Raw genomic sequence first — 60,948 nt, 5'->3', positions numbered from 1 at the left:
GGGTGCAGTTTGCTGAGCAGCCACCAGATGGAGCTGTGAGACAAGTCAGCTTTGAGGTCCTAACAGCATGTCGGTGACATTTTAAAAGAAAGTCCTCACAAAGACCACGCAAAGGTCATTGTTTCATTTCACATTTTCCAAAGCCAGTGGACTGGATTGGAGTCCTTCCCGGGTCGATTCTGGCCTCAAGGTCTTATGTTTGACAACCCTGAGACCGGTTAGATGGACCGGCCTGCCAAGGAACTTTCTGTCGTGTTGTGCACGGATGGCCCTGAGTGCACCGGAATGGATGAGGAGAGGAAAAAAGAGCTACTACGTCCTTTCAGCATAAATACTAGCACTGACAGAGCAACACTGGTGCTTTTTTAATATACGTATTCACAGCAAGTTGCATTATAAGTCCAGCTCACATTACAGAGTATAACTGCAACATCTGCAAGTGTTAGATAGTTTGACAGAGCATGAACATGTTGAAATATTCACACACGTATTAAACTTAAGAGTTTGGCATCAACCCTTCAACTCACTTGTCTCATTGTTAGGGTTTTCTAATATAACATGGTATTCAGCTTTATAAAAACCCTATTATGACTGTTGTGAAGAAAACTCCTTCAGCTGTTGTCCCTCCATCCTCTGTCTCCCATCAGCCATATGTCCAGTTATTCAGTTAAAGGGTGATCACTGGTCCAGGTATCACTAGAACACCGGCCACCACATGTTGACTAGTATACAGTGTTAAAGAAGGAGTAAGCAACACCGATTTCTTGGATCAAAATGTATTAATGCAAAGGTTAAATAACACTAAGGGAAAGGCTACAATAGAATGAGTTCACAAGGAGCAGATGACCATTTGGTAAGTTGAGAACTTGAAGTGGATGAGGAGGTTGAAGAGGTGACGTAATGGAGAGGGCGAGGATGAGGAGTCAGAAACAGTAGTGAGTACTGTACAGCTCTGCTCTATATCACCTATACTCCGGGTCCCTCCATACTCTCGGTCTTTCCTCTGGATGAAGCTGGAAGCTCTTATACTGGCAGCCCCACTGTTTCACTGATTTTTTTGTGCAACTTTGCATGCTTTTTCTTCTAACCCCTAACCCTAACCCTTTTTCACAGCGCATCGTGTTCTGCATTCTGATTGGCTGTAGACCATTGTCAATCACTCTCCTGCCGTGTCTCCTTACAGTACGGAAGGCATTCATCTTGTCAAATTTACATGACTCTTTCATTGCTAGCAGTGTGACTCTGAAGTGCTGTACTGTATGTTTGTAAGTTGTAAGTCCCCAACAAACACAAAAATGTCGATTAAACATTTGCACCGCCCCATCGCCTGCAGTAACACCCAAAAGGTAGAGGAAGATGCTAACCATCGCACAAAAAGTTGGACTTCTGGACATGGTAAAGGAAGGTAGAAGTTACCGTATGTTTCGGATTATAAGGCACATGAAGCGAAACAAAACAGTCAAATAAGTCAATCTTTACTCAACTCATTCTTCTTGCTTCCTCTACTTCCGTACCATTGACTGATTAATGTTGAATTCTCTCGCAGCTGCTCTATTCCCACGAAGGTTTGAGTGTTTAAACAAGAGAGAAAAGTGTGAAAATGTTCATGGCTGTCTGAGAAAAGTGTATCTACGAGGTGGGAACTCAGACTCTGACCCTGCTGCATATGCATTTCCGTTATATTTAAAGCAAGTCTTATTTTTTGTGCTTGATATTGAAATGAAGTGACAGCACCTGGGTTTAAAAAACAGTGAAACTTCTGTAAGTCACCTGTGAGGTATCATATTTGGGGGTTTCACAAATCTGGCCCTGTGTGACAAAATTTTGGTGAACTTTCTTTGTTAGTCTTTTGTGAATTCAGAAAAAAAAAGTAATATTTGTTTCTAAATCCAAGTTAAAACCTGTAATACTTTGGTTGTTTTTTTGTTTTTTTGTTTTTTTACATTTAGCCTAAAACATTTATGAACTTGTAATTTTTGTGTGTGTGTAAAATACAGCAACAAACCACAGCAGCACTGAGCTCGATGCTGGGCTGTGTTATTAGGAGTACAGCCACTAATGGGCCTGAATTTTACTGAGTGTGCAACCTTGGTTTAAATGAAGGTTACATCCATTATGTGCTACCTTTAGGCTAATCTATCCCCATTCCCTTAACACCCCCTCCCTCACTGCCTCTTATACTCGCTATACCCCAGTAGTTATTGTTTAAAAAGTCGAAATCTATTTACATGTTTCTAAAAACACAGAGTTAGCTGGTGTTATAATATGATAATTCCACTTTTTTCTCTAATGATTTGTCCAGTCTTTCACCTGATTGGCCTTCACCAATCAAGTCACGTGGTTAAAAAAAAAAAAAAAGCAGGCTGGCTCGCCACTGGATAAAATGGCTCATCACTTAGGCTATTTTTTGCTGTGTACTTACCGTGTGCCTGAGCATCCCATGAGCCTCTGGGGCAAACTGCATCGTCAACACACGAGGGACGGTGTTGTTGGCGGGGAGGGGGGTGTAGAGGAGGGGCCGCGCTGAATAAGGAAGTGGGGTTGTGATTGGTCGGCAGGAGGGGAACGAATGACACCAGGGAGCCGAGAGAGTGATTGAATGGGACAGAGAGGAAGGGGAAAGGGAGGGAGAGGGGAGCAAGGGGATAGAGACAGGCAGAGAGGTAGCAGCAGATGGATTGCTGCACAGCCCGCAACATACTTACCGAGGACAGACTGTATGTGTGACAGCGCGTGTGTGCATGTACGCTGTCACAGAGGAGCACGGTTGTGAATGAGTATTTCATGTTGTGTGGAAGTGGATGCAAGGAGCAGTAATTCTCTTGAAGGGGTGGGGGGAACGAGGGATACAGACAAGTGAAGAGTCAACACTTTCGCTCTTCACACTCGGACTACTTTCAGGGCAGGTGCAACACCAACAAACCACTTTAGTAAGCCAATCACCAATGAACGTGACAGAAGAGTCTCCGTAAATGCTACAGACTGAGGCGGGACATATTCTGTGTTTGCTTGTGTTTTTTAAACATTTTTCTTTGTTTTTTTCGCCTGAGCGGAGGACAGTGTCTTTACCAAAGGTAGAGTAGTCTGGATAGCTTTGGGAGTGCAGACAGAGGGATCCTCTATGGTGAAAATGAGTCTGGAGCCTGTGCAGGTGATGAGCGGACAGGTCGCCGAGCTCAAAGTTGCCCCTTCGTCCAACGGCGACAGCGCAGGATCATGGGAGGGGAAAAGAGAGTTTGACAAAGACCACCTGGGCCTCACTGCCAAGCCAAAGCCAGTAAGTCTCACTCTCCACCCAGAACTGCATGTGTCCCACTTTTATTATGTAATCTTTCCAGATCACAAGAGCGCGAAGGCCTTGCCGGTTGAGACAATCACATGGAACCAAACAACCCTCTGTACTCCTCTTCCTTCTCTCCACCCTGTTGCTGCCCCCCCCCACGCCCAGCTTATTCTCTCGAGTCAGCTGTTGACATTGCCCACGTGCGGTTTTAAGCACACCTTATAAAAAGGGGGGGACTGGGAATCAGGAGCGACAGGAAAACTGTGAGTCTGGCTGTGTTTTGGGGTCCACAGACTATGAGTTCAGAGTCTATTTCATCCTTTGCCTTGGTCATGAATGAATTGAAGAAAAAACTAATATCTTGTGTCTGCCAGAGTTTAGCAGCTGGGCAGGCAAGCTGATAATGATGATCACTCACTGGACGTGGGTGCACAGGCTCATTTACACAAGATTTAATGACAGCAATACACACGATGCCTTGTAATGATGTATTTCCAAATAAATCTAAGGTCACAGTCGACCTGTCTAACATTAGGGTTGCAGTTGCCACATGCTACATAGGCACATTTTAAGAAACTAGAAGATACGACCTATCAAAATAAATCTCCTACACATAATTAGAGTTGTTCTGCTCAAAGCGTTTCCATTTGGGAATTCCTAACAGACAAAGATTTTATGAACCGCACCTTTCACCCAAATCATAGATGGGCTGATGATGACCTGGTAGATGTCAAGAGGATGTTTTATATAATAGATTTAAACAAATGTACTGTAGTGAAATCACACAGAAAGCCAGCAGTCACATGCTTTAATCTCTTAATGAACAATTCGAATATATTACAAAGTTTGCTTGACCAGACTGCAGCTATACTTGATCGCTAGGTCCACAGCCTGGACTTATATTAAACTGTCGAGATGAAAACTCCAGTTTGTAAATGTTTAGCTTGGATCTCAGCTTACAATTAAAAGGGATCAGATCACACTCCCTGGCAAAGGTTTTGATTCTGTTTATAGCGTTGCAGGATATTGAACAGAACATACTGTACCATTTCCAGGGAATCACGGACCAGGCTGCTAAACTAATCCGAGTGACTCTGAGAGGGCATAACTGTAATGTAACTAACAAAGCATTTAGTAAGCTCGTACGATTAGAAGAATAAGGGCAAGAAGAAAAACATTAAAGACTGAGTTATGTATTCACAGGAAATGCAAGCTAACGTGAAAGGACTCAGCTAAAAGTGTCTAAAAGCCGAGTAATCTGTGCTGCTCGAAGATTAATGCGGCCACATCGGTGTATTTTCGGACTGTAAACATGCATCCCCATGTGTCCCAATGATAGTGCTTAGCTATCTGTCTAAATATTACCGCATCGTATTACCGTGTAATGCATTCATCTGAAAGAGCACATACCTACATAACAGCATTAGAGAAAACTGTATGTGATTATTTATCATAGGAACTGCACCGAATAGATTACACTGAGTTTATTTCAATGAATGAACTTTCTAATTGAACAAAAGAAATCACCATCTGGTTATGATCTCGTTTTCCATCAGGTGGTGTGATAAGTAATCAAACACAGTGAAATGAACTTTAAGCAGAACATATATAGGAGGACAAATAAAGGGTCATATTTGGAAGGTGTTACTTCTTTTTAGTCGTGCACTTTTAGCCATGTTACCGTGTCATATTAAATAATTCTTTAAATAATTTAAATGGTCTGACAAGTGTAACCAAATAGCACTGATAGACCTTTTCATTATATCTATGCTGAAACAGAACACGTCCAAAGGCAGGTAATGAGGGGTTTTTTTTTTCAACCCTAATCCATTTGAAAACAGTTTAAATGTGGTGAACAGGTTTTATCTTAACTTGTTGTCATTATTTAAAATACAGGAAGGTCTAAAGCAATGCTGCAAACAATTTTTAAATCCTCCAGTATTGTATGAACACAAAGATGTATCACTGTGCAAGTAAATATCACACAGTTTCTACACTTTTTATACCTTTAGTTTTTCTATATTATAGATCATAAAGCAAGGTCAAACTCATTTTAGTTTGTGGGAAACACACAGTCCAATTTTTATCTTACTAGTTACCAGAAAAATACAGCTTAATAAACTTTTTGTTGCTGTTTCCTTTTACTGTAAAGACGTTTAAGCACATTCTGAAAATGCTCACATTAAAAAAAATCAAAATAACAAAAACAATCCAAACTAGCAAACTGACAATGAAATAGTTTTTGGCAATTATGTTCAGGTTCAACCACACATCATAGGTTTTCCACATTCAGTATAAAGAAACGCTACTGCAGTAAATCAGTCCAACTTCTTGGGCTTAACAACCACAGTTTGGTGCCATCTGTCAGCAAGGAGGCTGTAAAACTGAATAAATTAGCAGTTTGGACTTTATGCTAAGGATGTAATCCATTCCTACGGATTTGCAACATGCACAAAATAGTATAAAATTCCCTCCTCTGTAATGTTTGCTCTGTGCAAAGCTATTAATGGAGATAAATTGGACATTTTGGTTGGTCAGATCTTGTCCCAGAGATGTTTGACACCCTGCATCAGCGTAACTTTGTGCTCACATTCATCTCTGTCTAAATAAATAAATAAATACATCTGGGTAAATTCGCAGATGAGTAAACATGCAACTATTTTGCTGGTAATAACTGAAATGAGTAAAGAAAATCAGCAGCCTATTTATGCAAGATAATTCATAATTTTAATGGGGGGGGGGGGGGGGGGGGGTTATGTTGGTTGGGTCTGGAAATTACGCCCCTGCCCCTATGTTAAAAGACTAAAATTAGGCTTGTGGTGAGAGGTTGTGTGAGGTTAATGATGTAAAATGACTCACAACTTACAAAAAATGCAAAGTGACGACACATAAAAGACGTCTGTGTTATTTATACCCTACTCAGTGATGCCAGGCTGGTCTGTGTCACTGTCTCCCGTGACTTCCTGTAAGCCTCTTTTACACGTTTATCTTAGACAAGATCAAAATAAATCATAAATGAGTAATTATACTGTCAAACCTTCAACTATCATACCCAAAGTGTGGCATAAAAAATGCTCAAACACTAACCAAATACCGTGCACGTTATTTCATGATGCATAATTTTCAGTTGGGTGATAATACTGGCCTGATTCTTAGACCAAACCTCATAAACCCTGTGTTAGCATTGCTGTTTCTGGCAGTGTCCGGTCACTCTGCCATGTTACCATATCTGCCGGTGCTGGAACAGACTGCATCATCACTGGCCTTTACCTTATCTATAAATATCTGCACCCCCCCGATCGCCTCACCCTGCCAGTCTCTGCTCACACTCTCACTGCTTTTATTTTCCCACCGCTTCCCCCTCTCACCCTCTTTCACCTTTTTTCTCTCCCCACCCCTGCTCCCCGTGGGTAGAAGGGATGTCTCTCAGGCTGTAATATGTAAATAACACATGACTCATGGATACCAGTCGGGGTATCCATGATCTGGGAAGCTCTAACGGGATTAAAATATAAAGGGGGAAGCTGAGCACCACTTCAGAATCACACTGAGGATTTTCCTTTTTTTCCTTCTTTTTTTTTTTTTTATCACCATCAACTTTATTTATACAGTTGCCTCTGCCATCACAGACATCAGTGGGTTGGAAGTGATTATAGTTACTCTGAGTCCCCAGTGCAGAGGAGCCATATGACTGGGTTTGGAGGCCCGCTCAGAGAGGCCAGGCAGTTAACACTACTGGTATCAAATCACAGCAAAGCACCGGAGTCTTGCTCTGGGATCACTCTCAGACTGTGTGACACGTTATTCATAGAGTAGACTGTGTACCAAAAGTCTGGTACACCTGCAAAACTGTCTGAGATTTTGTGCACGTTGATCACATTTCTCGTTTGTCTCCATAGCTTTTAGAAATATGTAGAATTATGCGTCAGGCATAGCAGGACATTATTTAAAGGAAATATTGTGATGCTGAAAAAAAGCTTTGTGATGAATAAAAACTGTCATTCTGCTAAGGTGACAGGGAGACGAGCCCGGAAGGTGGAGGGAGGCGTGTTCTTCGTAAGTATGTCCCAGTTGAAAGTTGGTGTCCAGTCAGTGCCACACCTTTCACCCTGTTTGAACCTCCTGTGATGGCTGTTGATGTGCTTGCATGATCACGGATACTCCCACTCTACTAACCAACGGGCTGACCTAACGCATCATCACGTGTGCTGTCATGTCGATCCATTCTTCACGTCCGTATTGGCTGCCGAAGGAATATACAGTCTCATACTCACCCTTCACTACACTGAATGTTTTGGTGACTTTGAAAAAATAATAGCAGTTTTTAGATGACATCCTCTCCTGCAGGCTCTGAAGCAACTCTCATGGCGCATATGAAGCTTTTTCTTTGTTTTAGCAAGTCACAAACCTACTGACATTTGTAACTACGCCAGTAACTAAACATCCAGCCTTTTTCAACAGTATCATGTGTGGCTCACTATTAGGAACTGGATTTGTTTGAAAAAAAGAAGTAATGATCTAATATTGTAGTTTGTTAAATATTTATTCTTTGTGGCCTTTAATTAACACCATCTCCCAGTGGGCATTCGTGTTACATCAGAGGTACTGATGGGAAAGATTCTCGTGTTTACAGCTTCTCGAGATGACAACAACTTGAGCTGGCAACTGCTAATCTGATTGTGCTACATCCAACGCTAACCAACAAAACAAAGAGACATGTACATTATAAAAAAAAGATATATTATAGGCAATACTATTTAAGGAGTAAAATTACAGTCTATAATTTGGCCAAAGATATGATTTTCTTTTGCAGCATTACCTCTGCAAACTGCTACCGTAGATTTTTAAATCCAACAATATGCAGTTGATGTGCAGACTTTCAGCTTTGATTCAAGGAGTTTAACAAAATCTATGTAAGAATAGAAAATATTTCTATACATAGTCCCTCACCCTCACTTTCAGAGGCTGAAAACCCCTAGATAATTGACTGACAAGCAGTTTTGTGGCCATCTTTCCCTTGTTTTATACACACACACACACACACACACACACACACACACACACACACACACACACACACACACACACACACACACACACACACACATATGATAAATAAAGAAGTGTTAAATTTGCATTTTATAGCTTTACAATGTAATTTTAAATAAAAGGTCAAAGTGAGGGACCCCATTATTAGGCTGAAAAAACAAAGTTTAGAGTCAAGAAACACTTTCATGAATGGAAATACAAAGGGTTTACACTAAGGTGCAAAACATAGGTTACACATTAAGACGAAGGCCAGGTTAGACTTTGCCAGAGAGATGGAGCTATCGAAGGTGGATTCAGGCCTGGCAGAGCATCTCAGTGGAAGAAACACAGCATTTGGTGATGTCCATGGGTTCCACACTTCAGATAGAGTGCAAAAGATTTTCATTGAAGGATTATTTAATGCAAACCTCTTGTTAAACCCCTTGGATTCAAGCTGAAAGCTGCACTTTTGAAGTGCAGACTACGCAGGATTGATCTATTACACGCAGACAGTTCTGCTTCATTTCCAGCTTCATTTTTATATTCTTGGACTCTACTAGAGTAGTGTTGCATGATTCACAGTTCAAAATAATCTTTATTTAGCCCCTCAGTCTATTTAGTGTGTGTAACATGCCATTTCAGCTCCTCTCCCTCACTGTGAGCCAACTTTCTTCTTAATGACTAGTTTTTTAAGACATTTGCCAAATTGATGCAGACCTTCTGCTTCCTAACGATACATTTCACTCTGACTAAAACATGAAGCAGATTTTTTTTTAAACTTTTCTTCTCTTATTAAGTCAGCAAGAATAACACTCCACATTTTGTCTATTTTTATGCAGTTTTATTTTAACTGTCACTCCACTCTTGCACTCTTGCTCTTCCTTTTTTACTTAGTTTTGCTAAGACAGGCTGTAATTGTCAGAACTCGTGAACTCGTATGCCTGTGTTTGTATACGCTGCCGTAGGTAAATCCTTCAAGATGGCGTCAGGTTTAGAGTTGTGTAATTCATCTGTTATCACATTCATTGTGCTTCGCAGTCAGTGTTGATGTTTCATATAGTGAAACATATGTGGATCAGAAATGCATTACGACTAATAACAAAAAGAAGAAAACAATGATATTTTTCTATGATATGCATGCACGGAAAACATGTTTTTCAGTTCAGTGGACACAGAAATATAGAAACTGTCAAAATTAAATAGTGTTTCATCAAATCTATCCTTTAATCTGACTCCCATGTGGGATTAAGCCTAGCCAGGTGACGTGTGTGTTAACAGGTAAGTAGGCAACAGGTCAGCAAGCAGCAGGGTTGTGATGGAAAAGAGGCTAAATGCAGGAACAATGGCACGGCGCACATGTCGGCTTGTGGCCTATTTACAAGTACACAAGCGTCAAGGCTGAGATGAGAACAGGCAAACATCTCAATACACAGAATCCAACCCCTCACTCATCCATGTGGAAACATACTGACTCACAAGCACAATTTTAGACGCACTGAAAACAGCTGAAGATCACAGCACTGTATAAACAACAGTAAATATACAGTAAAATAATTAGCATCGGATTCAATCAATACTGCATCAGAACAGTAAATTTTTTTAAAAAAACCCATAAGCAACACTCCATTTACCCAGTGTCACATGACACACTTTCACACTTTCACATGCACATTAGTGTTCTCTGCATTGGCTGAAACACTTTGCCCCTTCACCCCACTCTTCCCACTACACAGGCACGAGTTCCTCTGCCCACTGTGGGCAATTATTGCCAGTTAACCCAGGAGGAATGCAGCTCCCCCCCGTCAACCCCTAAACACACAGGCCTGAGTGTAAACACACACATTGGGCAACATGAACACAATATGACACCACTGCGCCATCTAGCAGTTCATCTGAGACCATGGAAACAAAACACACATGTACAGACAAAGCTCCAAAGAGCTCTACATACACTGACTCGTTAAAATGGACCTCTCTGTTATTTAGTGAAATATAAAATTGTTGTTTTTCCTTTTTTAAATGTATAGAATCTGAAAAGCATGAGGAAACAGGACGGGAGTGTTGACATTGTATTCTGAAGGTTTGACATTTTTGCCATTCATATAAAACAGTATGATTCCACACAAATTAAATTCTTATGACCATGTGCAAAGAACTTGGAGTCTTGTTACCTTTGAAGAGGTTTCTTTGAGGACAGGAACTAGGTCTGGGACTTTGGTAAATCAAGGTGCTGATAAAACAACAATAAATGTAATGACTCTGCTCTCAGTTTGCGTTTAAATGGGCTCGAGCTGGCTGTTATGTGCAAACTGTTTGTGATAATATGGTGATTAACTGTGATAAGCTGGCAAAAAATTAGGAATCTATTGCCATCCACATACAAGAAATTCACATTAAACTGAAATTCACACTGACTAGTTAAATTCACAGACCAGCCAGAAGCTCATACAACAGAATTTCAGGAATCTCTCCACAAGTAGTCACACAGTTGCTGCATGATAGAGATACTGATAGGAACTGTTATTAAATAGGACTATGATTGGAATACAACAGCTTGGAAACCAGTTAAGTTGTTGAGTCGAGCTCCCTGTTGCAAGGAGACACATTGCAAATGACTTGTGTTGATCAGTGCAGACTGGCTCAGACTGCTGCCTACGTTTAAAAAGCAGCAATGATCTGCAAGCCTCCAAATTCTGAATGCCATTGGTCTATTTTCTCCTAGTCATATGAAGGTTTTTACTCTACTGCGGCTCAAACATTACCCTCCAGTTGGTGACTTCCAATAAAAATAAAAAGTAAAAGCAGTAATACTTGGCTAGTTGCGAGGGGACTCGTAGTCCCTGTGAAACTGATGACTGAAGCCCCACTCACACAGGCTTAGACACTCGTCAGGGGTCAGGTTACATCCTAGTAACTATAGGTTGCTAGGGAGAAATGTGGTTTCCCTGACCGCTTGCCAAGTGGATTTGTATTTAAGAACAGTACTAGAACGTACTTTTTAGTTCAAAAGCAAATTAAATTGGTGCGTTTGTGCATTTTCCCTCAACTTCTACTAAGACGCTGTTTGACTGGCTTTTTTGCACTGCATGTAAAGCCTGTTTATCCACGGAGCTCATGAGCAGGGAAATTTTCTTGTTAGACTTTTTCACGTGTTTGAGGCTAAAAAACACTTTAGGATTTATGATTTAGACCTTTGTCACCATGGTTACATTAACATATGTCACTCAGAGTCACAGAAATATGGAAAAATAACAAACAACAAACAGTAGAAACAAATATTGGTCTTTGGTTTGGTCATAATTAATGTTGTAAGGGGTTTTTTGGAGCGGGGGGGGGGGGGGGGGGGGGATTTTGAATTTTTTATATATTTACGAAATTAAATGCCTAAAAATCCATCTGGAGCTTGATTATTTGGCCCTACAAAGGTTCTCAAGGACAGGCTTGCGTTGTGTTGACAGTGCAGGGACAAATTGTGTTTCTTTTAATTCTAGAGGGTAAACACAGGATGGAACTTGTAAGATGAAAATTCAGGAGGTCTGTGTTTACCACTTCTCCTTAATATTGTTTTGTGTCCCATGGTAAATATATCTTTTATATTTTTATTATTTTGTGTTTTGTATTTTTCTCTTGCTTCTGCACAATTCTAAATCTGATCTTTGCAATATTTTCATAATTACTACAGCCACATGAGGCTGAGGTGATATTGAAAGCTAACAACAAGCTGTAATCACGGACTGTATATGAGAGATGGACATATTCTCTGTGTATGAAAAGAGAAGGGAATTTCAAACCTACACGCTTTCTAAAGCTCCAGCCACACAGGAAGTAATTCGCTCATCAGGCTTCGCATTAAAGCTGTTTGGTCATTGGTGGACATACCAGGCTCTGGTAGCCTCTAGTTAACCCTAATGCATTAACTGCAATGTCATATGTGAATCACCTGTATCCTGTGTTCTCATTGGTACACATTTCAGTCGCTTGGCTCGAAGCTGAGATTTTCAAAGTTTCACATGTGACCTGCCCACTTATTTAGAAGACAGTCCCTTGAAGTTGTGTAACAGCTACTACAGTAGGTATGCACTCTATTGGATTTCTCAGATTTCCACTTCTTGCTCAAGATGGTGACAGCCAAAGTCTGAGGTTTTAATACGAGAGATTATACACATCCACTTTTATATATACTCAGTGCTCTTAAGCCCAATTTCTTGCTTTTTTATATCTGAATGTTAAACTGTTTTCTATAAATGTTGAAATTATTAGTTTAAATGGTAAATGGTAAATGGCCTGTATTTATATAGCGCTTTACTAGTCCCTAAGGACCCCAAAGCGCTTTACATATCCAGTCATCCACCCATTCACACACACATTCACACACTGGTGATGGCAAGCTACATTGGCAAGTTTAACTTCATATGTGCATATTGTTATTAGTAACTCTTAATTTAGAATTGCTTTTATGAGTGCACCATGTTTAGTTTAACTGCAGTTTGTACTTTTTCTATTATAAAGGGATTTTGCCAACTAGATACTCTATTCTATGAAATTACATTATAATATCAAACAGCTTTAAAATTCACCCAAGATAGCACATTCTTTCATCTATATTCTTAAAAAACATAAAGAGACAGTTCCATAAACTCAAACAGTCACAATGTGATTGAAGTGAAGACTTCCAGCTCTAATTCAATAGTCATGAAATTGTCTGATTACTTTTCAGCCTCTGAAAATGGTTTTAATTCATAAACAGTTAATGCTGTACCTGTAAACAATTTTTGTGAGACTACATAGTTGAGTTTCTGAATATACATAGCCTTCATTCTCTATCACTCGAAATGACTCCTGTAATGTAATGGCATTCAAAGAAGTTAACATCGATAGCATTTAACACACTGATGTGAAGATAACAATAATAGACCAAAACAGCACGCACTCTTTAAATAACGGGCACGCATTCCTCTCTGTGTTTCCCATTAACCTTATCATTACTGTTCAGTGGTGTTCTCTTTTTTTGTTCATCTTTATCTTTCCATTGTCCACCTTGACTTTGGTTTTCTGCAGCCGAAGCCAGAGAACGCAGTGACCGTAGCTGTTTCCTCTCGGGTCCTGTTCCGGACTGAGCGGGAGCAAAAGGTGTTTGAGCAGCAAGGTGTGGAGGAATATCTGAGATACCAAATTGAACATGAGAACGAACCCTTTGCTCCTGGGCCTGCTTTCCCCTTTGTCAAGGTTAAAGTCACACAAGCACACACAGATGTTATTTTTTAATTCTTAAATTCTTTTTTGGTCTTGATTTTTCTCAGCTGACTGTTTCTCTGTCTTGACAGGCTCTGGAGGCGGTTAACGCTCGTCTGCGAGAGCTGTACCCCCAAAGTGAAGAACTGTTCGACATCGTTTTAGTAACATATAACCATGCCCACGTTGGAATCCGGCTCATCAACACCATCAACCACCACAGTAAGCCTAAAAACTGTCAGTGTACGCCACTGAAAATGAATTACTCGCCCTACGTGGCACTATTGAAAGATGCTATGCAGCAGACAGAGTTCTCAGTTTAAATAGCTTCCTGTCATGGGATAACAGTCCATTGATAGGTCAATTATATATCTGAAATTTCAAGCACCCACAGAGACACTATCAGTTTGACAAGCTTATTATCACACTCTCCATGTTGCCAATCTGAACTATGCCCACCGCCCCCCACATCATGTCTTTGAAATCAGAGTCTTTAAAGACCTCATTTGGTTTATAATCAGGAGAAAAAATATAATGTGCTCAGATCTGCTGTATGCAGTAAGTAGCTATCAGCCATTTTTCTTTATGTCCATGACAGTGCTGACACAGGAATTGGAATCACCTCTCTTCATATCATAGGTAATAACTGCAATCCTTGAATTTTGGACCAAAACTGACTTTTGTTTCCGCGCAAACTCCATGTTTGTGTGACTCATTAGCAATAACAGTAACACGTTCCAAAGCAACATGTTACTGTTATCACATAAAATTTTTCAGTAACAGAGTAATATAACACATTACTGCACCAATCAGAATCTGTAATTACAGTCACAGTAATGCCTTGACTTTTTCAGTTATCTGCAGAAAAGAAAAAAAAAGGTCAAACAACAGGCCATTTTTCTTCGTTTTCAGTTTGCATGAGGAAGGAGGAAAATAATGGGAACTGTGTCCACATCAGAAACAAGTACATTATGCTGCTAACACAACTTCGGCTCTTTGCAAACATCTGCACACTAACAATGCTAACGAAAGCTAGCAAATCCCCAGATTGATGCTAAGGCTGAAAGGACACTTTACCATTACTTTGCTTTTAGCATTGCTTTCTGACAAGTAGTTAAAGAACATTTTTCTTAAGAACAGTAACATTTAATGTTCATCTGCTAACCCACCAGCTTGTCCCAGTTGTACAGAGATTGCAACTCTATTTTTACTCTGCTGTTACCGAGGCCTAAGACTGAGTTATAATTAGGAAAGAAGGAGTGAGGATGTTGGAGTATTTTGACATTTACCTTCAAAGCTGCATCGCGTTTTGAAGACCTCAAGTGGGCATGACAGAAAGGTTGTAGGGGATTACATTCTGACATTTGAGGGCCTCGAGGGGATTGTGTGTCAAGGAATCTGGATAATGTACAACCATGTGTCCTTAAAATTTCTTAATCAGTTAGATAAGCAAGGGCATTTATACAGGGTGGCAGTAGCTCAGGAGGTAGAGCATCATCTACTGATCGGAAGGCTGGTGGTTCAATCCCTGGCTCCCCCTAGTCTGCATGCCAGATATCATTGGGCAAGATCATATTCATACTCCATTGCATCGGAGTGTGAATGGTAGTTGCTGTCTCTGTCTTTTCTCAGCAGTGCGCACACATGGAGCAACGTTTACCTAAAAGCACAGAAGACAGTGCATGTGTGTTTTATAGAGTACTTTGAGAAAGTAAAAAGGTGTGGATGTTAGAAGCAAATGTTAGAGCATGATCAGGGTTAACAACATTCCTGGGAGGTGAAGTTATTATCAATGATGAGAGGTACGCTGGAAGATGTTTTTTAGAAAAGAAAAATAATAAATAAATAGCATTTGATGTGTGTCAGTTAGAATCTTTAGTTCAACCAAGGGACAAAAAGAAAAAGAAAAAATACTGACGTGACAAAAAGCTAAATAATTATACTTAGTTTTCCTCCAAAATATAAGTTTAGGGCTGCTGCTGATCAATCACAACTTTACTAAGTGAAGCAGGTAATCCCTGTATAACTTAAAAAAATAGTCTATAAATGCATCTGCTTTTTTCTGGGGTTTTTTCTCAATTTAATGCTTCCAATAAGTGCACGCTTTCCCACTAACGTCCAAACCCAGCACCCAAAAGCATCCATACATCATCCAGAATCTGACGCAGGCTCAGCTGAGAGACAAACAGTGGAGTGTATGAACAGCTGACTGACAGGATCCTTCCCAGGGAAACTCTCAGACCCCGTGATGACATCCCTCTCACAGACCACTTCCTGTTCAGTTGCTCTAATATTTTCAGATCCTCGGGGCTTCATGACGGGAGTGGGTTCAAGCTTATTTCCCTTTGGGATGTAAGAATAATCCAAGAGGCCCGAAACAAAAACAAGTCTGAGCGAAGCCACCAAAGCAACACTCGGCCTTCCAGATGCCGCCATGTTAGATCCTCTCTGGTGGCTCTATGTGAGGCATTCAAACAGTCGCTTGACCTCTGAGCGTTCCTGCACACTTAAAGGAAACATGGCTTCTCTGATAACATTGATAAGTGTTTCATGAGCATCTTTCCTGCAGTGGGTCTCTCTGAGTAGCAAAGCCGTGTTAAAAAGATTGAGGATCATTTATTCTAGCTTGAAACTGGATGTGCGAACTGGACGTGTTTATTTTTGATTATCAGCGCACCCAAACTGTTTTTCGAGGCAGAATCAAGTATTAAATTCCTGCACTATACACCTATGAATAATGGACGTGTGCAGGGGCAGAATTCTACCTTAGCTTGTAGCTTGTTCTGGGTGCTCTGCAGTGTCTTTTCAGTCATGTTGATTTCCTGTTTTATTACCATGTTTCAGATGTTTTGAACAAGCAAATAAATCATGCAAAGAAGCTAGATGAAAACATTTTTCTTAATAGACAGGGGAAAAAGATACAAGAACGTCAATGGCAAGCATATTTTCCCTCGAGTGACTCCCACGCTCCTGCACCAGTCTGAAACACAGGATGAGGTGCGGTACAGCGTAGGGGAAGGGGAGGGGGTCAAACTCACCAGGGTCTGACTACAAAGCTAAATAAACCATTAAGAAAATCTTCAGAGGACAGTTGGTTCTTTGAGTAACTGAGAGGAGATTACTCAGGGGGCTTAAAGCAACACAGTTCCTCTGTTCCTTCTGGAGTCCAGCTCGTTTTGCCTAGAGCCTGATTATGAGTCACACTACATTTATCTGCCTTTGTTTCTTTCATGTGTCTTTAAAAGTGAACTTCACATTTTGAACTGATTACCAGAACAGCAACAGGCAAGGTTTATACATACAAATGTAGCCACCAAACTGCACAAAAATATCGAACTTTGCTTGTTTCAGCCTGAAGAATATTCGCTTTGTCCGCCTGCTTGTCCGTATGTTCTGTATTCAGCACAGAGCTGCACCTGCCTGGTTTGCCTCAGCATTTACTCCTATATTAATATTACATTATTATAGTCGACAGTGGGCTCTGCAAATTATTCGCAGTGGGGTATATATTTTCCCACATATTTTCCCAGTTCTTTGGAATGACGTGGGATAAACTTACTGAGCCTATAATACATTGAGGCAAAACTTGATCAAAGTTTTTTTTATATCCAGCTAAAAAACAAACAAACAAACAGACATTTCTTATCAGCTTGGACTCATGAAAAAATGGAAAACTCAAGAAAGAGCATCTATTTGCTCATGTACATGGACGTCAGTTGTTTTGTGTTTTTGTAAGGTCTCAGTTCCACAGGCCCGGAGATGGATCGGTGATATCCTTTAACCTCAGGTTGGCAGATGGTTGCTGATGGTTGCTGGCAGTCTCCAAGCAAAATTTATTTAAAAAGAAAGGTTTACAAGCAAACCAGAAAGGGAGAATGTTCACCGTTGCTTTGCACTTTTCACAGTTTAACGACTGCTTGGAGAGTAGTTTGAGAGTGTTGCATCAGTCTACTAGCATCTATAACAAATCCAAAAATGTTTTTGATCTGCCACCTGTTTTGTGCCCAATTTTCACCTGAGAGCGAGGAACCTCCAGCAACCACTTGCCAACCTATTGGGGGATACATGTTTTTACCTAGAAAATAGAAGTTGCCCAGGTGTTATCAACTGATCTGTAGGTCTGTGTGACTGAGGCCTTAGACCAGGGATGGCAAACTCATTTAGCATCGTGGGCCATGTAGATAGTCAAAAAACACCAATAGAAATTTTTGTAGAGAAAAAACCCAGAGACTTTTCTGTCATCAAATTGTTTAATTGATACCTAATTACTTTGCTGTATGAATATCCAAGAGGGAGGTCTTTATCAGTAAGAAAAGGTAAAAAACTTGTGAAAATACAATTAAAAGTCCAAGTCTTCATAGGACGTTTCTGGCACCCGGACCTGGTGATGGACACAGCTGCCTTAGACTTAGCACAGCTTTAACCTCCTAGGACCTGGCGTCCATATATGTGGACATCACATTTTGGGTTGTCTAGACCAGATTACTAAATTTTGCTCTACTTGGGCCTGATATGCACTTACGGGGACATTATAATGCCATTGTTCTATCAAAATTTAAAACGAATGTCCTCAAATGTGGATATCAAGCCCTTGTAGAGTAAAATCAGGTAAAAACATCATTCTTTGTTTTTACATTCATGAGGTCCCAATCAGCCCAAACAGCAAAGAGAAATTAAAAATGCTTGCTACGAAAGAGTTCGGGTCTTCCCTGCTGCAGCATGTACCGAGAACATTTTAAGCCATCTTTTGTTATTTTTGGAGCGGTTACAACATATAAGCATTTAGATTATACCCTGCTTGGAAAAAAAAAGTAAGGGAAACTCTCTAATCAGAGTATAACACAAACTCAGTTAATATTCAAGCTGTCCAATTACTGTATCCATATCATCTGCTTTAGAGCAAATCAAATGTGTGTTTTCACTTGCAGCTGACTTTTTACACTAAAGGTCAGTGAGTACAGCGTAGACTGGAATAACAGTTAGCTTTGCAGCGTTACAGTCTCAGAAGGTCATTAGCTGCTGCAGTTTAGGCTCTAAAATGACAATTTTACAACATATAGAAGCAAATTACATGGAGTAGGAGTTTTAATGTACTCTGATATTTTATTTGCCTCTTTTAAGTTCCCAAACGTTGTGGAAGCCCTGTGCTAAAAAAAGGCCAGTGGACCTTTATTGTGGATGAAGATAAATTCATGCCTCGGCGATTGCAGCTTTAAATAATTGGAATAACCTTCACATTTCTCTTTTTATAAATCTCCCGTCCACACTAACCTCCTCCTCTTACTTCATCTCCATATATCTTAGGTGTCGCCTACCTTTTCATTCTATTATGACCTTCAACTCTAATCAAACTCAATCCATCACCAGATATTACTCTATTTTACTCCCGTGCCCTTTCTAATAGCCCCCCATCCTCTTTTCCCTCATAAATACCAGCTCATTTTACCCAAGGACACAGATATAATCCGCAGATCTGTACTCGTGGATCTAATTACCTAATATCAGTCTCTTCTCATTTTCCACATACCGACTGTCCACTGCTCGGTGGATCAGTCCACAGCAGCGAATTAAAAGGCCTCCCAAGCCAAAATGTAAACAGACACTTTCCCACCAAGTCTTTTCGCTTCCTCCTCTCATCTGCACAGCCTCCGTCTTCCCGCCCTTCTATTAACCCCCTCTCTGGACCCTCTCCATGTTTTAAGTACTTGTAAGTTTATCCTCTCACCATGTCTTTAGAACATCTTCGCTCCTTTTTGCCGTCCACGGCCCCCGAAGTGACCCTTTCGTGAACTCCCTGACAGTCAGAGCCCCAGCTTCTAGTGCAAATATAGATTATATAAGCGACTCTTTGAAGTCATGCGGTGTTTGCTGGTATGCTAACATGCAAATAGATGCATTTATCAACACTGTAATGGATCTGTAATGCTGATGATGGACTGAATGCTGACATTTAACACCAGATGATGTACTGAAATTAAAAACCTTGTTGTTATTTGTTCCTCTCATCCACAGACTTGTTCATTGAGAGGTTTTGTATGACGGGGGGGAGCAGTCCTATTGGCTACCTGAAGGCCTGGCAAACCAACCTCTACTTGTCTGCTGATGCCAACAAGGTTAGGGAGGCGCTGACTGAAGGTAAGGCCAGTCCTGCCACAAAGATGAAAAATACTTAGAAGTTACTAAAGTTTACAGCTTTTTCTACGTTTCACACCAGATTTTTTTTTTTGCATTATGTGACTCTTATATAATAATGATTGAAAGCTGTAGCACAGGACTTTTACAAGCTAATAAATATCTGTTTATTAGCATTTTAAAAAAAGAGTTTACACAGTGTTATTGAAGTATATCGTTACCTCGTGACTCTGTATTTTGCACAGTTCTAAACCTGCTGTCTTTCATTGACTGTATATAAAAGATGGCCATTGTGTCGTACTTTATTAGTTTTGGATTGCTCATTTTGAAGCGTTAATGCTAGCTTTTTTTCCCCCGCCATTTTTTTGTGTCTCTGTTTGTGTGTGTGTGTGTGTGTGTGTGTGTGTGTGTGTGTGTGTGTGTGTGTGTGTGTGTGCGTTGGTAAACATGTATTAGCTGGACATTTCGTCTGAATACACACCACACTAGAAGGACATTTTGAATTAACAGGACAGAGGCGGTGTCCTGCTAATTTTGACTGAAATCTAACAACGTAGAGTGGTTTCTATTGGTCCACTAACCCTAAAAAAACAAAAAAATCAAGATGTCGGTTTAATACATATAAACTTGATTTTGTGTTAAATCTGTGTATCACCAAGAGTGTCCCTGGTGGTAGCGTGTGTAATAGCAGGACCTCATGAATATTCACACATGTGTGAATAATAATGAGGCTTGTGTGTAGTTGTCCCGCCAATTCTTACACAGTCCTTCCAATTCACATGTGGGTTAGATAACTGGTAAATGTTCCAAAATGACCACACCAAATGAACCACTGTATGTTGAACTTAATTGTAATAAAAGCCTGCTTTACCTTGTTGGAAAGAAGACATATGAAGCTTTGCTTTTATATGAAACACTAAGGTTTTGTGTAATTATTCACAGTTATACTAAGTAAATACAGTTACGTACTTACAAAGTGGTATGAAAAAGTATTTGACTGATAAGTTATTTATTTTTTGGTTTGTTCTCTCATTTATCTGTTATCAGATTAGATGAAGAGAACCTGAGTGAATACAAATATAGGTTGTTTTCTATTATCTTATTTTTCAAGGGGAAATGCTTTCCTGGCCCTGTGTAAAGAGGATATTGCAATTCTAAAACAAATGTAAAAAAGAGTGACCTTTATTGGGTACACCTCGAACTGCTCGTTAACTACTCACTAATTGGGCAATCACATAGTGGCAACTCAATGCATTTAGGTGTCATGGTCCTGGGTCTCTCGACCCAGCATTTTGAGTTTGTGGTTATTTTTTATTCACTGTTTTAGGTCCTCTTGCCTTCACGTTTATCTGTGTTCCCTGGGTCTTGTGTTCACCCTTTCCCTTCACTGTGTGTTTTGTATTTATTGCTGTCTGTGTTTTGGTTTTTTGCTGCTCCATGCTTTGTTGTTCTGCTTTCTTAGTGTACAGTTTTGATTATTATTTTCCCATGTTTCGGTTATCATGGTTTGGTGTTCTGTCTCTGTGGCTGTATCCCAATTCAGGGTCTGCAGCCTTAAAATACGCAGCCTTAGCAGTCCACAAGGGCCGCGTACTCAAAGACCGCTAAGGTCGGAAGTGAGAGGCTTGTGAAATGGGACGGTCTAGGCTCCGTCGCACTGCTCAGGTTGCCTAGCAACCATGATACTCACCGCTGGTAACGTTTCTGTTGGATTGTGTGTCCACAGGTGTTTGTACGGTAAATGACGGTAAAAGGCTCCGCCCACTTCCTATCCATGTCTCACCATGCAACGACTTTGTGAATGGACTGGAGAAGTGTAGTGGCAGAGTCCTCCATCAGAAATAAGATATGTGTGTTGACTTTTTATTCTCCCTCAAAAATATTATGCCATGACGTGGCCCAGAGCAGCTCTGCTAACAGGTTATGGGCCCAGCACGCTTCCGCTGCACAAGTTACCGGCAGGTGTTAAAAGTTTGGCACGATTGAGTGAGTAAGCGTTTTTGTGCATCATGAGCAGACGCACGGCAGAGTCGGGCAGTCGATATTCCCGTTTGCAATTTGATGGAGATGAAAGGAAATATGAGATATGGGAAACGAAGTTCCTTGGTCATCTCAGACTACAAGGTTTGAAAGATGTCATCTTAAAGGCTGAGGGTGATGAAGAAGCCGATGGTGAAGATGATGACAAAAATGCAGAAGCATATGCAGAGTTGATACAATTTCTGGATGACAAAAGTTTATCGTTAGTTATGAGAGATGCAGTTGATGACGGACGGAAGGCCCTAAAAATTTTGAGAGGTCATTATGCAGGAGTGGGCAAGCCAAGGATCATAAGTCTGTACACCGAACTCACTTCTCTCACAAATGAAAAGAATGAAAGTGTGACGGACTATATTATCCGAGCAGAAGCAATTATCACAGCGTTAAAAAATGCGGGTGAGTCACTAACTGATGGACTTCTGATCGCAATGATAATGAAAGGTCTACCAGAGACGTTTAAACCCCTGATTGTGCACGTTACACAGAGTGAAGCAAAAATCACATTTTCAGATTTTAAAGTAAAACTCAGAAGTTATGAAGAAACCGAGCGAATGCGTGTGGCTATAACTAATGACAACGTAATGAGGACAAAAGTGCAATCAGACCAGGATTCTACTTCATGGCGAGCAGATGACCGAAGATCAAAGAATAATGAGATTGTGTGTTTTAAATTTTCGACTAAAGGGACACACTGCAAGAACGTGCCGATCTAGAGTATGGTGCAGTTTTTGCCGGAGTAGTACACACAAAGATGCGACCTGTAGAAGGAAGCTAAGACGGGATGAAGCGAGAGGGGTCGTGGAGAAGGACTACGCGTTCAAGACGGGCTCCAAACCCCAGAGGGTCCCGGACGGCGGCCAAGAGATGCTGAATAACCAGCTATTGGTGGATACGGGAGCGACGTCACATATCTTCACGAAGATCGAGAGTTTTAAGACTTTTGATGACACATTTCAACCCGAGGCTCATTGTGTAGAGTTGGCTGACGGAAGGCGGAGCAGAGGAGCTGCAAAGCGGCGAGGAGATGCTGAGATAAGTATGATCGACAGTAAAGGACGCAGCCACAAGGTAACATTGAAACAAGCACTCTACATTCCATCGTTCCCACAGGACATTTTGTCAGTAAAAGCAGCTACTAGTAACGGAGCCACTGTGGTTTTCAAACACGGGGACAGTTTTCTTAAACATGTTGATGGAACAAAATTCCCTATATATGAACACGAGAGACTGTTCTTTATAAACACTGTGCAAGAGTTTGAAGATAAATGTAATGGATGTTTTGATATGCAAACGTGGCATGAAATCCTAGGACACTGTAATTATGAGGATGTTCAAAATCTGCAAAATGTCGTTGATGGAATGGAAATTAAGGGTAAAATCAACAAAAATATGCAATGTGAAGCCTGTATACAAGGGAAGTTTATTCAAACTAGGAACCGAGAACCGGATGAAAAGGCCAGGGCAGCATTAGAGTTGGTACATACGGATTTGGCTGGTCCGATTACGCCAAACTCTAAAGAAGGGTTTAAGTTTGTTTTGTCGTTTGTTGATGATTATTCAGGTGCAACATTTGTATATAATCTGAAACACAAAAGTGATACAACTCAAGCAACTGAAAGATTTATTGCAGATGTGGCGTCATATGGGAAAATCAAGTGCATTCGTTCTGATAATGGAACTGAATTTACAAGCAGTCAGTTCAGAGATTTATTAAGTAGACACGGCATTAGGCAGGAAACTTCGGCGCCATATTCGCCTCATCAAAACCGAACAGCAGAGAGGAACTGGCGTACACTTTTTGACATGGCGAGATGCATGTTAGTTGAGAGCGAATTGCCAAAGTCTTTATGGCCATATGCAGTACAAACCGCGGGAGTGATTAGGAACCGATGTTTTAACAAACGCACAGGTCAGACAGCGTATAAGATGTTAACTGGAAAAAGACCTGATCTTTCTAGAATGAAAAAATTCGGATCATTGTGCTATGCTTATAAACAAAATAGGGGAAAGCTGGATCCAAGATGCGACAAAGGTGTTTTCTTGGGATATGACAAAAATAGTCCAGCATATTTGATCTATTTCCCAAAAACCGGGAAGGTTGAAAAGCACAGATTGATAAAAATACTAAATCCCGCGACAATGGATCAACAAACACAGAGTGATCAGATGTATGAAGATGAGGTTTATGAATCCAGAAAAGATGGTGAACCCAAACAGACGAAGGATGAGGACATTCCAGATGGTAGTGAAAGCAGTCAAACTGAGTCCGAGGTTAAAACTGAGGATAAAGTAGATGCTGGAGCTACACGTTATCCATCCAGAATCAGAAAGAGACCTGATTATTTGAGTGATTATATCACGGATGTGAAAGAGTGTGAAAATGAACAGATGCAAACTAGTGTTGATTATTGCTACAGATTGTTGTGTGAAATACCCACATCATTTAGTGAAGCTATTGTGTCAAGTGAGTCAAAAGAATGGGAAAAAGCGATGAATGAAGAAATTCAATCCCTTAAGGAGAATGACACATTTACTTTAACCACTTTACCAGAGGGTAAGAAAGCAGTGGGGGGTAAATGGGTTTATGCTGTTAAAAAGAACTCAGACGGATCAGACAGATATAAAGCTCGATTTGTGGCTAAAGGTTTTAGTCAAACAAAAGGAGTTGATTATGAGGAGACTTTTTCACCGACTGCTAATTTATCGAGTGTGAGAGTTTTGATGCAGAAAGTGGTTCAGGATGATATGTTGGTTCACCAGATGGATGTAAAAACCGCCTATCTACACGCACCAATAAATGAAGAAATATATATACAACAACCAGAAGGTTTTGAGACAGAATCAAGTGAGACTAATAAACTGGTGTATAGACTAAAGAAATCACTTTATGGGCTGAAGCAATCGGGTCGTAACTGGAACCAAACCTTACATGACTATTTAAGCAGTTGTGGATTTAGACAAAATATTGCTGATCATTGTGTGTATTCAAAAGAAACTGAAAGTGAAAAAGTAATCATCATAGTGTGGGTGGATGATTTACTCATTGCAGCTAACAATGAAAATGTGCTTTCAGGCGTGAAAGAAATGCTCTCTTCTAAATTCCAAATGAAAGATCTGGGGAAACTTAACCATTTTCTAGGAATAGATTTTCTTCAAGAAAAAAATGTGTCAAAATGTCATAGAAAATATATATTGAGAACATTTTAAAAAGATTTAACATGCAAAACTGTAAGCCAAGGTTAACACCCTGTGAACAGAAATGGACTCATTCTGATAAATTCGAGACATTACCAGATGTGAGGAGATATCGTGAAGCGGTAGGATGTCTTATTTATCTGAGCTATTGTACGCGACCTGATTTAAGCTATGTTGTCAGCAAACTGTCACAACACTTCAATGCGCCAACTGTTGATGATTGGACAGCAGTGAAACATGTTCTGAGGTATCTAAAAGGTAGTCAAGGAAAAGAACTGTGTTTTAGGAAATGTTCAAGTGGAAAACTAGGTCTACAAGCATACAGTGATGCAGACTGGGCATCCGATGTTTCTGATAGACGCAGTATGACAGGTTATTGTGTAAGCCTAAATGAAAATGGTCCTTTGATATCATGGAAAACCAAAAAGCAGACAACTACAGCACTATCAACTTGTGAAGCCGAATACATGGCATTAGCAGCAACAATTCAGGAGTGTATGTATTTGACTTATTTGATTCAAGATCTTGATGAGTTTGAGTATGAAATACCTATGATATTGGAGGACAATCAGGGAACAATCGCTTTGTCAAAAAATCCAGTGAACAGACAAAGATGTAAACACATTGATGTGAAATATCATTTTATAAGGTCAGCTGTACATGAAAGGAAAGTGCTCATTGATTACTGTCCAACTGAGTCAATGGTAGCAGATATGATGACGAAACCAGTTTCAAAGTCTAAGTTAGACAAATTCTCTGTATTTGTGTTTGGAATGTAAGATGTTTTTTTCGGAGGACTGTTTTTCCCCAACCTGTGTACAAGTGGGGGTGTTGGATTGTGTGTCCACAGGTGTTTGTACTTTGCGTCACAATAAAATGACGGTAAAAGGCTCCGCCCACTTCCTATCCATGTCTCACCATGCAACGACTTTGTGAATGGACTGGAGAAGTGTAGTGGCAGAGTCCTCCGTCAGAAATAAGATATGTGTGTTGACTTTTTATTCTCCCTCAAAAATATTATGCCATGACGTGGCCCAGAGCAGCTCTGCTAACAGTTTCATACAGTATTGTTTGACAGAAATAAAGGAGAAAATTCATTTGTTTTTGTTCATGTGTTTGTTTTTCTATGAGCTTTGATGTGATAAGTATCTGAGGCTGAGACCACGGGACTGTAAAACATGATTGTTGGGCTTCATTTCTGTACTGAACAGTCATTTTAAAATTAGTTAGTAATTAACAATTAACTAATGTTGTTCATGAAACTAAAGTGGCAATGGCAATGAAAATATAATATGGCCAATATTAAAGTTATTATTATATTAATCATTACTTGTTATTACAGCAGTGAACTTGAACTCTGTGTCAAATACTGAGCTTCAGTAAAGATTCAAGTTGCAGTTATTTATATTTCCCATCACCTTAAATCTTCACTCAAAGACAAGTATCTTTGACAGTGTATATATCGATGTATTATATATAAGAGACAAATGTTGTTCTTTTAATATGTTGGTATTACTAAATTTGGCTCAATGCTGACATATATGTGTAAAAATAAAATGTACGAGCTGTGATAACCGTTTGTGATAGAATGAAGAGTAGACTGATATATTAAATATTCCTTTATTGAGTGAGGAAATCAGACCATGTCATGTCATAACTGCTTTAAGTCCTACAGAATAGATATCAGAGCCTTAAACAGGCTGACTTCTGCTAAATGGGTCAAACTGGGCACAAAGTATACAAACACATAACATATTTATAGAATATGATGGAACACTATAGATCAACTTACCTCAGAATATATAAAGCATAGAAATAATTACAGCAATATGATCCAACAAACACAGCAGTACTACTAATGCAAAATTAGCACAAGCCTCTTACTTCCGGCCTTAGCGGTCTTTGAGTACGCAGCCTTTGAGGATCGTTGAGGCTGCGTACTTTAAGGCTGCAGACCCTGAATTGGGATACAGCCTTTGTCTCATGTCAGTGTTTTCAGTTTTGCTTCCTTGGTCTCGTTAGCCCTGATGTCTCCCACCAGTGTTCACCTCCTGCCTCTCATTCCCCTCGTTATGCCCTGTGTATTTTAGCCCTGTATTTTCTGTGCTCCCTGTCGCGTCGTAAACGGCACTAATCCTGTGCTGTGTGTCTCCCCGTGGATTAGTTTTGTATTGTCTCTTATTTTCCAACCAGCAATAAAGCTGCCGTTTTTGAGTTTCACTCCAGTCTTCCGAGAGTCTGCATTTTGGGTCCTTTTCCTCGTTCCTGCCTGCACACAGCTGAACTATGACATTTAGGTATGTAGACATGGTCTACATACATACCTGCATGTTAGACCTAATCCCGAACCAAACTATTTAAAGCGGTATTTCCTTTAATTGTTGCTCCAGTTTTGGATATAATGAATTTATTTTTAGAAAATGGATACGTACCATAGGATTTTAAGGTTGCTGTAATTAAACCTCTATTTAAGAAACCCTCTTTTAATCAAGACAACTTAATGAACTATAGACCTATATCTAATCTTCCCTTCATATCTAAAATTCTTGAGGTAATAGTTGCCAATCAGGTGTGTTAGCACTTAAACAATAACGACCTGTTTGAAGAGTTTCAATCTGGCTTTAGAGCTCATCATAGCACTGAAACAGCTCTGGTGAAAGTTACTAATGATATTCTCATGGCCTCAGATAATGGACTGGTGACCATTCTGGTTCTACTGGACCTCAGTGCTGTTTTTGACACATTCAATCACAATATTCTCATAGAAAGGTTTGAAAATGTTGCAGGGATCAAAGGAACAGCACTAGGCTGGTTTAAATCTTACTTGTCCAACAGACTCAAGGTTTGTTTACGTAAATGATAAATCCTCTTCAACCTCTATGGTTACTTGTGGCGTACACCACAGGGTTCTGTACTTGGACTGATCCTTTTTACTATATATATGTTCCCTATTGGTAAAATCATTAGACAGCATGGGATAAATTTCCATAGCTATGCACGCCTAAATCCTGATGAACCTAATCAGTTATAAAGATTACGGGCATGCTTGGAAGACATAAAAACCTGGATGTCTTCAAACTTCCTCCTTTTGAATTCCGACAAGACAGAAGTTGTCTTTGGACCAGAAGCTCAGAAAAACAAATTACTTGGTCAGTCCCTTCATCTGGATGGCATTAAATTAGCCTCCAGTAATAAAGCAAAGAACCTCTGTGTTATTTTTTGACAAAGACATGTCATTTAGATCTGACATGAAAGAGGTTTCTAGGGTCTTCTCCTTCCACCTCCGTAATATTGCTAAAATTAGAAACATCCCATCCAGGAGTGATGCTGAAAAACTAGTTGATGCCTTTGTTACTTCAAGGCTGCATTACTATAACTCTTAACTATCAGGAAGTCCACATAATGCAACTAAAAGTCTTCAGCTGATCCAAAATGCTGCAGCCAGGGTTCTGATGAATATCAAAAGAACAGATGACATCTCCTCCCGTGTTTTAAATGCACTTTAGAACAGCACGCAGCAACACTACATATGAGCGAGCGGAGGGAGGCATGGGGTCTTCACAGAGCCCCACTCTCTGCCAGCCGTCAGGGCGGGGGGGCCTGAAGGTGGAATTGGCCATCTGATCGAGGCCTGGGTTGCAGCGGCCCCCTGCCACTGCGGAGCCGGGGATGGTCTGCTTGATTTCCACCTCAGGGAGGAGGGCAACATCTGGGTCTGGGTATGAGTTCCCCCTCCGGGGCAAGAATACCTGGACCTGGGATGTAGAGAATGTTTGGGGAGTGTGATTGTGTGTACAGTGTCCATTTATGTCTGTGTCCACGTTGGGTGAGGGCCGAGTGTTTGTGGTTGTGTGTATGAGGGTGGGAAGGTATGTTTGTGTCTGCCGTACACATCACCACAAACAACACCACAAGCAGAGCACAAGTTTTAAGCCAGCGTGGTGTGATTATAGATGCCGTGCAGGTGGGTCCATCTCACATGCAGCGGCATCGCAGAACACGCCCCGCCACATACCCTCTTCCCCCGACTAAGACCGAGGAGCCACCTCCCCCCCCCTCCATGAGCAAGCGAGGGAATAGGCCTGGAGCATCAGCGCCCCAGCCCAGCCACGGGGAAGTGACTACCTGGGCGTTCGCCTGTAGATCTAGCGGCGCTGGTGACGAGGTGGTTCCAGGGACCGCCCACGCTTCCAGCGGCACCCCCATCCCGCTAGCGCACCAGCCTGTGGCTCACCTGAGCCGGTCGTTCCCTCGCGCTGTCCAACAATTACAATAATTATACAGTTGCTGTAACAGATTGTAGATACAATGCAGGTGAGTCCATCTCACCTGCAGCAGCATCCCAGACCAGCCACAATAATAAAGATTTTTCTATTTCATTATAAACTTTGTCCTAATTATGTCATGAGTTTTTACTATTTAAAAAGAAAAAGAAAGCATCACAAAAACACTTAAGGTCATGAAAATTAATTGTATTGCTGCAATACTTAAATATCTGTGGTCTAATCTATTTTTATTCACCAATCTCATTGTAGCAATAATATGCCTTTTTGGTCCAAGTTAATTATTTGAATTTTAAAACTCTTTTAGCCAAATAACTTTGAAGTTGTTACTAAAACTCATCATCCCCATTTACTACTTTTGTTTCATTCTTTAAAAATTTAGAAGCATAAATATCAGTCTTTTGGAAAAATTACATTTTATACAGTATTATTAAGTCTACATATTCCAAGTGAGTTATGTCAGAATGCACTAGAGCAATTTAACTCTATTACATCATAGCATTCTATTTGCAAGAATCCCAGTGTTAATCCACTGTTCTTGGCCAATGATATCCACTCCTCAGCACTATGGGGGCGCTAATGTACATCTACGCTGGTTGCCAACCACCATGAACATTTAAAGAGCAGAAGAAGAAGAAGAGGACACTAAAGAGTTCAGGTGCACGACATGAGGATTTAATGAGACAGCTTTTATCTTACTGCTTTCGTGGAAGATCAGGTGAGAACCATACAAATTCCCTTACACATGATGTTTATATAAATATATTCATCCAATAAAGCAAAGTAATATAGGTTATTATATTACGTTCGGATACACCAAAGCATCTAATTTTTGACAGTTTAGCTAGCCAGCATGCTAGTAGCAAAAGTTTGACATTCTGTTGCTGTTGGTTTGATTAATTTTGGTTTTAGCATCACAAAACTTGTGGTTTTAAAACTAGTGAGATCTGTTTTCAGAAAATATTTTACAAATGAAACAAAAACTGTAGGACAAATATGCTTATTGTTCAACCATACTAAATCATTATTTTAATTTATAACTTTAAGAAATATAAAAGGTTAAGGAAATGTGGATATGAAAATTAACTCATTAAGATTTGCAGTAACTTTAGACCAAATAAAATATACGAAACAGAACTTCCACAGGTAGGGCATGCAGCCTCTGACACACAGTGATACAAGATAGGATCATAAATAGATTTTTCGATCTGTTTATTTCTATGTCTACATACATTTTGTAGTATAATGTGTTATTTCTAAAGTCATTAATACCTGATCTTTGCAGGGGATGGCGGCAACAAGGCCACGGAGAGCTAAAATAAATCCCATACAAGATGCTAGGTATTACTGCTCCTTAGGTGAAGACAAGGCAGGATTTGATGTGAGGTATATTGATTCATTTAAAGGTGAGTTGATTCCAAAGAATGCAGTCAGCTTCTCAAAATAGAAATTTTTATGTTTTTTGTAGTTTTTTTGTAGCATACCATGCATGAGAAAATTAATAATCACGAATATAATTATACTTGTTTTATTATTATTATTATTATATTTCTATTTTTTCCTTGTCTTTCCCCAAGGAATTATGAACATGTTACATGTTCCAAAATAAATAATACAATATAATCAAATAAAAAACATATTTAAAAACAAGAAGGATTTTAATTAAATGGTTTATAGTTTATTGCCCAATTTGTTTTTGATGTGTGTCTTTAGGTCGCGGTGTGTTCAGCTGTCGGTCATTTCAAAAGGGAGATTTTCTTTTTGAGTACAGAGGACAAATCATAACTAAAGAGGAACAAGAAAACCGAATGAAACTTTACCATGATGCACTCAAGGTTTTCATATTTGATTTCAAGTTCAATGGAAAACAGTTATGGTATGTAACTGCTTTGATAAAGGATAAAATACATGAGGTTTACAAATTATAATATTCAAATAATATTTTGAATTGAATATTAAAATGTTATTCAGACGTTCTACAACCTAATATACTTAATGACTTTCTTTACAGAGTGTAATTGTTATTGTATACTTTTTGTTTTAGTGTTGATGCTACCAGAGAGGACGGCTCACTTGGCAGACTTGTAAATGACGATAATGTGAATCCAAACAGTAAAATGACAGTTACCAGAGTGGATGGAAGGCCCCATCTCTGTTTGTTTGCAATCAAAGATATTGGTCCAGGAGAAGAAATCACCTATAACTATGGTGATTCCAACTGGCCATGGAGAAGCAAGGTATAATGTAAATAGTACAGTATAAGTATAAATAGTATTAAATGAATAAAGGCTATACTGAAAAGTATGCATACACACACGGGTCCTGTGTAATACTCAACTGGACAGGTCCAGACATTAGGAGGACTGTATTCATCTTGGCTAGACCCAAAGACTGCCATTCATTATTCATGCTTCTTCCTTAGAAATCCAACATGGTGGCATCTCAGGCTGTGGATGAGATTGCAGCCAGTTCCTCTCCTAACGACGCAACAAAGGTAAATTGGAGTTTCAGTGTCAGATTGTTTTAGTTGTAGACTGAGGTGCTAGTTATTAGGCAGTATTGAGGTATGTGGGTCCTTGGTTATCTTGACCAAGTAAGATGCACGCATTAGGAGGACTGGGATTTGAAACAGGAAGTATAAACAACTGAGTTCTACCTACAAGTGCGCCCACACACACGGGTCCTGTGTATTACTCAACTGGACAGGTCCAGACATTAGGAGGACCGAGTTTCGAAATGAATTCAGATCAATGAGAGTTACTCTGGCAATTGTGCATACACACACGGGTCCTGTGTATTACTCAACTGGACAGGTCCAGACATTAGGAGGACTGTATTCATCTTGGCTAGACCCAAAGACTGCCATTCATTATTCATGCTTCTTCCTTAGAAATCCAACATGGTGCCATCTCAGGCTGTGGATGAGAATGCAGCCAGTTCCTCTCCTAACGACGCAACAAAGGTAAATTGGAGTTTCAGTGTCAGATTGTTTTAGTTGTAGACTGAGGTGCTAGTTATTAGGCAGTATTGAGGTATGTGGGTCCTTGGTTATCTTGACCAAGTAAGATGCACGCATTAGGAGGACTGAGATTTGAAACAGGAAGTATAAACAACTGAGTTCTACCTACAAGTGCGCCCACACACACGGGTCCTGTGTATTACTCAACTGGACAGGTCCAGACATTAGGAGGACCGAGTTTCGAAATGAATTCAGATCAATGAGAGTTACTCTGGCAATTGTGCATACACACACGGGTCCTGTGTATTACTCAACTGGACAGGTCCAGACATTAGGAGGACTGTATTCATCTTGGCTAGACCCAAAGACTGCCATTCATTATTCATGCTTCTTCCTTAGAAATCCAACATGGTGCCATCTCAGGCTGTGGATGAGAATGCAGCCAGTTCCTCTCCTAACGACACAACAAAGGTAAATTGGAGTTTCAGTGTCAGATTGTTTTAGTTGTAGACTGAGGTGCTAGTTATTAGGCAGTATTGAGGTATGTGGGTCCTTGGTTATCTTGACCAAGTAAGATGCACGCATTAGGAGGACTGAGATTTGAAACAGGAAGTATAAACAACTGAGTTCTACCTACAAGTGCGCCCACACACACGGGTCCTGTGTATTACTCAACTGGACAGGTCCAGACATTAGGAGGACTGAGTTTAGAAATGAATTCAGATCAATGAGAGTTACTCTGGCAATTGTGCATACACACACGGGTCCTGTGTATTACTCAACTGGACAGGTCCAGACATTAGGAGGACTGTATTCATCTTGGCTAGACCCAAAGACTGCCATTCATTATTCACGCTTCTTCCTTAGAAATCCAACATGGTGCCATCTCAGGCTGTGGATGAGAATGCAGCCAGTTCCTCTCCTAACGACGCAACAAAGGTAAATTGGAGTTTCAGTGTCAGATTGTTTTAGTTGTAGACTGAGGTGCTAGTTATTAGGCAGTATTGAGGTATGTGGGTCCTTGGTTATCTTGACCAAGTAAGATGCACGCATTAGGAGGACTGAGATTTGAAACAGGAAGTATAAACAACTGAGTTCTACCTACAAGTGCGCCCACACACACGGGTCCTGTGTATTACTCAACTGGACAGGTCCAGACATTAGGAGGACTGAGTTTAGAAATGAATTCAGATCAATGAGAGTTACTCTGGCAATTGTGCATACACACACGGGTCCTGTGTATTACTCAACTGGACAGGTCCAGACATTAGGAGGACTGTATTCATCTTGGCTAGACCCAAAGACTGCCATTCATTATTCACGCTTCTTCCTTAGAAATCCAACATGGTGCCATCTCAGGCTGTGGATGAGAATGCAGCCAGTTCCTCTCCTAACGACGCAACAAAGGTAAATTGGAGTTTCAGTGTCAGATTGTTTTAGTTGTAGACTGAGGTGCTAGTTATTAGGCAGTATTGAGGTATGTGGGTCCTTGGTTATCTTGACCAAGTAAGATGCACGCATTAGGAGGACTGAGATTTGAAACAAGAAGTATGAAACCCCAACCCTAAATCTGGTTTGCATAAAGACGTAGTTCTCGGCTTGGTTGAAATGAACTCTGATGTAGTTAGATCGCATATTTGAATTTCAGCTGATCAAGGAGCAAGAATGAAGCTTACTATAGGAAGGAGCATGTAAATACAACCGAAACAATCGCTAAACTCTTTCCTGTTAATGCTAAGCACATTTATGTAACATTGTTGTGTAAAGGCCATCCGTTATGTCTTGATGGATTCATGACTTCATGATTTAATTATACTTTTTTACACTCCCAGTCAAAACTTTGGACACATCTTCTCATTTCAGAAAGAACAAATTGTAAGTCTAATCTTTTTTGGGTGTTGTGGGTCCACAATGAATTTTCTTTTCATTGTGGTTTTGTAATATATACCATAATATAAAACCTAGAAGAACAAATTGTTTTGAAAATTGATCTATATACAGCAGGTATTTTTCCCTTTAAATTTTGCATTGCAAAAGTTACAAAAATTGATTTAATAGTTTTAGTAACACTTGAACCTGTTTTTTTTTTTTTTTTTTCTTCCGTCCTTAACTCCTTTTTAAAGAGGAACCAAAACAACTATTTGGTTGTGATATTTTACATCACAAAAGTATGAATTTTGTTTTTGATTACACTGTTTTTTTTTTTTTTGTTTTTTTTTACCAAACAGGACTGCGATCATGATCTAGTCCCTGACGAAATGTCAAGTTTAGAAAAATGTTTTGCATGTGGAGGACCTTTTTCGCCTCTGAAATGGAGTGGTGTGAGATGTGAAGGTAATTATTTAATTATGGAAGGTTGGGTACATTAGAATATCTTAAATATGATCCATAAGGAACACTATAAAAACTAATCCATAAGTAAATATGATATATGTTCATAATGAACCTTTTACATCTGCACTTTTTACATATTTACTTACCATGTCATTATTAAAGCTGCTATACCCAATTTGCAAAAACAAGTTAGCTTAACATATTTTTTTTTCATGTTCATAACAACATTTTAACAAAGCATAGCTATAAATGTTGTTTGGAGATTAAAGAAAAAAAATGAAGTGGTTCTGTTGCATTTGTCTAAAACCATCAGCCAATAACATGGCTCAGTCCAGAAAAACGATAGAACAGTCTTTCCTGACTCCTTAAATTCTACATTAACATGGCTCCACCACACTATGCACTGGCCTGTTTAGCAGCAAAGCACACCAGGGGGTGTGGCCTATGGATAATATCCAATGGGAGGGGGGAGCCTTCTTGACTGTGTTTATGCTTCCATCTAGCCTGTTTTTTTAAATTGGGGAAAGCGGCTTTAACTACCTTTCTTTTATTAACTTAATTTTTCTCTGTCTAGTTTGCTACCAGTCCTGGCACAAAAGATGTTATGTTAGCCACAAGGTGAACCTCACTGAACCTCTTCCAGAGGTAAGTGTTTTTGCAGAATTCTTCTCAGTAAAATATGTAAGGTAAACAAAGTCTTACTTTGTGTTTTTGATTGTTATTAGGTCTTTAGTGAAGATAGTTCAAGTGAGGGGGCTTCATCAGAAGAGGAATATGTGCCAGATTCTATAGCTGACTCAGACAGCTCATGGGACAACAAATCAGAGCCTTTAAATATAAGTTGCAAACAAGTACAGAACTCTGAGATCTCCAGCAGTCAATCTGCTTGCAAAACGAAAAGACCTCGCCTAGAAAGTTTTTTAGAGAGAGTAGGACAAAGAATTTCAGAAGATGCCGAATCAATATCTGAAGATGGAATTGGCACAAGACAGCTCGACGTATCAGGGGTTATTGCCACAGCAGAAAAGTCTGATGCTGAAGGCATTGTTGATGACTCTAATACTACGGCTGAAGATTCCTTAAAAACATCCTCCTCACTAAGAAACAAAACATACTGCTACATTTGTGGAAAACTACAGACAAAGTTTACACGTCATTTAAAAACTCATGAGAAATCACATGCAGATGTTGCTCGAGTTTTAAGTCTTCCCAAGAAGTCCAAAGACCGTTTGAAAAAGCTTTCTAAGCTGCGAAACAAAGGAAACCACAGACATAACTCGGAGGTCATCGCAAGTGGGATTGGATCATTAAAAACCAGACGCACATCAAAAAAACCCTACAAAGGAAAAGACTATATTCACTGCATTTATTGCGAGGCATTATATCTTAAAAGAGATCTTTGGAGACATGTTCGTAAATGTTCTTCAAAACCAGTGGAGGCCAATTCAGAGGGGGGACGAAAAAAGGTCTTGTCCCTGGCCTGTATGAGTGAGTCAGCTCTGTGTCAGCAAGTTTCCCCCGGTGTTTGGAAGATATTAGCTGTCATGAAAGATGATGAAATAACTTCTACTGTGCGAAGTGACTTCTCTATTCTTCAGCTTGCTCAATCATTCTTTAACAAACATGGGAAAGATCCCACCAAATTTGACTACATTCGCCAGACACTCCGAGAATGTGGAAGACTTCTGCTCACACTTCGGAAAGAATGCTCAATACACACTTTTGAGGATGCTGTAAGACCTGCAAATTTCAATGTGGTTATCAAAGCTGTTAAGAAGGTGTGTGGGTATGATGAAGAAAAGAACTGCTACTCGACTCCAAGCCTTGCTTTAAAGTTGGGACACTCACTGCAGAAAGTCTGTGATATTATACATTGCAGAGCACTGATGGCAGAAGACAGTGCACTGATAAAGTCAACCCAGAGTTTCAAAACCCTTTATGCTACAAAGTGGTCAGAACTCATCTCCCATACTGCATTAACCACACTAAACGAGCGGCACTTCAACAAGCCTTCCACACTTCCTTTCACAGAAGATGTTCAGCGTCTTCATAGACATCTGGAGAAGACTACAGAACAAGCACTGAAGGACTTGGAAGAGCATAGTTCACCAAAATCATACAGTGAACTTTGTAAAGCTACCATGGCAAATGTAATACTATTTAACAGGAGAAGAGGGGGAGAAATTTCAAAGATGACACTGAATGGCTTCCAGGAGAGAGACACTAGTACCCTGCACAAGGATGTTGCAATTGGACTGACAAAATTTGAACTTTACCTTTGTCAACACTTCAGTCGTGTAGAATTGAGGGGTAAACGAGGACGCAAGGTTGCAGTGCTACTTTCACCAGACATGGTGAATGCCATAACACGGCTGACAGAGAAAAGACAAGACTGTGGTGTTCTGGCAGAAAACATATTCCTGTTTGCCAGACCTCATTGTCTGACTCCCTACAGAGGACAGGACTGTTTGAGGATTTATGCGACTGAATGTGGGGCTGAAAACCCTGAACACCTACGTTCAACGCAGTTGCGCAAACATGTCGCAACTTTGTCTCAGATCTTAAACCTCAAGAATCACGAGTTAGACCAAGTTGCCAACTTCCTAGGTCATGATATTCGTGTTCATCGCGAATATTATAGACTTCCAGAGGCTACTACCCAGCTTGCCAAAATATCCAAACTACTGATTGCCATGGAGAAAGGGTCTCTCAAAAGCCTTCAAGGCAAAACACTTGAAGAGATTGAAATCGAAGGTAAAGTGGTGTTAAGGTTAAGAATTATACACGTTTCCTGCACTATAACCTTATAATTCATTAAGACAATCTTTTATTTTGTTAGATAACCTACAGTTGACAGATTCAAGTGAAGAAAGTGAGGTCGGAGCGGAGCGTGGTGAGGTCGGAGCGGAGCGTGAGGAGGTCGGAGCGGAGCGTGAGGAGGTCGGAGCGGAGCGTGAGGAGGTCGGAGCGGAGCGTGAGGAGGTCGGAGCGGAGCGTGAGGAGGTCGGAGCGGAGCGTGAGGAGGTCGGAGCGGAGCGTGAGGAGGTCGGAGCGGAGCGTGAGGAGGTCGGAGCGGAGCGTGAGGAGGTCGGAGCGGAGCGTGAGGAGGTCGGAGCGGAGCGTGAGGAGGTCGGAGCGGAGCGTGAGGAGGTCGGAGCGGAGCGTGAGGAGGTCGGAGCGGAGCGTGAGGAGGTCGGAGCGGAGCGTGAGGTCAATGAAGGAAATCTTGTATATCCACAGATTGGTAAGTACAATGTGATTAGTCTCAACTTTGTTCAATTTATGAAATCACATGACTAATAGACTTTATTACAGATTCTATAGATACTAGAATGATGAAGAAAGTTGTCAAGGAACCTCCAGGTATGTGTTTGTCATCATTTATTGAAGCTTTTACCTTTGTAACTACTTCCTAGACACTTTTGCTATCTTTGCTATCTTTATGTAAAAAAAAAAAAAAGATAATTCATTACTATCATTTTTCCAGTGATTGTTACCTTTGTCCAAATGGTAATTTAAAGAAAGTCAAGGATCTTTCTAAAGACCAGCTCAACAGAATAGAAAGGTCAGTTTTGGAGGATGGTCAGGTAGGAAATGCTAGTTTGAACAGGTGATTTTGAGCTGTGATTTAAAGTTCTAGAGAGAATCTAATGAGCAGAGGAAGTTCCAGAGGGTGCAATTAGCAGTGGCAAAGGATTGTACCCTCAGATTTATGATTTTGATGATGGGGGTAAGGAGGTTAGTGTTAGCAGTGTTGTGGGAGAGTGACAGTAAAGACAATCCCTCAGGGTGGCGGGGGCGAGGTTGTTGAAGGCTTAAAAGTTGATTAGGAGTTTGCACTCAATACTATAGTCAGTGTGCAGCCAGTAATGTTCTTTTTAGGATGTGGTGATATAGTCTCTAGAGTGAGTGCAGTAGAGTAAGGGGGCAGCAGAGTTCTTAATAGATTGCAGTTCTTGGAGGTGAGTTTGGGGAAAGCAAAGATGCTGGGATTCTTTTTGAGGGTGGAGAGAATGGATAGGATTAGGAAGAACAATATCATTGGGACTGCACATGTTGGAAAAAATGTCTACATTGTTCTACATTGGCCAGGTTGAGGTTGTGTTGGGCATGTGCAAACAAGGGACAGTGAGGAAGGTTTGTTGAAGGATGTTAGAAAGGAAGCTGCCCTGCAGGAGACAGAAGGAGATGAGATTAATCAAGAGAGATGAAAATAGTTGGTGTGTGGAGGGCTGATCTACTACTCTTTATTTACCTGGTTTGCGCTTCTGAAGTATTCCCTCTACGCTCTCATCCTCTTTCTACAGTAAATCAGTGGTGAGTGGAAAGTTGACCAGTCACCGGAGTAGTGATGGGTCGTTCGCGAACGAAATGGCTCTTAGAGCTGGTTCTTTGAAGTGAACGATGCGAGCCGGCTCCTTATTGGGAGCCGTGGATTTTTTTTTTTTTTTACTTTCTCTTGCCCTCTCTCTCACTTTTTTCGCTGCACGTCAGCCTTGTGTTTGCGCTGAGTAGAGACGGGAGGGGCGCAAACAGAGCCTTGCGTTTGCACCCCTCCCGCCTCTGAGCAGAGGGAGGAGCTAGGGGCGGTAGTTACACTCGCAACAGCAGTAGCACACGAAAAGAGCAGCAGGGAGAGAGAGAGAAAGAGCCGGGAGCAACAACAAGAGACAATGTCGTCACATTAGAAAGGTGGAGTAAAGAAAATGAGTGACACCAAGAAAAGAAGCAAAATCTAGAACCATTTAAATTTTACTGACAATACATAGGCAGAGTGTAGAGTCTGCAAGAAAAGGATATCATATAGAGCCGGTGCACGGGCACCTGAAAACTGTCCACTCATCAGTGCGATGGGAAGATAAAACACAGTGAATTAAGTGTGATATAAGTGAAGCTGCCAGTGTGTCTACCCACTGAGCTGAGCACTGGGCACTTGGTATTTTTAAATTTAAAGTTTAAATTTTAAAAGTTAAATTGTAAATGGTAGGTTTTTGTATTTTATAATTTATTTTTTAAATTTTATGTGGAGTGAATAAATAAAAGCAGATTTATATAATGAACATATATACATAGAAAACACGTTTTTAAACATTAGTAATTCATTTTGTGCATAATTTTATATTGTTGTTAATAATAAATGAATGAAAGCAACAAAATAACCTGAAGAGCCGGTTCGGGAGCCGAAAGAGCCGGCTCTTTTTAGTGAGCCGAGCCGAGAGAGCCGGATCTCTAAAAAGAGCCGGAAATCCCATCACTACACCGGAGTCTTGTTTGGAGAAAAATTCAGCCTTGTATCTTTTAATATCAGCTGTAATAGCTCTAGCCATATTCCACATTCACATGTGTCACCTTAAACTAAAAGTCATAGTTGCGACTCTGGATTTATCTTAGAAACCATATTCAAGATTTCAAGGTCCATTAGTTGCTTGACCACATTCAGGAGCATTTGACATTACATTATAAGAGATTTAATACAACAAATATATGCTTACTGTTTTGTTTTGTTTTTCAGCACAAAGTAAAAATGGAGCGGGTAAGGTCATTGAACCCAACAGAATACTAAACAAGGAGATGAAGCCAAGCAGTAAGAAGAAAACAAATAAACAATCTGGTAAATGGTGACATGCATACAAAAGTCACTTAAGCACAAATGTAAACTTCATGCATTTTTGAACCCAGTTATCCACACCACCCAAGCCAGTATGGTGACTATGCTCATCTTTCTGCCAGGGACCGTACCATAATTCTACAACTTGGTTAGACAATTATATTAACCTACTTGGTAAGGTAAAACATAAATCACATTCAATGTGGAACAATACCTTGTATTAAGTAATGGGATAAATGTTTAAATTACTTTCCCTATGCCTGTTTTAATCTGTAATACATTTAAATACTTATCATTTTCAAAACAGCAATGCACCAAAACAATTAATAAACAAAGCAATGAGAACATATTATGATTTGGGTTTTTAATTTTGAGGATTCCTCAACCATTGGGCTTCTACATTATCTCCATACTCTGAACATCATCTTATTCCCATAGGCAGAATCTGGATAATATTGGAAAATTTGGGCTGGTTTGGCTAATTGTGGGCTGTAACCTGAACGTCTTGAAGAAAATTATGTTCACTGAAAAAACCTGAAGGCCCACCTCATGGTCAGGCAGGGTCCACCCTTGTTTTTAAATAAACATTTGACTCAGACAGTTATATATGAAATGTTTGAGTATATGTTATACATTTCAAATTATTACAATATCATGCTATACATGTTTTTTGTTGTATAACGGTGTGTGGAATAAAATGCTCTCCATCCATAGTGATTTGCCATAGCTATTTATTGGAATTCTGACTTAATGTGGGCTACCTTTCAGAATTTTACATTTAAATAAATGTATTCATCCATTGTAATAAGTATTTAAACAGTCAGCATTACAGGATTTATACCAAAGAAACACTGTTACAACAAATTCACCTTAAAGGGGACATATTATGCAAAACCCACTTTTTTTTTGTTGCTTTTGTATGTATATTTGGTTATGAATTGCCTCCCGACTCCTTAAGTGTAGGTTTTCAACAACTAAAAAAGGAGCTCTTTTAGGTCCCAGGTAGTGTATTTTGCACAATCCAGCATAATCACAGCCTCAGCACCTGTCCTCGTGGACAATGCAAAGGCCGTCTTTGGGCTGTGTAGACTAAACACTAACTGTTCTTAGCAGGGCTGTAAAACTAGTGTGTGCAGAACTCAATTCTTCGGCTTATTTGAAGGAAGCCGATTATCGCCATTATATTTTTGCATCCTACAACCATGTCAACTCACACAATTGAGCATAATACGTCCCCTTTAATTTAAAAATTGTTTAAAAAGTAGTTTGTTTACATTTATTTTTTTCTGCTTCTAGCTTCTCTGGAAAATGCAAGGAGGGTCAAAAAGCATCCTTGGTCTCCCACGGAGGTTGCTGCGATAATGAAGTATTTTGGCGAACATATCAAAAAAGGAAAACTGGCCACTATTATCGAATGCCAGCAATGCAAAACTGCAGAAGATCCTGCTCTGGCTGGTCGTTCTATTCAAAACATCAGAGATTTTGTGAGGAATCGGGGCGTGTCGTTGAAGAAAAAAGAAAATCCTATGTAGAGGAGTCTACATAACTCCAAAGTACTTCTTGGAGGAGTTACAAAAGATATTTTGTATGTTTTGGTTTCTCATTTATTTATTTTAGAATTTTACTATTAGAAGATTGGTAAATTCATTTTGTTGACACTGTTTTAGTGCATCTGATCTAAGAGGACATATAATTTTATATTGCCAGTTATTTTCATTTCTGTTAACAAAACAATCCTGTTTTTGTAAAATGCACTCAATTTGTTCCTTTTATTCACCTGTTGCCCTTTTAATACACACAAAATACATGTTTGTGTATGTGTATGGCCTTTGTCCTGTTAATAAAGTTAGCCCTGACAATTACTGTTCATGTCAGGGGGAGGAGCCAAGTTACCTAATTAGTGTTGTCCTCTTATTACACCATGTTGTCAGGTTCTTATATTTTGAGTTCTGGTGTGTTTTTCACAATTTTGAAGTGAGATTTGTGTTGTACAACTCAAATGGGATTTTTAAAGATGCACTTCATCTATCTAGCACAAGCGGAAAGGGGGGTCCGTTTAGTGTTGCAAAAATCTTGTTTGAAAAAATTGTCCTTCCAATTCACCTTTACCAGTATGTGTGTGTGTGTGTGTGTGTGTGTGTGTGTCAGAAGTTTTGCATGAAACGGAGAACCAGCTTGACAGCTAAAGCTTGTCAGCTTGGTGAGCAAGCGGCATCCATAAATGGTGGAAGTGTTAGTAAACAGTTGACCTTTGCTCCAGGAGGGGCAAAGGGCCTAACCAACCACCTAAACATAAACCATAAAATGTACGAGTGCAACACACAAAGATGGCTGCTAACTGGCAGTAAGTGATGGATAAAGAAAAGACTAGAAAATTCTCTTGCAAATATTAAAGCACAAACGTCTTGCTGGACCACACAGCAGATCATATTGGAATTAATATTCTAAATTCCATTAAAAAGTGCAAACAGCACAAAAATTAAACTCGAATTAAAGTAAAATGAGGTCTAATAAACAGTGATTGGACCAGAGACCAATACACAGGACTATCAACATGCTTTTTTATTTTTGCATTTTAAGATGGGATTTATTGGGGATTAAATGGCTTTTGGAACGGGGCCTCTTGTAGTCCTTAGATTAACTGCAGATTTTGTCACCTCAGCATTAACCTAATTTTCCAGTCGTAGAGCGTGGGATGATTGGTTTACCAGAAAAACTAGGAACAACTAAAACAGGAATAGAAAATTGAGGAATCTCCTGAGGATGGGTTACTGAATAACCACTAATCACCAGAGAGGATTACATTAGTACAGCATTTGGTTTATGTTCATATAATTACCATCCGACTATAGTGGAAGACAAAAGAATTCAGATCTGAGAACAGTAGATGGCAGTGATCGTGCTCGTATTTGCCTCCAAATATGGGGTGCATTGCCACAATAAAAAAATATATTTATGCATGCTAGTATCCTGGTGTCCTCCTAGAGATCGGAGTAATTTAAATGGAGTAATCCGGTTATATGTTTTAGACATTTAGAAAGTCTCACAGAAGCAGTTTAGCATACAAATTAAAGGCAAACCAGTAGCATCAAGTCATACACGGCCCTCACACACTCCGTTACTTCAGCTTTATTTTGATCAGGGAAATGTGTCCGAAGGAATGCCTTCAGGAAGCTTTCGTGCCTCACATTTAATTAAATCGTCCTTCTGAGGAAGCTTGATCTTGAATTCTTTTCAAAGCACGCGTCATGTAACCGCACTAGTTGTTTTGGCCTATTTGCATGCATTTTATTTACATGTAGTTTCAGCACACTTGACCTTTTCCAAGCTGGATAACAAAAACTAGTTTTTGAAAGTCTTTCCTTTTTTTCAGACACAGATAGAAATGTTTTGAAATATACAGGTTCAAGTATGATTTGAAATTCATAGCAATAAAAAACTGATCTAATCCCTAAATCATAAATCCCCAAATATATGCCATGTCATACATAGAAAAACTACAAAGCAGCCTGCACACACACACACACACACACACACACACACACACACACACACACACACACACACACACACACACACACACACACACACACTGTGCTAGGAGTGTACATTGTGTAATGTGTGTGTATTTGCATAAGAAGTAGCAATGACATCTTCTGCAGTGCTGCTGTGACTTTAGTCTTTGCACTCTATTTGATGGTTTCCATGGTGCCATGGCACCGTGAGGGGTTACCAACATCCTATTTGTTGTAGCTTTGGCTAATTTGTGTCACAATTTGAAGTCACTGGTCATTTTCTGCCAAAGAAATAAGATCCATTAAAATGCAACGATGGAAAATTTGTGGGACTTGAGGTGACAACCACATCCAACGATTTAAATCCCTTCTGTGCAGCGAATTTCATGCTGCATTATTACTGCAGCCAACACAGAGGAGGTTTTTGTGACACAATCTGTGTCACTGGGTGTATAAACTTGAGACAAATTTAAGGAAAATTAACTGGCTGTGTAAAGCTTCAAGTGGCTATGGTTTAAGTTCTGTCGCACAGTAAACCTGCTCTGGAGCACGTAAGAAATCCACAAGTGCAAAATGAGTGCCTACTGACTAGGGATGGGTACCGGTGTCCGGTGCCATGATGGCACCGGTTCTGACATAAACGGTAGTAACCAGACCGAAAAGCAGCGCACATTTCGGTGCTTTATTTCGGTGCTTTTTTTCCCTGAGCTGTGATACACTTTAGATTCTAGCCAATCATTTTACGTTTCCGAGGATAGTAGGCGGGGCCAGGTACGTACGTTCTGTTAGAGCAGAGCTACAGATTAAAAATGTCCAAGGCGAAGCGGTCAAAAGTCTGGCTTTACTTCATAGCAAAATATGCAAACTCAGCAGCCTGCAACAAGTGCTTTAAGCTGATACTGTGATACTGTCAAAGGAGGTAACACCTCAAATCCGATGAAACACCTGGCGACGCATAGCGTTTTTTTTAAAAGCCCAGAAATGCGCCGTATTTGATAGCTTGCTGCGAGACCTCACACCGAGCACATCTACTGCGGGTGGGTTGCCTGTTATGCAACATCCCCCAAAAACACGAAGAGGAGAGTCCTGGCCCCTAGCCCTGCCAGTGTAGCAGAAATGATGACGGATGATGGTGGCAGCAGCCGTTCTTCTCTGCGTGAGTAGCTAATTTATGTTGAGTAGGCTAACCACGTTATTACATTAATGCATGTAAGGTGAACTAGCAAACATCATCATAGCTACATGCGGCTGTCCTCTTGTTTGATGGCAGATACTCCCTTCACCCTGGCTAAAAAGGCTAAAATGACCAAAGAAAAAGTGGAAAACAGCTAAACATGAGAGGTTTAGGACAAAGTTTGTGTTTTTTCCATTGTTTAAGCACTGCTTCCAGCCAAGAGTGATACCATATATGCCCCATAGCTGCAGAAAAGGCTAACATTGTTATATTTTTACAAAAAACAGCTGAACATGAGAGGTTTTTGGACCAATTTTGTGTTCTCCATTCTTTAAGCACCGGTTTGAGCACCGTTTGAGCACCGGCACCGTTTCAAAAGTACCGATTTGGCACCGGTATCGGATAAAACCTAAACGATACCCATCCCTACTACTGACCAATCAGTTTGCCAGAAAATCGCATCACCATTTCTGGAAGATAGTGAGACGTTTTTCTTTCCCAACAAGCACTGAGAGGAAATATAATAGCTCAGGAGCAACATTACTCATAGCTTGTTTTTCCCCGTTGGCCTCAAGTAGCAAATCAGTTTTATTTTTCTATCAGCCTTAACATAGAAATGTAATCCCAACACAGGACGGTCTAAGCCATGCACTTTATGACCTTATATAAAATTTGCAGATAAACCCACTTACTGGTTTGAATTCTGTTTTTATCTTTGCTCTTTGTTTGCTCTCACATAGTTTTAACCCTGCTGGGTTACAGCTGAAAGAATTCATGAATTTTATCTGAGACTTAATTATGGGCTGTCTGTAAATGGACTGCGTTTATGCACCACTTTTGCAGTCTTTCTGACCTCTTGAAGCACTTTGCACTACAGTCACATTCACATATTAATACAGCAGGTTTTCACAAGGTGTAGAGCTTTCAGCTGTATTGTGTTTAACCTCACGTTATAATTTTCGTTTTGTTTGTAAAATATCCGCTCTGCTTCCCAGGAGACCTGTGCATGCTTGTGATTGGTCATTTGTTGCAAACGTCACCCTCTTCATGTGCACACACATGCTACTTAGGGCATGCCACGTTGATGACTGGGAAGGCCACAGAACAATACAACCTAAAGGGATCAAGGGTTTCCTTTAACTGTCAACCATCTGTAGCTGTAAAGGCATCTCCAGGGACTTTCTTCATGTCATTTACAAGCTTCGTGCCAGTAATGCCGCACCTCTGTGGGAGGCAGCTCCTCAAAAACACAGAGCACATAAGCAGTGAAGCAAAGGAAGTGGTTCTGACATTTTACTTGAAAGCTCTTAATTAGCTGTAAATCCATTTGTTAATACTTCCTCTGAGTGTTAGAGCATGTTTTTAAGGACTGCGGCTATGAAGGTGACAGTTAAAACCTTCCTGATTTGTTCTGTTTCTGGCAGGAAATGAAAGAGAGCACTGAATGAAGTGAAAGATGCTTTTTTGCACCTTAGAAAATCAAAAGATTTATTTGTGAACTGAAGTGACGTTTAAAAGCTGATTTTATCTAAACAAGTGATGTCTCTGTTTACTTGATTCTCAACCACTCAATATGCAAAAACACTGTTTAGAAAAATTAAAGGAACACTTTTTTTAATCCGAGTGTAGCACCAACTAAATTAAGATGCCTTGCTGTGTCTCCCAGCACAGTCTCAAGAGCATGGGGAAGATTCCTGGAGACAGACAGTTACTTTAGGGCCCTTAACCCACCAGCAAGACTGTTATTTGCTTCTGTGTGCAAGAAGGAACTGGATGAGCACTGCCAGAGCTACAAAATGACCTCCAGCAGGACACTGGTTTGAATGTCTCTGACCAAACAATCAGAAACAGACTTTATGAGGGTGCCCTGATAGCCAGTGGATCCTGTGCTCATTGCCTGGCACCGCGGAGCCCAGTGGGCATTTGCTGTAGAATATCAGAATTAGCAGGTTTACCGCTGGCACCCTGTGCTTTTCACAGAGAGAGAACAAGTTCACCCTGAGCACATGTGACAGACATTAAAGAGTCTGGAAAAACTGTGGAAAACGTTATACTGTCTGTAACATCGTTGGTCTTTCAGTGATGGTCTGCAGAGAGATATCCATGGCAGGTATACTGGCTAGGTAATTGCAGACTGGCTGCCATTAATATTAGGATGAAACCCTTGGATCTTTGTCAGGCCCTACACTGGTACACTAGGTCCTGGGTTCCTCAAGGTGCAAATGACAATGCCTGCTCTCATGTGGTGAGAGTATGCAGGAGGTTCCTGAAAGATTAAGAAATTGATATCCTTGACTGGCCCCCAGTTTACCTCAAATTGTCCAGGAGCTCTTTGATGCTCTGATCCAGATCTTGGGGGAGATCCTCCAGGACACCATCCATCATATTATTAGCAACATCCCCCATGAGCCTGTGGGGACCATACACACTATTCAGTACCAGTTTGAGCTGCTGCAATGAAAGGAAAACGGACTAGCCATGAACTGAAACATGAAGTAAAGGAAGCAGGGCAAAATATCTGATAGGGAACGCAACTCCTGACTCCCTCTAAAGAAGAAATGCAGAGAGTGCAGTTCAGAATTAAGTGCAGGAAGTGAAGGAATTAATCATAATGTACTAATGTTAAAAACAAATGAAGTGTACAAACACAACTTCTCTTTAGCTGTAATTAGCTAAGTGATAGTTGAGCCCTTTATTGTCTTATGCATTTGTGTTCAGGCATCGCAGCAGCCACAATGTTCATGCCGGAGAAGATGACAGAGGTATCCGAGTCCCAGCTAAGAGTGGCATTTGATGGCGATGCTGTCCTCTTCTCAGATGAGTCAGAACGCATCTTCAAGGCCCATGGGCTGGACAAATTCTTCGAACATGAGAAGGAAAATGAGGACAGGCTACTGGACCATGTTGGTATTCTTTAATTGAATTTCTTTGCATTGATTTTTATTCTATTCAGTTTTATTTATAGCGCACCAAATCACAACAACAGTGACCTCAAGGTGCTTTCTATTGTAAAGACCCTACAATAACAGAGAGAAAACATCAACAACAGTTTAAACTAGCACTTTAGTGACAGAGGGAAAGAAAAACTTCCTTTTAACAAGAAGACAGGCAGGGTGTTTTGTTAATACGTTTCTCTTAACAGGATCCGTGGTGTTGGTGACAACATAAAGTACATCCTGCACCCTAACCCTCCGAGGTCATTGGTCACAACCCATAACCCTATCAGAATAGGGTTGTTTGTTTTTGTTAAATTGTTCTTTCAAGGCAATCAGAGAAGAAAGAAAAAAAATTTCAGGTGACACAACAAAAAATATTTCACATTTTCTTCCTTGAAAATTCAGTTTTGCCTTTCTTTAAAATAAGATTAGCAATTAGCTTGGAGCTTAGAAGGTTAATACCTGAGGCTAAATTTCAAAGAAAAAGAAAAGAAAAACTAACTGCAGATTACACACACAATATCCCATACTGAGATGACTCCAAAGAGTGTAGCAATCCTTAAAAACATTATATTCTTCCTAATATTATCTTTTCCAAGCAGCCTCAATGATGAGCGTGCATATGGTCTCCACATGAAATCCATTTCAGTAACTGATTATTCTATGAATATATTATGCAAAATTAAATGAAATAATAAATTGTTTCTAAAGACTGTCAGTTGACATGTCATTCTCCTTGACAACCAGCAATTTCGGAAATTAGCAGTGCATACCTCACGCTGTGCTACATTACAATAAAATGGTGCTAGCTCAATCAGGGTTTGTATGTGTTACATACACATAAAGCTGATGCGTGACAAGTCAAAGATGAGTCAAATCTTAACATATATACAAGAAAACAGATAGCAGGTCCTCACTAGCTTTTCCTCTTTGGCAGGGTCCCCTGAAGGGCTTCCTAGAGGCACTGGGGAAGCTCCAGAAAAAGTTTTACGCTAAAGGCCAGCGTCTGGACTGCCCTATCCGCACCTACCTGGTCACAGCTCGTAGTGCAGCAAGTTCTGGGATTCGGGCTCTCAAGACACTTCGGGCCTGGGGGCTGGAGATCGATGAGGCCTTGTTCCTTGCAGGAGCACCAAAGGGCCCTATGCTTGAGAAGATAAGGCCACACATCTACTTCGATGATCAAATGTTTCACATAGAGGGAGCGGCAGAGATGGGTACCATCGCTGCACATGTTCCCTATGGCATTGCACAGAAACATAACTCCAAGCACAACACCAGCGCAGGGAAGTAGACAAAAGGACTTTGGATGTTGGTGACCTGGTAGAGGGAGGGGATATTATCTTAGGACAAAACAAAAAGTTGTTAAAGTAAAATTCAGATGATGAACTTTTTCTATTTTTTAACTGTATGGAAGTACATGTTTGCTTGACCACAGTATCTACTGCCTCGGCTTAGTGCTACTACTTTAGGAGTCAGATAAGAAATCTGGATAAAGGTCAACAAGAGGTCTGGAACCTGAGATGACCCAATAACCAAGGTGTCCAAAAACAAGTGTTTCATTAAATCATGCTTTGGTTCTTGACTAAGTATTTCTCTTACTACTCCTTGTCTTCATAGCGAAGACAAGGAGTGAACAACTGAATTGTTTATATATATATGTAACAGTGCACTGAATGTTAATAAATGAACTGTGAGCACAATGCAGAGATATTATATTGTTAACCATTATGGTGATGTACTATAGCATGAAAGTAATAATTTAAAGTTTTGTCAAACATTTTATAGTTTGATTACACACAAATGCAAAAAGATTAGGATGCAGCTGTACAAAATGTGTTGTATATTACTGAAGCATTCAATGCCATCTGTTCTTGTGTTCCAAAATCCAAATCAAATATAGAAAGCCATTTGGTGCCTTAGGAGTGGAATTATAGTTCTCTTGGGTGAACACAGGCAGGAGGGCACAGACGGTTTGTTTTATACTTCAGTGAAATATGTTTCTAACTGTTTTAACCCCACGTGGCACCTGACAGGATCTTAGACACTGTGATGTGTTTTTATCCAAAATACCCTCCACTCCTTTGTATTTGGAAGTATTTTAACTATAACAATATTTGAACTACTGTAATGTGGAGTGATACGAGAAACTCGTGGGAGCTTTGGCTTTGCATGATGCTTCGCAGCTCAGAGCGGTTCAAATGGTACGTAATTAGCATGCTATATTGATTGATTTCTTTTCTTTTTTTTCTTAAAGATTTGTGTCTTTTTTTAACTTTTTTTTTTGGAGAGAGAAAAGAACAATGGAAAAGAGAGATGGATGAGATATGCAACAAGTTTCCCCTGCTTGCAATCAGACAGGTCACAAGTAATGTATGTGGTATGCAACTTAACCAATAGTGACCACACAGTGTTATAAATATATTACTGTAGCGAAGAAACCACGTTATTTACATTTCTAGTTGCAAACTATGGCTGTATGCTCTAGAAGTTGCCTTTAGTTTCAATGAATGTATAACTTACAGCCAGTTATGTTGTATGGCTTCCATGACGTTTTATGCAATCCCATAAACGACAGAAAACCAAAGTAAAACTTGGCAATTACATGTTAAAACCTAAGCTTGTTAAGGCTTTCACAGTTCATGGCATAGCTAAATGGAATTTTGATCCGTTTTAGCTGATATGTAGCATGCTAAAGTTTACCATGCTAGCATGCTAAAGTTTACTGTGCTAGCATGCTAATGTTCCCACAAATATGTGATCCTAAGGAGGTCTTAGTCTAACAAAACACTGACTTAACTGAATGAACCTGCGTTTTACCTTCATATTTAACCAGTGGAGCAAGTGTCATATTTTTACAGGTTTGCTAACCTAAGAGATTTTTGAAAGCTAGATCTTTTGCTAATATTCCAACTAGAGCACACACGTTATAGGTAGACATAAGCCGTCAATCTTGGGTTGAATTCTCTGTCTTGTATACCCAGGTGACTTTGTTTAATGGTGTAAAGTTTCACCATCATAAATCCATTTCTAAATTGTAGTTAGAGAATCTTGCTAATGTTTGATAGAAAAATATAAATGTTTCTATTATAGACAAAATCCCTGCAGTGACCTTTAGAAAATGCCAGTCTACTTCACATGACTCTACTTGTAACCAGTGTATAATTAGAGACGCATCATTACGCTCAATCAGTCTTCTGAGTACCACGGGGTTCAGAAAAGTGACAAGCAACCCGCAGGTTTAACCTCACAGGCAACACACATACAGTAATTAAACAGATGTGTCTCTTGGCAAACTAAAACAACTGCTGACTTGTGAGCAGATAAAGTTTCAGCACGACAAGCTAATCAGGGAACTCTGGGCTTCAGGGTGACATTCGGTTTCAGCTTGAACAGATTCAACAGCACTTTGATAACTGCTTTATTGAAGGATTTGCAAGATTAAGAAAATGTAAATGGACAATAAATAAAGATTACAATTGAAGTATTGGCTTTATTTTCATTTGTTTGTGAAAACTGATATAGATTACATGGATCTGTTTGTTCAGTGGCATGCACTCCTTCAGTCCACCATGGAGTGGCAGCATCGCACCACGGTGGAATGATTGATGAGCTGCAGCAGCAACCGCTCTTCACTCAGCGTAATGATGAAGATGGAAAGAAGCGACCACTTCACTTTGATTTAACAGCTTCATGCACATAAAAGTTATCCTAATTTATGTCAGTTTTTTAATCTTTGCATCCTTTATTATTATCTTTTTGTGACAAATCCTCCCTTTCTCCATCTAATTTATCAGTCTTCACACTGAGCAGAATCACATTACGACCCACACTTTCATCCACATATCTATGATAAATGTGCTAATATTCCCAATATGGTTCATACCCAGCTGAATTTGATCTTTCCAGCAGAGTGATAAAAGCCACAGAGAGCCAACATCCAGCACTGGACTACCTGGCACTATATCGCTAACAGCTCCACAGGGATGGGCTCAGGTGAACGCTGACGGATTGACATCGACATGGATTTTATAAGCTCCAAATCAGCTATGAGACAATGTTGTTGGCAACCTTTTTGGTGAGATAGTAGGGACAGATAGATCAGACAGATTTCTCTGGCCAGCTGGCACACACTGCAAAGTCTATGCACATTTAATGACACATGTGTAAGGCTGCCAGCTGTATTCATAAACAGACAATAACCATCAGCGTGGAAGGAGACGAGTGAAAGAGGATGACTCTGTGCTCTGCTGTGCCTGACTGAGATCATGGCTGTGGACTAAAATGACCATAACGACCTGACGTCCTGTACCTTATAGGTAACTTCTGGGAGGCACTCAAGTTGAGTGTAAAGAGAACTTGCCAGGATATATATTTTCATTTGAGATGCTCAGCAGTGCAGTGATGGGAGGACAATCATGCAGATGTAAATGTAAGGAAAAGAAACGATCGGAGTGGAGAAGACTGCTGTTTCAAACAGGGATACCATTCACTACTAGGGGTGACCAAATGTAGAGCTTAACAGCCCTTAAGCTCAAATATAAGCTGTCTTATAGTCAGATGTGACCTCCTGCAGAGAGGCTGAGCAGGAGGAACCTGGGTGGGTGCAGACTGCTTTTATCATACTCAAATAACAACGCAAAAAACTATGACAATGACAGGAAAAAAATCTCAGCATTAAAGATAGAAACAGATGGAGTGGAAAGCAGCACTTGCATCAAAGACACAGATATTAAGAGTGTTGTTTTCCTTCTGCTTGGTTACAAAGCAGAGCAGGCACCCATGGAGAGAAAGGATGCGTGAGTCACTCTGTCTTGGCTGAGATGCCGGTCAGACACAGAGGGAGTCTGCAGTGAGAGACCACTCCATAAAGTGTTTTCGATCTCCTCTAACACGCTTCTTTATGTCTCTGTTGTCTTTGTAGCTTTAAAAAAATATTCTGTTCAATTCTTAAAATAGAGACTTTTCTAAAAGTGCTGCAAATACTTAAAATAGGAATGAAAGTGAAAACAGGAAGCTCTTTTCACTGTGTGCTATTTCCAGGAGAGTCATTGTGCTCTTCACTGTATAGTGAAACTGTGCCCTCTAAATATAAAGAGTGTCGAAACTTAACATACTTTATTCAGATTTGACTGATTTTCCCTCCTTAGGAATTACTGGAATGTTTCCAGCTACTTTTAGATTACTTCCATAGACTGTAAATAAAAGATGAATGAATCTAAAAAATCAAACCTGTTAGGGTGCCTGGGTCATCAATCCAGTGTTTTGTGTTTTTGGTTCTTTGACTTTGTTTATTTCATTATATTCTAGCTTTCTTTGTCTAATGGGTTATATGATTGTTCTAAGTTTAGGTTCTCTGTGTGGCTAATGTTAGATTTTTAGTCTTCTGGTTTCTGTCTGTGTTCCATAGTTGCTGTCTCTCCTGTCAGCTGTATCCCCTGTGTTATGTTTCCTGTTTTACTTTGAAAGTCTGTGTCTCATGTTAATGTATCTGGTTTTGCTTTCCTTGTCTCATTAGCCCTGATTTGTCCCAGCTGTGTTTCCCTCCTGTTTAGTTATTGTTTGTATTTTCAGTTTAGTTAGACTGGGTCTCAGCAATGAAACTGTTTTTGGAATGTACTTTTTGCCTCCTCCAGAAGTCTTTAAACTTGCATTTCTTCTTATTGCCAGCTGAACTTCAAACTGAACATCAGAATGAAAAAGAAAGATGATTTAAGTGACTTTGAATGTACCATGGTTGGCACCAGACTGGCTGGTCTGGGTATTTTAGAAACTTCTACACTGTTTACACTGAATTAAAAAGAAGTTATTTGGGTGAAAATGCCTTGTTGATAACTAGGTTGCTTCAAGCTGATAGGAAGGCAACAGCAAGTCAAATTATCACTCTTTACCATCAAGGTATGGAGGAGAGCATCTCTAAATGCACAACATACTGAAAGCTGAAGCAGCAAATAGAACTTGTATTGCATTTTTCTACTCTATTTGAGCACTTGAAGCACTTCTTTACTACAAACCTCATTCACCTGTTCACACAAACATTCATACAAGTGCTTTTTTCCATGCCCAAGTGCATTTAAGCACTCTCTTCCCTGCACTTTCTCTGTGCCTTTGATTACAGAGGTGGTTTCAGGTGCACTAGGGGTCAGACTCTGCTGCCATCTAATCCCTTGCAACCTCTTGCAACTTGTAAAGCTGTTCTCACTGCTAGATTGTAGACTCAGTGACTATCTTTTCCAACCCTGTGTCTCCTCTCTTGTCTTTCAACTATTAGCTGACAGGGCTGAATAAGCAGTGTGTTTATGCAACGGTGAGGTGTCTGCCTGTTCACAACAATCACTCCTCCTCCTAGAGTAGTGTTAGATTTTTGTGAAGTTTTCTCATAATCATCACATAATGGGTCTCACCCAAAGTGTGCTCGAGGTAAAGGTCATATTTGTTGTTTTATGGAATCTCCACTCCTCCCAGAGTTCTAGTGGTCAGATTTGATACAACTGCTTGCAAGCCTCTTTGACTTCTCAGTGGATTTGAATTCAACCAATGACAAGAAAACTTTCTTTATGTACTTCACACTCTTACGATAACTTGCGGGCTGTGATGGATCGTGAGCCGGTTGAGCTACTACGTCACCGATATTCTCATTATGCCTACCATGCTCAACCCTCTAAAACAGCGGCCCCCAACCTTTTTTGCACCATGGACCGGTTTATTGTCAGAGAATATTTTCACGGAGCGCCTTTAAGGTGTCGCGGATAAATACAACAAAATAAAATGATACGACCAAGACAAAAACTGTGGTATTTATAAATATAGTAAATATAATAACAAACACAAATTCACTGTGTAATTGTGTAACTTTATTAGCAGCGTCCTCCTGAAATGTGCCAACAACATTAAGAGTAACATCCTCCTCTCTGCCCCTTAATACTCCCTGGTCACTATGGTAATGCGTAAATATTTCTTTTAAAATAAGAGACACAACTACAACACGGAAAACCCAGGGAAACCGAGTTAACAGCAAAACCCTGAAAACCATAAATTTCACAACCGAGCCTCAACTCTCGCGGCCCGTACCACACGACTCACGGACCGGTACTGGTCTGAAACACTCCAACACAGTTTGTTCAGGAGCACCACCTTATCCTGTAACTTCACTCTGGATCAACTCATTACATTTAAGCAACACAGCATCCGTCTTTGTCTCACGTACTTAACCACTGGAAGATCCACAGACCTTAGATTCTACACTGAATTCTTGCGGGCTTCCTCTGGCCTCTTTAGTTTGGTCCTTGCAGCATACATCTCCCTGCACTTCTTAAAGCAAGAACTCAGTACTTTTGTGAGTTTCACTGAGATGGATGACTTTACATTTGGTAACATTACGCAGGGTAGGAGAGAGAAGTTGAAAGCTTTTTCCAGTGTTGGACTTTATATGGTGTTATCGTTATTTCTTGGTGGCTGACTCAGCTCCTATCAAACTAGGAAAAGAAGCCATTAAAAATATTTAATCTTTCACATTTGGCAAGCACTATTGCACAGTGCCACTTCATAAAACTGAATAGGGAGTCAGTGGATAGTAAGCTGATTTATTTAAATCTCTATCAGATTTGTAATGCGTAGCATCCTTGGTGAAATCAATAGTCTGCTGCTTCAGAATGTGAGTCTGTGAGTCTGTGTGGCCTCAGTAACTGAGTATTCATTAACTCGCAAGCTGCATTTCACAGAGCCTGCTATTTCCTGCATGAGCAGCAGCTGGGGATAGGAATGAAGATAATGTGAGAGGTTGCCAGTCAGGTATTGAACAGTCAAAGTGTAATGAGTATAAACACCGGTTTCACTGTGCTAACTGCGAGGCAGCAAGGCAACTTATTCTGTCATGAGAAAACAGCTGACATTAAGTATCATATTAATGAAGAAAAACTGCTTCTGATTCAAAAAAGTACCTTCTATAATGTTCCACATTGTCAAGCACATCCTCCTGTTTCAACATCGATGACATAAACTGCATACAACATAACATGATGGAGGAACAATTTATGCTGTATGCATTATACCACATTTTGCATTCTCTTAGACAGCAGCCCAGCTTTTGACAGTATGGACTTTAATGCTTTTTTAATGGATCGTCTTAATGCAAGGACCGACATTAAGGATACTGCAGCTGTTTGGTTTCATTTAATTTCATTTAGAACGAATGCTGCCTGTTTTATACCACTGAGCTCAGCTTTAGGTCATGTTATATTTTCTGTTGTTTCCTTTTATGAGCGTGCAGAGACTTCTTTAGTTATTCAAAGGTTGCATGAAAACACCGGGCAGTTCAAACTGGTTAGTTTGCAGTACTGTGACAAAGTTTACAGTGATGCACTATGGTTACATCTACTGATAGGTTATTTTTAAGATGATGATTAGATTTACTCACTGACTTTTACTCTTTATCTTAGCTTTGTAGTGTCTACGGGCTGGAAATCAGTTCTTCAGTCTCTTTACAAAGAATGAGCTACTGGACTGATGTCTAAGTAATTAGTTTCCTTGTGTTGCACCCTGTGGATCAGGGAAATTATTTTACTGCTATTGGTAAATAATCATCATCATTACCATTGCATTAATAATATAATTTACAGTATTGATATTGTATTCAGAGGTTTAAACAGTGCAGTCTTTCAGAAAGACTAAGTTGCAGGCAGGAGTTGACAGGAAGTTGCAGAGAGTTTGCAGAAGTGAAAGCAGAAGTGAAAGCAGAGTCTAAGTTATTCTGAGGAGCAGGTTAGATGAGGCTATTTGAATTACTAGGTTATTCAAATTGTCTGTTATACTTTTATATTCTTTTATTAAGCTTTTAGTAGAGGTTCTTGATTAAAACATTTATTCAACATAGTACATATAGTTTCAGTTAGGTTATTGTACCTAAGGATGAGCCTCAGTTCTGGTAAAAGGTCAGAAGTGCAACGGGTGAGATGAGAGAGCATGTAAGGTCAACACACACACACATTAGTTAGACTCATTTATAGGTGAGAAGTTGGTCATGTTTGCCTCTGGAAAGAGGAACAGCGTCTGGCAGGATGTGGGGCTCGTGTTCCAGACGAGATAGAAGACAATGTTCTTTTAAACCGTGTTAAAAGTCATTGTGGTTTTGATTTGACGTGTGTATATATTCTGTCTGTGACATATGAAGGGGCGTCATTAATTCAAACCCTGATGCTATAAAAATCTGTGTATGCTTTGATTAAGTCGAAGATCAATCCCTGTCTGCGTACAGAGTGGTCTTCCCACGCGTGTATTCATTAAAATCAATTGTTTGACCAAGATCTTCTGGACCAATGGTTGTTTGTACTCTCCTCCTCAATCTTTGAACCTTAACAACCCCTATGCCTAATCTTTGGGTCCACTCACCTGCCAAATCCCAGTATAACTATACATTTAAAAAAACACCACAATATGCTTTAATCACGTTTCAGAGCTGTCAAGAAAGCACTGACAGTGCAATTTAGTGACCAGACCTACTGGTGTAATTATTTTGTAAAACTGCACAGGATTTGTTAATAACATCATTTTGGTTATAAAATCTATTAAAAACTCAAAAATAAAATATTTCATGGATCATTTGTTTTATGAACAAGCTGTTTTATCACCTTAGCTACACAATTTTATATCAAATCATCAGAGGTATGTTGAGGGAACAGTGCAATCTGTGAAGCCCACACACTTTCTCCTCGTTCTGTTTCATTAAAAATAAAAAATCCTAGTAAATCACTGGATATCAAGCAACACGTATGTCCAAATATAACACTTAAAGAGAGAGGTAACCGCTGGCTGGAAATATGTGATGACCTTTTCACAATCAGCAGTGACAAGTTGGGAGTGCTTCTGATGTGACCGCTTGTGCCATTCCCTCAGCTTTGCACTTGGCCTGAGCAGCAGAGAAGACTGGAACTGACTTTAAATTGCTTTCACTATGATTCTTAAGTCACTTAATTGTTGATTTATAGTTGACATGAAGACATCTATAAAAACTGATTAAATCTAACCATGAGTGGCGATAACAAAAGAGATGGCAACCAGAAAGTTCTAGTGTGTGTGTGCTTACATCAGGTAGGCTTGGATTTGCTTTTACAAAATCTATTCAATAACACACCTCAAATGCGTTTCCATGGCTACCATATCTGGGATGTCGATGAAGCCAGGAGAAAGAGAGGGAAAAGTGGATGTATTTGTGCACCAGAAAAAGGAGAGTGAAAGCAGGTGAAGATGAATAAAAGGGCTAAGGGAGCCAAGAAATAGCAGATATGCAGAGATAGTATTTAGGAAAAAACAGCTGTTACTAACACACTGTTTGTACTTACATTCATGCAAAATCCACCAAAGACATGCTCTGTCTGCAGACAGCTGAGGGAATTCAAACACAACAAGGCAAAAAGAAGTGTCACATGAAGTGTGTGCGCACCAGTGAGGAACACTTTCGTGATCGCGAGGTGAAGCATGTTGCTAAGCACCGACGGACCCTCAGAGATAAAGGCAGTGGAAGTGTGAACGAAAAGAGGGGCTGAAGGGATGAAAGAGGGAAGACAGTTGGAGGGGGAGATCGTGAGTAGATGGCTGCCAGAGATGTTTTATTTCAGAGCGCTTCATCACACAGATGGATTTTTCCTCATCGAACATATGAGCAGAGCTTACAGCCAAGTACCGCAACAAACATTTCTATAAATGTTTCCAACTACACTCAAGGTTTTAGACCATTTAAATATTTTATAAAAGCAAATTTGTCTTTTAATAGTTGCAAATGTGTTCACCAAAAAAAAAAAAAAAATTTAAAAACTGAGAAACACACGGTTCCTCACAAGCAAGCAGTTGGTGACAGTGGGAAGGAATAACTCTATTTTAACAGGAAAGTGACTATACTCAGGAAGAGGCAGCCATCTGCTGCAACCGATAGCCAAGTACAATAAACCTATAGTAGTTTAACTAAGGATTGGTGTAGGTTCACCTGACACATAAAGCTTCATTTTAAAAAAAGTTTGAAGCTTACGACACCATCTGTTTGATCCCTGGCTGCTCTAGTCCACATGCCAAATATCCTTTGCAAGATACTCAGCCCAGGGATCTCTCTGATGCATCCATCGAATTATGAATGTGCGTGGATGTTAGATAGAAAACACTTAAGCAGTAGAAAAGAGCTTTATGAGAACCAGTGCAGTTACTGAAACACAGCTTCCCTAAAGCTGTAACTCTGCTGAACTCGATCTCTCATACTTCCTTATGTACATTTAATAATATGCAAAATAACTCATGTAAAGTGCTCGGCTTTGACTGCTCAGCTTCACACAATTACAAACCTCAGGTAGATACATTACATACACATAGCCTGTAAATAACTCACCAATATCTTCCAACCATAGGCAGCACGGTGGCACGGTGGTTAGTACTGTTGCCTCACAGCAAGAAGGTCCTGAGTTCAATTCCACCATCAGGCCGGGGTCTTTCTGTGTGGAGTTTGCATGTTCTCCCCGTGTTTGCGTGGGTTCCCTCCGGGTACTCCGGCTTCCTCCCACCGTCCAAAGACATGCAGCTTGTGGGGATAGGTTTATTGGTCAATCCAAATTGCCACTAGGTGTGAATGTGAGTCTGAATGGTTGTCTGTCCCTATGTGTTGGCCCTGCGACAGACTGGCGACCTGTCCAGGGTGTACCCCGCCTTTCGCCCTATGACAGCTGGGATAGGCTCCAGCGCCCCCCGTGACCCTGAAAAGGATAAGCGGATGGATGGATGGATATCTTCCAACCGTAAAATATTTAGTCCCAGTCTTACTTAATATGTATGTATTTGTATGTATATATATATATATATATATATATATCTTCATTTGTACTTCTTGATTTTTATACTGATGAATCTCCTGATTTTAAATTTTACACATTTACAACTTTTTATTTTTGACTGTAATTAGACCTCGATGTACGCCAGAACATGAAAAATCAGTGTAGAAGTCTTAATTTAGGGTTTCTTTCTCTTTCTTGAAACTGTATGTGTAGCTAATCGTATATAGACTCGCAGCTCTATCACCACAGCAAAAAGACTTAAAAACCAAGTGTGTTTTACCAAATTTAAAACTAAATTAAAAGCACAAATACTCTGCATGACAATAAGAAGAGCACAGCATTAATTGTAGACACATACTGCTGCAATTAGTGAAGCAGATGTCATGAAATCAAATCACGTCTGCCCTACTTTGTTTCTCTCTGATGTGCACAGAGGAAACTGAATGTGACAACCCGGGAGTAAAAGAGTGCTGTTTGTATTTGCTTTATAATATCTGCTTTACTTTCCAATTGTGCGTCAATTATGCACAGCTGATTTTTGGCTTTTTAAGAAGTGTGTCTTCTGATTAATGCGTGAACCCTGGATGCAGCTCAGTCACAGAGGTGATGGCAACAGCGGGAAAACAAGTCTGTGGAAAGAAAGAAATTCCAGAGTCAGAGCTTCTGTCGTATTTTTTGGCCTGTCCGCTCTCAAATGCACCAGAGTGACACAAATGACTGAGTCTGATAAAAGGTAGATCCAAAATACATGGGAAATGAACATAATATGAATAAATCACAGTGAGACGCATTCACCATGAAAAGCTGCCACTTTACTGAAGCTCTATTTAAGGCACTGCATGACTTGCATTAGTAGTAGCTATGTCGGGGGAAATTCAACTAATGTGGCTAAAATGAAAAGTCTTGGAACATCATGGATTCAGAAATGATCAAATGTAATAATGTCAGGATACTACTGTATTCCACTTACAGGATTTTGGTCTTTATTTTTTTAGTGAGTTTATACTATCTTTATTTTGGTACATCAAATGGATATGCGAGCATCCAGAGGAAGTCAGAATAGTCAGGTGCTCAAGTCAACTGCTATATCTTGAACCAATCCACAATGGTCACTTTTGTATCAGTTCATGGTAGAAATGACTTTATTTTACAGTTTTGGTAAAAAGAGAGTGCGCCTTCCTTCAAGTCTAAGGTTTTGCCTACAAGTACATACTAAAAGTCAGCTGTTTCTTAGGTCTTAGGTCATGGTATTAAAATGAAGCCTACAGACACAGCGTGTGAAAAACTAAATACTCTCCATGATTTAATAGCATTGTACCACTTTTTAACAGCAATAACTTGAAGGAATTGTTTTCTCTATGACTTCATCCGTCTGTCACATGGCTGGGAAGGAATTTTGGACCACTCTCCTCACTCCTC

General features: G+C 40.0%; 2 protein-coding genes across 2 annotated transcripts; both read left to right on the top strand.

Annotated features, from left to right (window-relative positions):
- Nucleotides 1–2,647: 2,647 nt before the first annotated feature.
- Nucleotides 2,648–51,174, top strand: nt5c1aa (5'-nucleotidase, cytosolic IAa). Its single transcript, XM_080863961.1, has 7 exons — nucleotides 2,648–3,277; nucleotides 7,295–7,339; nucleotides 13,370–13,537; nucleotides 13,636–13,765; nucleotides 19,556–19,678; nucleotides 47,502–47,686; nucleotides 48,657–51,174. Exons 1-7 carry the CDS (start codon nucleotides 3,122–3,124, stop codon nucleotides 49,011–49,013), a joined length of 1,164 nt encoding a protein of 387 aa, XP_080720087.1. The 5' UTR covers nucleotides 2,648–3,121; the 3' UTR covers nucleotides 49,014–51,174.
- On the top strand, nucleotides 29,211–42,229 carry LOC308385152 (uncharacterized protein). Its single transcript, XM_080863935.1, has 14 exons — nucleotides 29,211–29,911; nucleotides 30,479–30,599; nucleotides 30,907–31,069; nucleotides 31,238–31,430; nucleotides 32,084–32,155; nucleotides 32,552–33,091; nucleotides 33,488–33,559; nucleotides 34,381–34,486; nucleotides 35,061–35,131; nucleotides 35,212–37,240; nucleotides 37,326–37,730; nucleotides 37,802–37,849; nucleotides 39,999–40,097; nucleotides 41,391–42,229. Exons 6-14 carry the CDS (start codon nucleotides 33,029–33,031, stop codon nucleotides 41,624–41,626), a joined length of 3,129 nt encoding a protein of 1,042 aa, XP_080720061.1. The 5' UTR covers nucleotides 29,211–29,911; nucleotides 30,479–30,599; nucleotides 30,907–31,069; nucleotides 31,238–31,430; nucleotides 32,084–32,155; nucleotides 32,552–33,028; the 3' UTR covers nucleotides 41,627–42,229.
- Nucleotides 51,175–60,948: the final 9,774 nt, after the last annotated feature.

This window comes from Rhamphochromis sp. 'chilingali', assembly GCF_963969265.1.
Source record: "Rhamphochromis sp. 'chilingali' genome assembly, chromosome: 17".
Lineage (NCBI taxonomy): Eukaryota > Metazoa > Chordata > Actinopteri > Cichliformes > Cichlidae > Rhamphochromis > Rhamphochromis sp. 'chilingali'.
Note: the sequence above shows the minus strand (reverse complement) of the source record. Positions and strands in the feature narration are given on the sequence as shown.

What these genes read in the sequence shown, in the direction of transcription:
- nt5c1aa (XM_080863961.1), top strand. Translation starts at nt 3,122, where the DNA reads ATGGTGAAAATGAGTCTGGAGCCTGTGCAGGTGATGAGCGGACAGGTC. An exon ending in TGGAGGGAGGCGTGTTCTTC is followed by an intron (nt 7,340 to 13,369) that starts GTAAGTATGTCC and finishes GGTTTTCTGCAG; the next exon opens with CCGAAGCCAGAGAACGCAGT. An exon ending in CAACACCATCAACCACCACA is followed by an intron (nt 13,766 to 19,555) that starts GTAAGCCTAAAA and finishes TCTCATCCACAG; the next exon opens with ACTTGTTCATTGAGAGGTTT.
- LOC308385152 (XM_080863935.1), top strand. Translation starts at nt 33,029, where the DNA reads ATGGTGCCATCTCAGGCTGTGGATGAGAATGCAGCCAGTTCCTCTCCT. An exon ending in TCACTGAACCTCTTCCAGAG is followed by an intron (nt 35,132 to 35,211) that starts GTAAGTGTTTTT and finishes GATTGTTATTAG; the next exon opens with GTCTTTAGTGAAGATAGTTC. An exon ending in TGAAGAGATTGAAATCGAAG is followed by an intron (nt 37,241 to 37,325) that starts GTAAAGTGGTGT and finishes TTATTTTGTTAG; the next exon opens with ATAACCTACAGTTGACAGAT.